Source organism: Malus sylvestris, chromosome 11 (assembly GCF_916048215.2).
Source record: "Malus sylvestris chromosome 11, drMalSylv7.2, whole genome shotgun sequence".
Taxonomy (NCBI): domain Eukaryota; kingdom Viridiplantae; phylum Streptophyta; class Magnoliopsida; order Rosales; family Rosaceae; genus Malus; species Malus sylvestris.
In genome coordinates this window covers 29,055,563-29,120,867 of record NC_062270.1, presented here as the reverse complement: position 1 = coordinate 29,120,867, position 65,305 = coordinate 29,055,563, and the positions used below count along the sequence as shown (strand labels likewise).

Below are 65,305 nucleotides of genomic sequence, written 5' to 3'. Positions count from 1 at the left end.
TAGGGAATACTTTGTGGGCATACCAAACCTCTAAGAGGGCAGGAACGGGGACAACTCCTTATGCTTTGACTTTCGGGCAAGATACGGTTCTTTCTATGGAAATCAATGTAAGTTCTGTCAGAATTCAAAATCAATTTGGGCTACACAGTGAAGAGTACATAGAAGCCATGTGTCAAGGGATTGAAGACTTAGATGTAGCCCGAATTGAGGCCTTGAACCAGATTCATAAAGGGAAAAGAGTTGTTGCCCGAGCTTATAACAAAAAAGTAAAGCTGAAGTTTTTTAAGGAATGAGATTTAGTATGGAAGGCAGTCCTCCCTCTAGGAGCTCAGCTTAGGGGCTTTGGGAAATGGAGCATGACATGGGAAGGTCCTTTCATTGTTAGTCAAGTATTAGACAATGGAGGATACTACTTGGTGGACATTGAAGGAAATTAGCAGAAACATCCCATCAATGTCAAATTCTTAAAAAAGTATTGTCCTACATTATAGGATGTTAGGGATTGTTATATTGAAGAATATGTAAGATAAAGCAGGCTTCGGGGTGCCGGAGTGCAGTGTTGTTCATCAACCATTCAAGAAAATAGAAAGATAAAAGTTGTTAAAATGATGTTTTATTCATTTCGACAAATTGGTGAAATTTTCATCAGATTCAACTCTAATGTGCTATGCTCGATTCCTTCTAGTTGCAGTGGCGTCTCGACTAGTTTTCTGGTGTCTCCATGGATAAAACCCGATCAGGTGATCAGGTTGTGCGGCCAAGATAAGCCTGGTAGAGGACCCTCAATGCGAACCTTCACCAGGTATGATGGTGAAGTCCGACTTATCGAGGCGACTACCAGGATGGTGATCCTCGACCAAACTTGTAAAAGTCAAACAAGCTCAGAACGAGGAAACTGCCTGACCAAAGGTGTTAGGGAAAGCGGGGTGTTTGACCAAATGTGTTAGAGATAATAGTTATTTGACGAAAATCCTTTTTCTCACGTTTTAGGAAACTCCACGTGAGTCCTGAGAAACCCATTTCCCTAGTTTTAGAAGAAAACTTAGAAGGCAGAAACGTCCGAGGGAGATAAAAGGGAAGGTTGAAGATGATCTGTTGGCTCGGCATAAGAAACTTTTGGCTTAAGTTATTTGTTCAAAAATGAAGATTTGAGCCGGAATTTATAGGAACATCAGAGAATAGCTCAAAGGTCATGGGAAGAGCAAGAAACGCGAGATTGCATTAATCCCTTCCGGAAGACACAAGTTCCGAGAACAGGTGTACATGGGCATGCGACTATTCAATCAACATTGGCGCCTGGAATACAAGCCTGAATATTAATCGAATGGGGCACTGTTTGGGTTAAAACTGGAACTTTGGGCTCAATAGGGAGTTAGCCCAGAAGAAGGTATAGAAAGAAGGAGCCCAAGGTTCAGCCGAAGCCTAGAAGGCGAAAGAAGCCATTTTCCCGACTAAGTATAGATCACTTGAGCCACTTGCTCACCTACCTAGAAGTCAAGTGGTGTAGACTAGCTAGCTAATCAGCCCAAAAGTACTTTACAATGGCAGTACAAGTAAAAAACTGATGAGTCACTACCCTTCAGCCGTATTCGGGCAAGATCGATGCTGCAGGCAGCCAAGCCAAATCCTCTATAAAAAGGGAAAGAGAAATCAGAGATAAAGACACTCGATCAAATAAACAAATACACAAACTCTGCTCAAGCCAGATTTGCATATGAAGCTGTAGTCAGCACCAAGCCTTCATCCTTTTTAGGATTAACCCTCACCAAAAACCTTTCTAAAAGCTCTGCTACCTTGTCTAAATCTTGATGTAGTATCGATTCCCTCCTGTAAACTCATCTCCCAATCTCTCATTCTAGCACTCAAACCCTTTGTAAATCACAAAGAGAGGAAGTTGCAAGACGATCAGCCTTGCCCGACCTTCTTTGTTCTGTCTTTTCATTCATAAATCTAGTAATATGATATTTACTTCCATCTGTATCCAAGTTATTTCTAGCAAGTTTATGATTAAAAGGCTTCTTGGTTTTTGGATCTTGTCGTTTTAATGGTGCCCAACCATGCAAAAGATAAAGTTGGAATCCGCATTCATAGCTTGACCAGATCTAAGTTATAACCTTTCGTGCATACAAGATTTATCAATCAAAAGTCCTTGGTCTCAAGGCATAAAAAAGAACTTTATATGGACTTAACCCATCCACGACAATCCTTGATAACAAGAAGTCCGAAGTTACTTGGGGCACAAGTAATCAACCTATTTCTTACTTTTACTTCTATTATATTATGATTGCCACAGAACGCTTGAGTATAGAATTAATTTTGATGGGAAGCCTCAAGGCCTATACTTAAGGCCCTACAAAGGCACCTATCTGGGTTCGTTCTGCTCTTCGGGCTCGGGTGATTAAAGTATAACAGTTGTAATACTTCTGCAACAATGAACCAACCACTATATGTTCGAGTACTTGGTTAGTTTTGATTGCGAGCCTCAAGGCCTACACCTAAGGCCCTACAAAGGCACATTTTATAGCTAACTTGGTATCTCGGGCATGTACAATTAAAACTAAACATCTGTTTTACATTTATCTTGCTAAAGATGGCAATGGCATACATGAACACCTAAAGTTAATTTTGATTGTGAGCCTTAAGGCCTACACCTAAGGCCCCACAAAGGCACATTTCAGAATTAACTCTGTCATTCTCTTACAACCCGCCAATAAGTAGAAGCCCGACAGACAATATCAACCGGCGCCAACCTCTTCGGGAGCTGTGTGCTCGTCGGCCAGGAAACGTCCCCATCGGAAATTCCTCCAGACGAATACCAACAGCAACAACAACAACAACAACAACAAAGCATTTTCCCACTAAGTGGGGTCGGCTATATGAATCCTAGAACGTCATTGCGCTCGATTATGTGTCATGTCCTCCATTAGATCCAAATATTCTAAGTCTTTTCTTAGAGTCTCTTCCAAAGTTTTTCTAGGTCTTCCTCTACCCCTTCGGCCTTGGACCTCTGTCCCATAGTCGTATCTTCTAACCAGAGTGTCAGCAGGCCTTCTTTGCACATGTCCAAACCACCATAACCGATTTTCTCTCATCTTTCCTTTAATATCGGCTACTCCTACTTTACCTCGAATATCCTCATTCCTAATCTTATCCTTTCTCGTGTGCCTACACATCCAACGAAGCATCATCATCTCCGCTACACCCATTTTATGTACGTATTAATGCTTCACCACCCAACATTCCGTGCCATACAGCATCACCGGCCTTATTGTCGACCTATAAAATTTTCCCTTAAGCTTCAGTGGCATACGGCGGTCACACAACACACCGAATGCGCTCATCCACTTTATCCATCCAGCTTGTATTCTATGGTTGAGGTCTCCATCTAATTCTCCGTTCTTTTGCAAAATAGATCCTAGGTAGCAAAAGCAATCGCTCTTTGGTACTTCCTGATCTTCGATCTTAACCACTAACTCATTTGGGCCTCCATTTGCACTAAACTTGCACTTCATATATTCTGTCTTCGATCGGCTTAGGCGAAAACCTTTAGATTCCAACACTTCTCTCCAAATGTTAAGCTTCGCATTTACCTTTTCTTGAGTTTCATTTATCAACACTATATCGTCTGTGAAAAGCATACACCAAGGAATATCATCTTGAATATGTTTCATAAACTCATACATTACCAATGCAAAAAAGTAAGGACTTAAGGATGAGCCTTGATGTAACCCTGCAGTTATGGGGAAGCTTTCGGTTTGTCCTTCATGAGTTCTTACAGCAATCTTTGCTTCATCATACATATCTTTTATAGCTTAGATATATGCTACTCGTACTCTTTTTTTCTTTAAAATCCTCCAAAGAATGTCTCTTGGGACCCTATCATACACTTTTTCCAAATCTATAAAGACCATGTGTAAATCATTTTTCCTATCTCTATATCTTTCGATCAATCTTCGTAAGAGATAGATTGCCTCCATGGTTGAGCGCCCTGGCATGAACCCGAATTGGTTGTCTGAAACCCGTGTCTCTTACCTCCATCTATGCTTAATGTTCTCTCCCAGAGTTTCATTGTATGACACATTAGCTTAATACCCCTATAGTTCATGCAATTTTGTATGTCACCCTTATTCTTGTAGAGAAGTCAATTCGAAGGATTTTGAGTCAATTCGAAAATTCAACAGTGCGAACCACATTCACACGGATAGAAAGAATATATAACGTAGGTAGAGAACGGTAGAAAAATGATCTGATCTGGAGTGATATCGAATCCAAGGCTACGGTCACCATGCAAGAACATAACATCGTCGAGGGCCACAAAAAGTTCACTACGGTAAGCACTCATACGCATCTTTAGTGGAGTGCTTGGCTTCATCCTAAACAAGGTATAAAATATCGATGATATCGGAAATATCGGTAGTCCAAAAACACGGAAATTTCGATGGAAATATTGGGATATTATCGATATCGATAAAAATTGAATAAAAACCACGGAAATTGTAAGCAAAACTTGGAAATTTTTATTGAAACTTTGCAGGATATTTATTTAGTCAATTATCTATTAGTTTATCACAAAAAAATTGGAAGGAAATGCATTACATGATGGATTTAACTGATTTAAGTTGATTATATAGCGAGCTGTCAAACATTGTGAATGTAGAAAATATGTAGTAATTAATGAAAGAAGTTTAAACACACCATAATCATTTATATATAATGAATTAGTACAATATTTTACACTTTATACATTACTCTATGTGTAATATAAAAAAATTGAAAAAAAAATATAATATGAAAGAGAGAAGTTAGAGAAAAATGTGAGAGAGAAGGCAAAAGAGAAAAAAACGTGGGGTTTTTTTTTTTTTTTTTTTAAATTAGGAACATGCTTTGATAACATGTAAGTGAAGAAATAAAAGAAATAGTAAAATTCTTGTTACGTGAAATTATCTTAATTCTTATATTTTTCTTTAATATTTTAATAAATTAGAGAAAAAATTTATTATTTCAGTATTTTTTAGGTGAGAAAATACAAAAGAGTGCAAGGTTCAATCGAAGCGGTTGCTTTTACATTGGAGAGTACAAAGTTTTGAGTCAATATTCATAGCAGAAGATAGTCTCTCCACCAAAGCGGTTGTAAGCAATAATATCAAAGTCAATGCAAGAAGCTTAAATTGGCTAGGATTAGATCCTAAAAAATGTTAGGCGCCAATCAAACAGCAGATTGTGATCTAGCAGCTAGGTGCCTAAGCAAAATCTAGGCAGAAGCCTAGATGAATTTAAATTATCGTAAAATAAGCATTAAACAATATTTACATTGTTTTTAAAAAGTAATACAATATTTATAAATAATGTGAAAGTTTAAGATAAATATGGTGGGAGTCTTAAAAAAGAAAATAATAATACATTCAAGAATAAAAAATTAAAAAAAAAGGAACGAGATCCTCTTCGAATCAACTCTATCCGGATCCGGGGATCAACAAATCCTAACCGTTCGAAATACATCTTACGACCAGGAATTTTCTCTACTTTTCACGCAAAACAAAGACCCATTCTTTAACTCTTTTACATCTTGGAAATAAAAAAACACTCGTTTACATCCTCGAATTCTCTCGCCTTCTCGCCTGCTCGCCTGTGGTGGTTTCCAGAACAGGGTTACCACCACCGACCAAGAACGCAGCGGCAAGGATTTCGACGGCCGAGTTGGGCTATTTCTCACCAAAAAAACTCTATGATGTAGCATACTTACTCCTTCAATTTCACATCTTCACCACTCACCCACCGCCATGACTGCCATCATCCCACCCACATCCTTTCACCCTTCCTCTCTCACCCTTCCTCTCTCATCGCCTGCACCACCGTTTCCCCAATCCTTGCCAAGAAATCTTGTTTTGATATTGTCTCATGAAAACATATAAAATTATGAAGTTAATGAAACTATTGGTTGGAGAGGATGAGGACTCAGACGAGACCAAGGTGGAGATGGGAGCAGATAGACAAACACCAACTGGACTAGTGCTCCTAGGCGTGTTTTCCGACGAAGGAAGGGGCGGCCGCCACTCCTCACCCTCACGTAGCTTCGCCACTGCGCACACCCCTCCCACAGCCGATCACCATGTCAAGAGGACCCATCACGCAGGACTGGGAACCCGTCGTCATCAGGAAGAAGGCACCTAACTTCGCCGCCAAGAAGGATGAGAAAGCCGTCAACGCCGCTCGCCGCTCCGGAGATGAGATTGAAACCCTTAAGAAAGGTTTTATGTGTTCCCCCTTCCCCAATCCCTCAAACCTTCTCCCTCATTCCTTTCCTTGGCAGCTGCGATGACGGAGCCTCGGCTGCAGTTGCGACGACGGACGGAGCCTCGGCGATATTATCGATAATATCGCGATATATTGACGATAATTAAATGGATACGTTTGAAAATATCGCCTTCTCAAAAAAACGATATTATCGGCGATAGTTCGCCGATAATATCGATATTTTGGTCATTGATCCTGAATAACATTTTAGTCTAGCCTTACAAACCGCAATGAATTGCGAAATAGCAAACCTTAACTATAATATACAGATATCCAACAGAAAAGAGATCTATAATATACAGATAAAATGATCAATAATGGAGCACATGTATTAAACAGAATAAATAAAAAGCATATCAGACTAAATATATATTAACTATGTAAAATGAAATATATGTTTTGGATTCGTTTATGGGACAAAAACAAAACTCTAAGGACGCGTTTACATAACTGTAATCGAAATTAAAATACGGAATTGAATTCTGATTAGGAGTATACATTTGTTTACTAAACTTGGGGAGTAAAAGAAAAGGTGAGACCCACACAAAATTTGGGAATTCAATTCCAAAATTTGGAGGATTTGGATTCCTTAGATTAACATGGTATTTGGATTCCTGATTACTTGGGCAATCAGAATGACACTTATGTTCCCTTTATGCCCTCATTTACTTTTTTTATTTCCAATACTATCCTTTATAAACCCATTAACCCTAGTTTAATTATGCACAACTCCTTACTATCCTTTATAAACCCATTAACCCTAGTTTAATTATGCATAACTTCTTACTAATATATATTATATCAAATTTTATTAAAAAGTATATAAAATATTTGATTTGGGACAAAGGCATTTTAGTAATCATACTAGTTTATATTCTAATTCTACTGAATTAGTAAAAAGCTTTATGGAATTAGTGTTATTTATATTCCGATTCCCGAATATTTAAATAATCAGCTCCAACAGGAATCTGATTCTGACTTCTCTTCATTCCAACTCCTCTTTAATTCAACTTGTCCTCAATATAATTCACCATATTTTTATTACGGTTACGTAAACGCGTTGAAACAGAACCATTAGGCCACTTGCAGTGGTTGGGAAGACGGGTGGTCATGGACTTTGATGTTGATCATGGGGTGGACGACTCCCAACATATTGTTATGTGGTCTAACAGGAACTTTGCGACTCGCCCCCATTTCAAAGCCTTCAACGATTTTCTTTTCTCTGTGCCTCTCTCTTTACTGTGAGAGATTTTTCAGTGTGATCAGTATACAGGATGGTACACCACGTGTCACTATACAATTGGTGAGATATGTGTGTTAAAAAATTAATAACTTAAAAATTAAAATTTCCCACCATTTACATAAAAATACATGATGTACCACCCGTGTTCCCGTCACAATGAAAATTTTATCCTTTACTTTCTCAACTTTCAACTTTCAAATCAAGTGAAGACTCTTGTAGTTAATGCAATGAACTGTGCAATTCAAAATTAATTATGGCTTTTCGGAGAGGTTATGCATATGAGCTTCAATTCTTGAATAAAGTTATTTGAGAGAACAAATATGTAGTAAAATGTCAATCTCTCTCTCTGAAAAGAAAAAAAACCCTAGCCGCTCCTACTTTTCTCTTTCGCAGGAACCCCCTCAAATTCCCAGCCTTCGCCGTCAACTCCTTCATCTGGTTGGAGTCGGCCGGCTTTCCCTTGCTGCTACCCATTTTCTTCTCCTCTCTAGGCAGTAACCCTCGCCCTCTAGTCATCTTTCTTCCCCTTCCGCCATTTTCTCTCCTGTTGCAACCCAACCCACTACCCATACCATCAAGTCCTCCCTCTTCCCCTGTCACGCTTTCCCTCCTCTGTTTTTTTTTCCTGCGGTGCTTTTATCTGTTTTCATTTTGGCTTTCTTTGAGCTTTGTCTCAGTTTGTTTGAGCTTTGTCTTAATTCTCTGAGCTTGTCTAAGACCGGAACCTGTAGACACCTTCCTGCTCCGATGTTTCCTTCCATCGTGAGTCCACAACTACCAACCACTGCTACTCAGCCCTGGGTGCTTCTCCTCGGTGACATGCTTGGGTTTTGGGTGGCTGTTAAAGTGCTTTTTGCACTATTTGGTAAGATTATGGGAGCGCTCACAGAGCCAGTGGCTCACTCACCCCCATTTTCCGTTGATCCGGTTGCTGCTTTTGGTTCGATTTTTTGTGGTGGTGGCCTTCTAATGGAGACGCGTCAGATTTGGTGGTGGCTACTAGTTTCCTCTTTATTTTTAGGGTTTATGTTGTTTTTTAGCTATACCTTTTCGGCTTTGTGTTGTATTTACTTTTTCCTACTGGGCTTATATTTCGGTTGTGAGATGCTTTTTGGGCTCTCTTTTCCTTGTATTAGTCTCTTTGTTTAATGGAAAAGTAACTTAGTTTGTCCAAAAAAAAAGTTATTTGAGAAACATCCTTGTACGCAGGGGTAGAAAAAAATACCAAAAATATCGAAATCGACCGGTCCCGTACATAAGCCTAACATAAAATATATTGAACCGATAATACCAAATCATTCGGTACTTGAATGGAAAATACTGAACCATTCAGTACCCAAAATGAAACAGATACCAAAACTTTCGGTATATGAATCGGTATAAAATACGTGTTTATTCGGTAAGATTGTACCAAATCGATTTAAATTTTATGATGCATAAATTTAATTATACATATAATTTATAAGATTATAAATTGTTACAGCCATCAAGATCGATTGAAATTTAATCTCAACCGTTGAAATAATATCATCTTTCTCGCTCAACACCTATTTACTTCACGTCAGTCTCGACTCTCTCGACCTCAACTAAGATATAGATTCTAAGGGAAAATATCAACTTTAAGGAAAAGTACCAAACCTAATCCTTTTATTTGGATTAAGCCACACTTTATGGGTCAAGACAACTGTAAACATTTTACATTTACAATTGTACCACATGACCCAAAGCCCACACAACATAAGCGTCGAAATACTAGCTGGAAAGTGTTCTGCCGCCAAAATCTTCGACGAATTTTTTTAGCTGCAGAGATTCTGAAATTTTTTACCTCCGGTTACCTTGATTGGTTATGACCCAAAACCCACACATCATAAGCGCCGAAATACTTGCCGAAAAATGTTCAATAAAAAATAAAAAATAAAAAATTAGAAATAATGTCTACCAACTCAACTAACTGCATTAACTTGTTTGTATCTCTTTATGTTTTATTATCTAAATAATCTATTAACAAAATTATTTTTGTTAACCAATAGAGGGTGAAAAAACTAAACTAACTATGTCAACAAAACTAAATGAAATAACTAAAAATATGAGAAACAATCGCTAAAAATATGAACAATGATGCACCCTGACCCCAAATGTCCACCTGGACTCTGAATCAAGTTGTGTTGGCCGACACCCGAATGTGACGAAGCTATAATATGTAGTGATGTGGAAAATATGAATAAATTTAAACCTAAAGTGCCTAAATATAAGAGTGCGCTTGTGAACGAGAATGAACTCATTTCACACATGATGTCAGAGCATAAGTAAAATATAGTAAAATTAGAATAAGAATTATACCATCGGGAGTAGTCTCCGATATCAGCGTTTGCCAAAAATCCTTGTTGACACAAACACTGCCACTAAATCCTGAAGGGGCGAAAAACAAAGGTGAGTGATCCTGAAAATAAGTTTTGTAGAAATCTTTTCAAAATGTAATAACCCATCACCGTAAAACAAGTATAGTTTCCAAAATATACATACTACGTATAGTATGAAAATACTTACCATAACCTGCAATATCTCCAGAATTCAATACGTCACAATATTTCATAAATAACCATCTAACGTTCGATGATCACATAATCTCGCATAAAAACATAAATAGACATATGCTAACACACGAGTTCATGCAAATATATTCTGACATAAACAAGATTGGATGTAATAATGATTTACACTCTAGTACTACAATCACGTGAAGACTGGCGCTATGTGCATCACATACAATTCCTAATTGCCTATAGCAATCTAGGACATGACTGGCACCTACAATGGCCAAAGTGAGAGTGCGATGCGATGTGAACATATACGTGAAGCATAGCTCTGACTCGAGCGAGTACTGACACCAGTGTAGCATACGATGAGCAGAAAAAGTAAATAAAATCATACATCGGTAAATCGATAAATCACGTCACCATAATACTATTCACAACCATACATATAATTAAGACATTAATAATAATACGCATACCTGTCCATCCCTTAGGACGTAGCATAATTTCATAATTTCTATCAATGCGCTAAATCTTATAACAATTAAGTTAATCTAGACGTATCATAGTAAATTCCTTATGAAATATATAAATGGAAACTAAAAATTATATATATACCAATGTTCTAAAAAACGTTAGGTGCTAGTCGGGTGGCGGGCTAGCACCTAGCACCTCGGCGGCTAGGCAGGGTCTAGGTGGGCGCCTAGGTGGCCTAGGTGGATTTAGATAAATTTCATGTATATCTTGTAAATAAGTGCATATTAACACTTATAAAAAATTATACTTGTATGAAATTCATGGATAAGATAATAAAAGAATAATAAAATGCAAAAAAAATATCCAACAAGTCCAAAATTTAAAAACACATTAAGCATATATACCACATAATCATAGTGAGTATTGTAGGATGACACATGTACAATAAGTTCACAATTTAAAACCACATAAAATGCAAAATAGGAGGAAAATAAGGAAATATAGTAATGTAGATAGGATTTTTTTTATTTTTTAATTTCAAAAAAAAAAAAAAAAAACCGCCTAGCCGCCTAAAGCCCAGGTGATTTTTCCAACCGATTTGCAAGAAAACGCCTCGGGTTACCACTGCCTACTGCCTAGGAAGCCGCCTAGGCCGTTTTTTAGAACGTTTATATATACTATATAAAAAAGAAGACTCACTCACAGTTACTTGCAAAGTCGCAGCCCTTCGAACTAGAAAAGCCGAAGTCTCTGATAGTAATCGCACCTAAGCATAATATTATGACCCGTTAGTAAAACTCAACTAAAACGATTAAATTTGGAGAAACAGACAACAAATTTGAAATAAACGCGTTGAAATACGCTAAGAATGGTTCTAAGCAAATTTTGTAAAAGCCAACAGTCAATAAAAAAGTCAACCGAGATGCCAAGTCAGTCAACTATGTTAAATGTTCAGAATTTCACTAAATAGATGTCAAAAATAGATTCGGGACGTCGAAATTAGCCTAAGAGGGTTTCTGAGAAAATTTCAAAAAAGTCAACTAACGGTGAACAATTAACTTTAACAGAATATTCCCTTCTTAGATGGAATATTCTGTTAAAGTTAACTGAAAGGTTAACCGAAGATTCCAAAGGAATATTCCCTCCAAATCTGAAATGGATTCGGGTCGTATCCGGGTTTGGACCAAATCGGATCTCGCCCACAAATCTGGGTTGGCCCTTCTTCTTTTTTCCCGATTGCCGTTGCAAACGCCGGAAACTAGGGATTTGGCTGCGAAACTTCCACGGCTCCGATCAGCTTCAAAACTCAACTAAAACCAACGCATAATATATGGTTTTTAAGCTGGGGAAACAAGGAAAAGGAATATATCTATCCTGTGGGTAGCCGTGGCCGGAGTTGGCAGGAAAATGGCTCGAAAGCTGCCAGATCCTTTGCCGAAAACTGGGTAAAAGCTTCCCGAGTTGTTTCTCTATGTCAAACGTTGTAATGAGGCTAGAAACAATATGAAACTGTGATTTAGGACAACCTACAACGGTTTCGAGGCTTACCCTGCACAGAAATCTTGAGGGTTCGCCTAGAATCCATGTGGGAAGATAATGAACAGTGGCTACGTCGAGACGTTTAGACTCCATGGTCTTGGCCTGGGTTCGAGACGCCGAGGGTCAGACGATGGTGCATGTTTGGGTTGGGTGGTGCAACTTACCGAATATGACGAGGCAAGGTGGTGGCGTCGGTGATGTCTTACTGAAAGGAGAGAGATATAGTTTGAGATGAAAGAGTGAGGGAGTTCGATCCCTTTGTTTTTGAGTTTTGGGAAGGATGACATGGTAGTAGTATTTAGGTGGCGGTTGAATGAAGCTCACCAGATGAGTTGTGGTGATGACGGGTGATCTTTGTGTTTACACAAAGAGATTGAAGAAAGAGAGAGAGAGAGAGTTAGACGAGAGAGAGAGAGAATGGAGAGAGTTTGAAATGAGGGAGAGATAGTGCTCTAGAAATAAAGGAGACACGAAAGTGAGGGGAGGAGTGGTGTGGGACCCACTAGCTCACAAAACAAAGCCATAAAAGACAAAACAGAAAATATCTTGAAAACATGAAATTACTAAAACGCCCTTCACATTCGTAGTTTCATAAAATTTTAATCATAGCTCCGATTTCGATTCCTCTTACACATACGCGTTCGTACCGGTGAGTACATCGAGAATATGATAAAATAGTAGCTCGCACACGTCACTAAATGACAGTAGATGAAAGTCAACAATCTCGCCTCTAGGGACATTTTTATCAATTCACTCCTTTAAAAATATTAAAATAAAAAAATTAAGGACGAGTTGTTACAAACAACATCTTCGATGACAAAGAATCATTTGAAGGTTGTCAGCAAAAAGTTTTAGCGACCATTTTATATTTTCTTTAAATTTTATTTTCAAAATTTTAATAAACACATGCATAGCATATGTACAATTGCTAGTATTAGTTAACAAATGAGCATTAAGATTGAGAAAAAATAAACATAAAACTACAATAAAATGTCATGAGGCCAAACAACTAGACCTCGATAGATCATAGAATAAAAGATCTTGCTCAAAAAATATTATCCACAACTGTACTCTTGTTTCCTAGGGTTTCAAAGCCCAGGAGGTAGATTGTCTGCCCTCCTATTTGGATGCCCTTCTTATCTCTTTTTATTTTGTACGGTCACGGTTAAACTACGTCAACATTTTATATTAATAATAAGACAAAAAACAATAAGAATATAAAATGCTGACGTAACTTAATCGTAACCGCACAAATAAGAAAAAATAGGAAGAGCACCCAAAAAAGAGGGCAGACAATCTGCCTCCCAAAGCCCAAGCCTTGTCCAAATACCAAGACGCAACAAGCCATACGAAATAACCAACAAAATAGTCATCGCTCGTTGAAATTGAATCATCTCCAACGAATTCTTAACGAAGAAGGAAAGATATGTCCCAACGAAACATCCTGCATGCAGCCGACAAATTGTAATAAAATTCCCAATTAATCAATTAATTAATCATCCCAATTAATATAAAGATTAATTATTTCCAACCACATTACGTGTATAGTGTATAAGTCCACATAATTAACAAAAGGGTAATTAATGTTAGGAATACTATATTTTTAAACTAAATTTTATAAACCATATGACTTAATTGTTGATGATTGAATTATTATTTAAGATCTAGATTCATGAATGTTGGGACTAAAAAATAGTCCATGCCACCTGCCTATTCACTGTTTACTGCCCTACCTAATGAGGATTGGTTGCAAGTCAAAATAATGGAGTCACATTTGTCTCCCCTTTCCTAGATGAACAAGTAAACTACCATATTCCCAACTAAACCACCTACTTGTAACGTTTTCCGTAAGAAAACCAAATGTATATGTACATATCATGGGAATGGGTTGACCTCTACGCGCGTTGTTTTCAAACTAGCACTTTTGGTTTTTCCTTTCTTAATCAATGGGGGCAGGAAAGATTTAGAGTTGCAATATACATTTCTCACCTTGGGAGAAACGGGTAGCACACTTGTACAATATCAAAAGTTTTTTGTTTTTGTTTTTTTTTTTTTTTTTGGTAATGGTTAAATAATTGATTATGCGAGGTTAGCCTTTTTGTTCTGGTCTAAATGCATTTAGTGCCAATCTTCTCTCGGAGAAAAGAGAATCCTAGCAATCACCACAAAACCAAACCTACACGGCCCATTTGTAGCTTTTTCGTTCAACAATATTTCATCAAAGAACATGTTTATCCAAAAAATGTTAAGAGATTTGTGTATGCATTCCGATTTATATCTCCCTCTTTCTGTCGCTCCCAGCATGTAACCTTTGATCACGTGGTCTAGAGAAATGAGAGATGCACTCTGGGAATAGCCCACGTTTTTCGAATTAGCTTTGGGATAGCCAATCAAGCAGCAGGCAAATCACTCTTTGTTTCTGAGAGATTTAGATTCAGAGTATATCCTCAATTACTTGGGGGTAGAAGTGATTGATATGTCTGGCATAGTCGCAAATGAATGGTGACTATGAGAGACTTGTTAAGAACACAAAGGGTCAACAGAGTGGCTAGCCAGCCGCGTTCTTTATTCCTTTTCAAACCAACTAGTCGTTGTAATTGATGACTTTGTTGTTCTCCAATCTCTCAACCCTATCCATAAAGGCTAGATAAGTTCATTGATTTCATTTCACACAAAGGCTATGTTTAAGTAATGCGATATGTAGTACGCATGCAGATAATACATACGAAATTAAGCAGCTTCTTAGTATAATAATTGATCGTTTTAATATAAAGTAAGAAGATATTTCTAAAAGGGGTCAATATCTAATTTATTTTTATACAATTTTATACTCTAGTTGGTGCTCTTAATATATCTAGTAATTATCCCACTAAATTTGAGTTGTATAGTTTATTAACAATAATACTTGAATACCCTCTTAGGGGATGAACTCATTTCCCACTTACAAGTAACGTATTTTTGTTGTAGAAGTTTTCTAATCAGAAACATTCAATTTCTTAGTCGAAGATAATCTGTACAAATTTTTATTTGATCGAAAATCGTTTAATCACCCAAATCTTTTAAATAAATGGATGGTGAACCATTAGTATGTTACTTGGTAACAAATTTTTATTTGAATCAGAAATCGTTTAATCATCAAAATGTTTTAAATAAATGGACGGTGAACCATTAGTATGTTACTTGGTACCTACACCATCCATTTATTTGAGACACACTAAGATGACTTACAATTCCCGATTTGAATAATAATTCTTTGTAGGAATTATCTTCAAATGAAAATTAAAAATTGGATGATTTTGACTATGAAATTTCTATGGTAAATGTATTTTAGTTGCAAATGGGAAATTGAGCTCATTCCCAAATAAAAGGTGCAAGTATTATCCTTATTTCATAGTGACAATACAACCTTTATTTGATTTTGAGTTATTTATTTGATTTTCTCTTTTCATTTCTGTCTTAAAAAATTAATATACAACTCGATTAAGATCGAATTCTCTTCTAATACATGTGATTGTGGTCTATGGTGATCAGCATTAATAAATTAGCTCAACAATCTGAACAGTATATGTTAATTATATAATACATATATACTTGGTGTACCACATTAGAAAACCTGTAAATTAGTTATTGCTACCAATTAGCAAACACTTATTTTGACAAGAAGAATCCTTAGAAATCTTCTTACATTATTTTCTTGACAAAATGTTGGACGCGATTGCCGCCGAATTATTATATTTCATCATGAGAGTGATTGATGATAGAATAAAGGTATATACACAGAGTTCCATCCATATTGCTCACTTCACAGAGATATTAATGAGTTCTAAAATTGCTGAACACTTTTATGTAAGACGGTTGTATTGCTACGTGTTACTGCTCTAGGTTGTATTATATAGATTAAAGTTTTAACACGAGTTAATTTGTAGTAGTATATGTATAATAATTCTAAATTTTGGTATATCATGGGTCCAACTCATGATAAAGTTTTGTAGAATACTACGTTCAAAGGAATGTAATGGTTGGTTTACTCACTTTATACGTTGGAATTGCAAATGACATTAATCAAACATAAGAACTCTATGTGGTGCATGAATATATGAAGTTCCAAGGCTAATTAATTGGATGGCTCATGAAATTTTCGACATCCAATTATAGTAGCGGAGCTAAGTCTTGGACTCACTGGGATGTTTCATCCATACATACAAATAGAGGTGGCATTTCACCATTGTAGATCATCCAAAGGCAAACATACCACTCATTTAGAGTGTTAGAGAGAGCGCATTATACTTTCTTGTATTCATCAAGCCTTGTATTTGCCTTAGTAAGATTGTTCTTGTTGTACCGATTACTTTGATATAATGAAAGCTTGATCGATGCTCTGTGGTCGTAGGCACAAATTGTTGAGTCAACTAAATTCTTATTGTCGATCTTTCTACTTTGTGTTTTTTTTTTTTCTATTTTGTAGTACCGTGAATACTAACATTACAGACTTTTGCTAACATCTTATTTATTGGGAGTAAGAAACTAGAGCCAAGCCAATGTTTAGGTAAGTTTTTCTCTCTAAGTTAGAAAGCAAGAAAATAAAGCATACAATATAAGACAAACCAACGTTCACATTTGGGACATAATTGAATTAACACTCATTTTCCCCTAAAACATCATAATACCATATCATGCTCCATGCACCAAGCAACGGATCTGACGCATCGTGACACTGACTAGTCGGTCAACCGACGAACAACCCCTCAATGAAAAGCCAAATATTCCATCCGTCTGATCCAATCAACTGCCACGTGTACGGTCAAAACGAAAAGAAAGCAATGATTCAACCCAGAGTAGAATTATTGAAAAATCTAAACACCCAACATTAGCAAATAGCAATACGTAACAAATAACGGTCGTGTAAATATGCGCTTCCGCCCGTTGCGCAATGTGGACGGTTATAACTTATACCCATTTTTTTCTATCCCCACCGCCCTGTAATATTTGGCTCTATAAGTAAACCCTACAATCACACTCAACAGAACCAGAGCATCAGCATGGCCACCTTCACATTCCCTCTCTTTCTCTCTCTCCTCCTCCCACTTTTCGCTTTTGCAGCTGCTGCTGGTACGTACATAATAACGCGCATATACGTTTATGAGATTTTCTAACATGCACCGGCTTATAGTACATACCCAGATTCTTATCTGATATGCTTGTTTATTGATTGTTCAAATGCATATTGTGCATGTCATGTTAGAGCTTGTGTACATTTTGTGCTAATTAGTTACTTAGATGTTAAATTTGAACTCATTGTATCTAATGGGTTTGTTTTTGGCTCTGCGGAAACAGGTACTGTTGGAATAAACTACGGCAGGATAGCGGACAACTTACCACCGCCCGAAAAGGTGGTGGCACTCTTCAAATCCCAAGGCATTAACAAAGTGAAGCTCTACGACACCGACGCCGCTGTCCTCACCGCCCTCGCCAACTCCGGCATTGGAGTCGTCGTCGCCCTCCCCAACGAGCTCCTCTCCTCCGCCGCCAGCGACCCCTCATTCGCCGACAAATGGGTCCAATCCAACATCTCCCAATACCACCCCAAAACCCAAATCGAAGCCATCGCCGTAGGCAACGAGGTCTTTGCCGACCCGAACAACACCACCCAATTCCTCGTCCCCGCCATTAAAAACATACAGTCTTCCCTCGCCAAGTACAACCTCAGCTCCATCAAACTCTCGTCCCCATTCGCCCTCAGTGCCCTCAATTCCTCGTACCCGCCTTCTGCCGGGGTCTTCAAACCCGACTTAATCGAACCCGTCATCAAACCGTTACTGGAATTTTTAACCCAAACGTCGTCGTATATAATGATAAACGCGTACCCATTTTTCGCGTACGAGTCCACCTCCGATAAGATTTCTCTCGACTACGCTCTGTTCCGGACCAACCCGGGAAATCCAGACTCCGGTAACGGGCTGAAGTACTACAGTTTGCTCGAGGCCCAAATCGACGCCGTTTTCGCCGCCATGTCGGCTGTCGGATACGGCGACGTAAAGTTGGTGGTGACCGAGACCGGGTGGCCCTCCAACGGCGACGAGAACGAGATTGGCGCGGGGAAAGCCAATGCGGCGGCGTATAACGGAAACTTGGTGAAGAGAGTTTTGACGGGAGGTGGAACCCCCTTGAAGCCAAACGACCCTCTCAACGTCTATCTATTCGCTCTGTTTAACGAGGATCAGAAGACAGGGCCCACATCGGAGAGGAACTACGGTCTGTTTTATCCGGACGAAACGAAGGTTTACGATATTCCGCTTACGGTGGCTGGGCTAAGTGGGGCTCAGTCATCGCCGGCCAACGAGAACAAGGTTCAGGTCCCGGCGGCATCGCCCTCTGCGGGGAACACGTGGTGCGTGGCGAATGGGCAGGCAGGGGAGGAGAAGCTTCAGGCCGCGCTGGATTATGCTTGCGGAGAAGGAGGAGCTGACTGCCGTTCGATTCAGGAAGGGTCCACGTGTTTTAATCCTAATACGCTTGAGGCGCACGCTTCGTACGCTTTCAATAGTTTTTATCAGAAGAAAGCACGCCGGACTGGCACGTGTGATTTCGGTGGTGCTGCCTACGTTGTTGCTCAACCTCCAAGTACGTAACACACTCCCTTATTATTTCATCTCTAAATTTCTTGATTTAATTTATTCAATTTATGATTTAATTTTTAGCATACCAAATTAATGGTGTATACTAAAATTCATCCATTGTTACTCGAAAGGGTGATGGTTTTGTTTTACGAATGCTAATCTAACACATAATCCTTAACACGAAAGTAATATGCATACTAATTAATTTTTTTATATTGTTGGCAGGCTATGGGACGTGCGAGTTTCCGACTGGTTACTGAATGAAGAAATTAAGATGGAGTTGTTTTGGTTTGGTGAATTATTATTCGGATATTGGTTGGGACTTCACTTATTTTTTGGTGCCACCTTTATAGATTTTAGAGCAGTTTGGGCACCTATCTGATTTGTATTTGTATTTATTCATTGTCATCACTATTATTTAATGAATAAAGTAATTTGGATTGGTAGTGTTTGGTTCGACTTATTTATCTGTAATTACTTGCATGTTCCTTTTCTTCTAGATTTCTCAGTCTGCATTTCCGTTGGCTTTTGTTTTTGTTGGTATTGTTACATCGTCAATTATCATTGAGTTTTTAATTTGGTTTGATGGGGGTTATGTACTTATGGTAGGCTACAAAGCCTACGTTAAAATATGTGACATAATTGTCTTATTACTTATTTAAAAAATTAAATTATTGTGAAAGAGTTAAATTAATTATCATATTTATCGACGATGTCTACATTTACTTGTTCTGAAATTCAAAGAGAAATGACACAAAAATACATATCAAGGAGTGAATATAGCAGCTACTAATAAATAAAGAATATATATAGGGGCTAATGGACTCGGTTGAAGTGGTCATGAAAAAAGATCTATTATATTTGGTTTGGTCTCCCTCGTATTATCTTTTCTTTAAAGCTTTGGTATGGCGGTAGGAAATCCTTTTAATCTTTTTATTTTTTAATTTTCAAAAAGAAAAAGAATTTTGAGGATCTGTTTTTTTTTTTTTCTTTTAAAATGGGGACAATTGGTGACAAGCCACAGTTAATTACCTTTTCCAAGATCCAGGAAGACTCACAGATGCATTTTAGCCTTCCACTAACCACAAGTCTGACTTCCACACTAGCAGCGGATTTCAAGGATCTTTAGATGTGCTGAATATTGGAGTAACTCATAGAAAGGCTGCAATGTAGATTGGGCTTAGAGGGCTCGTGTAGCACTTCAGGTAATGGGCGTGAGCTTGCATACCCAAAACATTTGGGCCAACTCAGGCCTCCGCAATTAAATGTCAAGAATCCCAATTACGATTTCGGCAAATCTTGTGGGATTGAAGCGCGTCTGATTATGTTTTTGTAATTTATTACTACGGTTCAACCTTAACATATCGTGTTAATTTACACAATTTTCGTGACGCACATGTCTCAAATTTAGGACCGAATGACTAAATGAATACTTCGTTTTGGGTGGGAACAACCTGAACTTCTCGTTCAAATGATTACAGCTAGAAAGGAACCTCTCACACTCAAAGACTAGGTTAGTGCCAATCAAGTTTGAATCCTCAATACCAAAATCAGCTTCAATCGCAAAGTTATCGAACGTGAAGGTTCCAAGAACATGAATTAGACTTATTGATTATCATATTACTATATATATAATTTGGAAAAATAACCAAAATTTGAATTCCATATATAATTATAGCCATCATTTTAATTTTATTATAATTAGAACCAAAAGTTGATATAAAAATACTTTTATACCATTTTAACAATGAGGTAAGCAATTACGCCCACCATTGCAAAGATTAGAGCGGTAACCACAAAACCCGTTTTGGTGTTATCTAATTCCAACACCTTTTCTTCTGGAAATCAACTCCGCAAACAGTTGATCTACAAAAAGCACAATCATTTTTCTATAAATCTTGCTACAAATTAGAGCCCAATTTGATTTTAACGTGTACTTATCCAATTTGATCTTCAACAAAGAGAAATGGAAGAGGGAAAGAAAGGGGGAGAGCTTACTGCTTAGTGGTTACCTTGAATAAATGATATGATTGTCTTCGAAAAACAAATTGTAACGTTGCGTGAGGCTCCAACCTCTTGGGTTTTGCTAGGATGGGAAGAAGATGACAAAGATTGGGATTTTTGAAAAATTTAGAAAAGTAACTGTTAATATCAGATGGAAGAATAACCAAGAGCTTAATAAAACTTCTCATCAGAAATTGGCTGAGCTTTTGAGCTTTTTGAGAAGGCTAGAATTGTCTAGGTTGCTGAAGTGAGGCTTTGAATTTCTTTGGATTTGTTTTGTAAAAAGTTTTAATAGTAAGGGTGTATTAGTACTTTTATATTAGATTTTAGCTATAATTATCATAAATTTAAAAGGGTGGCTATAATTCTATATAGAGTTCTAATTTTGGTTATTTTTCCAAATTTTCCATATATATAACACATGTACAATCATTAATATCTAAACTAAACGCTGAATTATAAACTCATCGTATTGTATCAAGGATTTGACACGTGTTTTTTTTTAAGGTCCGCCAATTGAATAGTATAGCAATCGACGATCCAACCGTTGGATCGTTACTAAACCTTAATACGTTATAGTACGTAATTTTTGAGGATCATAGGAATTTATGGATCGGGAATCTAACGTACGGATCTTCCTAAATTGAATTTGTAAGTTCATAAAATAAAACATTGACCGCCACTCGAATTTACAATTGGCGGAGATCCAACCGTTGGATTGTAATGAAACTTTAGTATGATATTTTAGAAGCATATTGTGGATATTTGGAAGTTATGGATTGTAAATTTGTGATGCAGATCTTCCGGATCGAGTTACATATGGTTGTGGACCCTACCGTCGATCTTTGATCGATGGTTGACTTTTGGTCAATGGGTCTCAAATCATTCTAGAACGTCCTTGGGGATGTGTTTTATGTAAGTTATGTGTTCTATAGATAAGAATTCTGAGATGTGACTGAATATTTGTTCTAGACGATGATCGTTCGTGACGCTTCGATATTCGTGCTAGGGAGTTGTAACGTGGACCTCAGGTGAGTGGGTTTTTTTCCTTTTTATAGTTTATATATATAAACTTTATAATTTCCACAAATGCTTTGAACTGAGTTATGCATAGCATGCCATGATTTAAAGGTGTTATATTTAAATATTGCATTATGATGAGATTTGTGATTATGCCAAATGATCCTACGGGGGCGCATGTAAGTTCAGGTGAGTTATTATGTGATTGAAATGGTTGAATTATATGAGCATGCATATATTCATTTAGAGCTCATCATGGTTGCACCCCAATATTAGTACTCCCGCCCGGGGCCAGGGCCAACCTTCACGTGATTATTCACCTCTCGCACCGCACGCTCACCTTAGATCCAAGTCTGGTGCTAGCCTATCGTACATTTCACAATAGGTGGTTCCAACTCATAGGTGACCCGCGATTTATCGCACAACCTTCACATGATCAAAGCACTTGAGAGTACATATTTATGCCCAGCTTGTCGTACAGGTCACACTAGGTGACTCCGACTCATGTGATAGCCTAGATTGATGAGTTATAAATCCAGTCGTACATGTCACGCAATGTGACTCCGACTGGCATACTATTTTATATTAGTTGCATATCTGGTTTACATCTTTTAGTGCTGAAATATTATGACATGGCATACCTCAGTTTTCGTTGGTCTTGTGCATTGGTTTTCATACCTACGTAGTATTATTATTTTCTAGAAACTATACAGGTTTTACGGCAATGGGTTATAACGTTTTCAAAAGGTTTTTATTAAAACTTTATTTTCAAGCCCACTCACTCTTGTTTTTTCGCCCCTCAAGGTTTAGTAGCAGTGGTTGCATATCGACGAGGATTATTGACAAAACTTGGTGTAGATGATTACCATCGATGGTATAATTCTCACCCTATTTTATTGTACTGTACTTATGCTCTGTCATTACATGTGAATTGGGTTCATTCCCGCCCACAGCACACTCTTGTATTTAGATACTTTTAGGTTTAAATTTATTCACATTTTCCACATCATTGCACTTTATGGCTTCTTCACCTTCCAGGTGTCGGCCATCACAGCTCAATTCAGAGTCCTAATTGACATCTCGGGTCGGGGTGTGTCAGTATTCAGTTGAGATTTGGAGGGATTTTAATTCTATTAATGAATCTAAGGGTATTCAATTAGAATTTTGGATGGTTCTCTGGAATTCAATGTGTATTCAATCAGGATTTTAAGATAGTTTATTAAAATTCTTAGAAATCTGGGTGTATTCAATTAAGACTTTAAGGAAATTTATAACATTCCAGGTGTATTCAATTAGAATTTGATTTTCAATAAAAAAAATTCGAATATGATTTTAAAGAAATTGAAAAAGTTGAGGAATTAGAGAGAACTGGAGAGATTTTGTAAGTATTTTAAGCATCCACAAATCTCACATTTCCGCATGAGATTTTGAAGGAATTGAATCAAAATTTTACGTGGAATCTATACAAATAAACTCCATACAAATGGGGAAAAGGACTGTAAACTAAAGGGGTGTATTCAAATGAGATTTTGAGGCATTTTAATTCTTTTAATGAATTTAGGTGTATTCAATTATGATTTTAAGTGATTTTCTGAAATTCAAATTGTATTCAATCGTGATTTTAAGATAGTGAATTAAAATCCTTAGAAATCCAGATGTATTCAATTATGATTTTAAAGCAGTTTATAACATTCCGGGTGTATTCAATTAAAAATTGATTTTAAAGGATTTGAAAAAGTTAAGGAATTCGAGGGAATTGGAGAGATTTCGCAGTGTATTTTAAGCATCCACAAATCTTACATCTCCCTATGAGATTTCGAGGTAATTGAATCAAAATTTTACATAGAATATCTACAAATCAATTAAACTCCATAAAATTCCATAGATTTATAAATCCATTAAAATCTCTCAAATTCTCAATTGAATACACCCTCCTAAATCATAACTTGAATTCGTCATAGTGGGCAAAGAAACAATTTTACAAAGTAATTGTTACTTGAATTCCTCATAGTGGGCAAAGAAAAAACAAATTTACAAAGTAATTGTTACTTGAATTCGTCATACTAGGCAAAGAAAAAATAAATTTACAAAGTAATTGTTACTTGAATTCGTCATACTAGGCAAAGAAAAAATAAATTTACAAAGTAATTGATGTGGGATCAAAATTCCATTGAAATCAATGCCACAAATAAAATTAATACATATTCTAGAAAGTGCTATACCGAAAAGCCCCCTTACTTGCAAAGAACATAACCCAGAAACCAAACAACCAAAAACGGGATATGTCAACGATTTTGTCAATCCTTTTCTGTTTGGAATGAATGGAAACCACACAGTAAATTCTTGAAAACGAAAAATGGTTGCCCTTCGATTATTCATCTCTAAATATTGGTGGTACGTGCGTAGTTACTGTTGAATCTCATTATCCCACTAAAGTGAGATCAGATTGTGGAAATCCTTGAGTGAAAACTGCTAACTTGTTCGAGTTTTTTTCTCCGTCATCTTTGAAGGTTGAACACATAACCTTTTTTTTTTTTTTACCTTATTATGTTTCCTGAAAAATTGAGCCATAAGCAAGATAGTTCTTAAGATTGACACAACTCCTCATTTTGATCCCTGAGATTTAGAATTGATAGAAGTGTTCCTTGAGTGTGCTCACCATCAATCATTTTGGTCATTTCGTGAAAAATCTCCATTTAATAAGGATCAAAATAAGAAAAATACCCTCAATTTTTATCAAATTATTTTGGGCCATTGTTTATTAAATTTTGAGGGTATATTTGTCATTTTGATCTTTATTTACAAAAAATTTCATAGAATGGCCAAAATGATTGATGATAGGCAAACTCATGAATCACTTCTACTGATTTCAAATCTCAGGTACATAACAAAATGAGGAGTTATGCCGATTTTGACTAATACTGAAAAGAAATGTGAGATCTAGATGAGGATAAGAATATCATGTAACTATTTGAAATGAATTGGAATGATAACTCCTTTGTACCAACAAAATTGAAACAAAATAAATAAAGTCACCACAAGGTTTTATTGTTATTCCACCCTATGAAATCATTGCCTCCTTACCTACATCCATTATTCATTGGCCCTCAACACTCAACCCCTCTTCATCCACGCAAACCAAAATTCCCAACCCAAAGCAGTGAATATAACTCACCAACAAAGAAAGTAAATCATATCATAAATTAACAACCAAGAAAAAGGAGATCTATTATTCTGCCCAGAGCCACAAAATTGGAATTTAAAAACAAAAAATGTAGGAGTGTGGATTTTGATCATGCCACACAAGTGCTAACCTTGATAATTTAGTATAGAATTTGTGATAAATTGACGTCCAATTTAAGACTTTATTAACTTACAAATAAAGATGATTATCATTCAATCGTAATATGTAAACTTGAACACATGAAAAAACCAACAAAACAAAATTGATATTGAATTCGTGATAATTTGATGCCGAACTTAGGACACTTTTTTGACTTTGACTTAAAAATACAAAGAACAAAAAATAATCGTATTGCTAAATAACATAAAACATTTTAGATTTGGAACGCAGTGGAAAAGCCGAAAAGGGAAGAAACGAAAATTCATAATTTACGAAACTTGAAAAAAAAAAATGGGAGGATGAGAATGATAAAGGAAGAAGCAAGGAAATCGAGTTCGGTCAGTTTGTGTGGGGCAACAGAAGCTACACTAATCGAGAAAGGAAGGAACAAAGAAACCAAAGAAAAAGAAACAACCAAAATACCCTATTTCTTTTCTTTGACCCGGAAAAAAGTTCAAAAAACAAAAAAAAAAAAGCCAATTTTATCCCAGCCAGAAACCCCAAAAAATAAATAAAAAAATAATCCCAGAAACCAAAAAAATCGTTATTATTTATATATTTTTTGTGTAGAAGGGAAGGTGGTGCTGGTGCCATCCAGTTCTTCTCCCACCCATCCCTCTAAGCAAACCTTCCTCCATATCCTCTCTCTCTCTCTCTTCTCTTCCTATCTCTGCAAAACCCATCTTTCAATTTTCCCAATCCAAATATCTCAAGCACCCAATTCTTTCTATGACCATCAGACTCTAAAAAGCCCGATTCTTGGCCATGAGGAGGGGAAGAGGAGCCGCTACGAGACCCGCAGCGCCGCCGGCCGAACCCACCGGATCCAGACCCTGTATTGGAAAAGAGGTCCGGTACCGAGGGGTTCGGAAAAGACCGTGGGGCCGGTTTGCTGCCGAGATCCGTGACCCGTGGAAGAAGACCCGGGTCTGGCTCGGCACCTTCGACTCAGCTGAAGACGCCGCCCGAGCCTACGATGCCGCCGCTCGCATCCTTCGCGGCCCCAAGGCCAAGACCAACTTCCAGATCTCATGTGCTTACCCTTCCTTTTACAACAACCCTACCGACCCGGCTATCGAGGCTAAGCTTTTTGGGTCGGGTTACGGGTTTCAGGACCATCCGGCTGTAGATCCGCAGAGACCCGCATCCAGCAGCCTGAGCTCCACCGTGGAGTCGTTCAGTGGGCCCCGGCCGCCGCTTCAATCGACGACGGTGGCTGCCGAGTTGACGCGGCGGAAACGACAGCCGAGGACGCCGCCCGTGGTTCCCGAGGACTGCCACAGTGACTGCGACTCGTCTTCATCGGTAGTAGAGGACGACGGGGATTTCGTCGCGTCGTCGTCGTTTCGCAAGGCCCCGCTGCCCTTCGATCTAAATTTCCCACCGTTGGATGTGGATGGGGAGATGGGCGGTGGGGTGGACGGTCAGGATCTTCGATGTACGGCTCTATGCCTCTGATTGTTCGTTGTTATTTTAATGCCGTTGATCGTTTGATGAAGCATGATGATCGATGATTCGATTTTTTCACTTCTAAAATTCTAAATTTTCTCCTTTTATTTTTGTTGTACGATAACAAGCATGGTGTTTGATGAGAATTACTTTTTTAATTTTCTCATTTTATAAACCAAAAAAAAAAAAAAAAAATTATGAGAATCTTGTTTTTATGCAACCCTCATTAGGATTTGTGCACGACTATTGTTCTGGGTTTTTTAATATATTACAAAGCGATATTACTAATCTAAGTTACAGAGTTTCAATCCGGAAAGCGATATTACTAATCTAAGTTACAGAGTTTCAATCCGGAACGCGACGATTGATCTGGGTTTCTTGAGTCTTACCAAGCTGTTGATATTGTTGTAGAAAAGGTTTAATGTATGATTGAGTTGCTAATTTTGTAGTTTGTTTGTCTAGTTTTGATTGCATTGTCTACGTTTAGAAAGGGGTAAGCAAAGAGAAGGCAAAGTACGTTTGGTATGCGTGATGTGTCACCATTTCTATACAAACCTCATTTCCTCGTAACCTTTTTTTGTTTTGTTTTGTTTATAATGGAGTAAAATGAATCATTGGCCTAACTCAGTTTTCCATATGGATGTGATTTTGTGTGATATTCGGAGCAATAGTCTCTTAACTTTAGCTCAATTGAAGTTTTCGTTCCTGAACTAAAAGTTTGTGAGCGTTGGTTCCTAACTTGTAATACCACGGAGCAATAGTTCTTTTAGTTAACTATGTTAGAATTTTCATTTATTTTTTTGCCTCCCTTAAACTTTATTTTGAATGGAAGTTTTAACGGAGTTATTATTGCTTCACATTATAACAAGTTTAGGAATCAAAACTCATGAATTTTTAGTCTAGAAGCTCCAATTGACTCATGAATTTTTAGTCTAGAAGCTCCAATTGAGCCAAAGTTCAAGATCATTGCTTTAATTTTCTCGATTTTGTTCATTGAGAAGAAATTAATCTTCGGTTCAATTATGTCATAAATGTGAAAATTTGGGGCTCATTTTAAGCAGGAGGAGCATTCTCTTTCCTCCTAATCTTTGTCATTACTTCCCCTTTTACTTGAACCGTTACGATTAAGATATGTCAACATTTTATATTGATTTTTAATAGAGAGAAAAAAACAAAAAACAAAGTGTGGGTGGAGAGAAAAGAAACGGATGAGAATAGATGAGGAAATAATCATACTCCATTTAACCTTGCGTTGAATGCATCTTCATGTTGACATGTCTTGGAGTGTAAAGCAAAACCCATTATTCATGTTATAGTTTACTCAAAATTTTCACTTGGGCAACACTTTAAAAATATCATTATGCATTTGTTCTTCAATAATTTTGTAAATTCTCTTTTATAAAATGTGAAGGGGCAAGCAATAGCAGCTCCCTTCTCACGTATGTTAATATAAGATTTTTTTTTTTTTTTACATTTTAGTCCGAATCGATTAATTTGTTTTCACTTTAGTTCAATCCGTCAATTTGGCAGATTTTTTTATCCAATTTTAATCTTCCCATTATAAAACCCAAGCTAAAAGGAATTTTACCTCATTTGACAGACTGGACTAACAATGCTAACATAATGAAACTACAAACACAATATTACAACAGAAAAACTAGGAGGATGATGATGATGATGGTAGAAACTTGAGTAAATTAGAAGGAAAGGATGATGGTACAAACTTGAGTAAACTTGGAGGGTTATTAGTGCAGTTCAGCATGTTGCTTAGTAAGAGGGCAAGGCATGGAAAAGGGGTCAACAAAATTGCACGGCAGTCACTCAGAATTAGTGGAGGCTATCTTTGAACTTGGACTTTTACAAATTCAAAGACCTTTGAACTTGGACTTTGAATTTTTCATACGCAAATAGTAAGAGGAAAGGAAAGGACCTTATTTATGCCTATGCCCCTAAAACTCAATCATCCTCTCGTTTTGCTCAATGAAACTCAAAATGTATCCGTAATATTTGAAACTTAATTTTAGTTACACCTGGTCCATATGCCATTCAATTTTGTTAAAATTTTCGTTTGGTTTGCTGACATGGCATGCCTGTGACCTACACATCCATTGAAATAACGCCATGTGGAAAAAGAAAATAAATCAATTTATAAATCCAAGAACTGAAGAAAGTAAGATTATAAACCCGAAGGCTTTATTTGGTGGACTAGATAAGAAAAGTTGTGACAAATTAAAATATTGAGTCTAGTTCGTTGTTTGTTGTATCAAAATGTAAGTAGACAAGATTGGATATGATAGATTATGAATTCACAATAAAATATGTTATCTAGCCTAATCTAGTCATATCCCCAAAGCTCAATCTCATTAATCACACCAAACGAAACCTAAAGCCTCGCCCTTCCCCCAAACACCAGCACAATCCCTTCCCAAATCCCTCATGCCGCTGACCCACCCTTACCCCCACTCCCGCCGTCCCACCCAGGCCTCCCATCCATACCCGCCTTAGATGTGATTCCGACAAAGGAGGGAGATGCAGATGAGTGGGGTGGGCCGAGGGTTGATTTGCTGGCTTTCCATTTTTTTTTTCTGTTTAAGTATTTTTAACATCAATAATGCTATTCTTACTATATTTTTGTACCATAATTATATACCCCCTTAGATGACATCTGATGTGGACAGTCACATCATCTAAATTAATTAGCATTTAATTTCAAAATGTTAATCAATAATTAATAAAAAGATTGTTAATTAAATGATGATTGTGGTATACTAGGAGTCTCATTCTTTCACATAAGCTTATTTAAGTGTTTTAATTAATAAAAAGATTGAAATTAAATGATGTAGTTTGTCCAACTTATCTGCTACCTAAGATGGTAAATAAATATGGTATAAAATTGTGATAAGAATAACATTACTCTTTTAACGTTTTCAAAGTGTTACACTTTTTTTTTATTAAATGTGGCGATGACATGGTTAACATGTCAGCCAAACAATGGGCCTTATATTTGTCACAGAACGTTTAACGGAAGTGATGGAATAAGACAAAGTGAGGCAAGGTTAACTTTCACATAAGTGACACATTTTGAAATTTATAGGGCAACGTGAGAGGAAGATTGAGTTCCGTAAGCTTAAATAAGCCTTATTTGGAGGTTGTAGGCATGTAGCTGAAGAGAGGGGATTGTGATGTTTCAGCTTGCTTTAGCTTCAAAGAGAGAGTTCCATGAATATAGGCTTGTTTTTGCATAGAGAGATGGCACCGCCCTTCCCTGCACTTTCAAATTGGACTTAGGTTAGAGATTTTTTAATGTAATTGGAACACAAAAACGATATACCAAGTGCTATAATATACGTGAAAGGACATTAAAAGATAAAGAAGTTATTTTCACTTACTTTTTTACTTTTTTGACATCAAATTGACTAAATCAAATAAAAGACGGTCAAAATTAAACAGGAGTGCATGTTTAAGAAACTACAAAATGGTTGTACTTATCATTTTCTCAAAAAATATGTTCTTCACTTCAAGTTGTATTATTACATGACTGGTGTGATATGTTGAACGTCAACTTAATTTTGCTTTGGATGCAGGCACAAGGCCATCCATCTCAGTCTGGGTAATGTAGATTTCGTGGGTAGTGCAGTCAGCGATTGGGGAATAGACATGCAAATTAGCAATAGAATACAAGCAGTAGCAAACAATGGGTTTGTTTGGACGTACTTTTAAAATAATTGAAAGCGTTTTTGGTGAAAATGTTTTTTAAACCAATCTTTAATAAAAATACAAATAAATTCAGGAAAAATACTTAAAGTGCTTCTTAGAAGAAGCACATAACTGGTGCTTCTTGCATAAAGCACTTAAAGTGCTTTTGGAACCCAAAAATATTTTCTCTAAAAGCTATTTTAGCCATTTTAAAAGCACATCCAAACGAACCCAATGTTTATTGCGGGCTGTGCATAAACTTTGGGCCTCTCGCCTCTCTCGGTCTAGCGTTTCTTATGCATTTTTCTTTTATTTTTTTATTGTTTTTTTATTCTAGCGAGGTCAAGAAAAGAAGAATTGAGCTTGGAATTTCGAGTGCATGACGTAAATGTTTTTAACGAATTGAACTGTAAATTTATTGCTTTTATTTGTTGATTTAGCTGAATATGTTTTTTCTTTTGATAATCGGGTTGTAGGTTAAAACGATTCATTAACCCTAAAAAAAGGAAGTAGAAAGGGTTTGGATTTGCAAATCAACGCAATTCAAATCACAACAAGACGAAAAGTTTTTAAACCTATGTTAAGGCCTTGAAATGGCTGGAGGACCTCGAATTTTGTCAGAAACAATCAGATTTCATAAACGGCGCACTCCCCATCTTTGCCTCTCTGTAGCTTTGTCACTTGATTTGAGTTATGGGTTTTGTAGTTGGGGCCGAAGTGAGTTGATTGGTGGTGGTGGATGACGTCGATTGAATAGGAACGGCGAAATCGCCGTCAAAGAAGCTCGGGAAAATTGGAACTTTGCTCTGCCACGACAGGTGGCCAAACAAAATGATGCTAGGGTGGAAAAGGAAGCTAGGGTGGGGTCGAGACGTTGGTGGCGGTCATGATTATGAAGATTGAAGCAGTAGCTTTAATGGAGAAAATTAACAAACGCAGACTTGCAAAGAAGAAGAGAGAGAGAGAGAGAAAAGCTTTCTTGTATTACTTGAGTGTCAAGTTACATTACTCACACCTTTGCTATAGTTCTTTATATGATTACATTGCTTAATGCATAAGCTAGTATTCTAACAACATATTCTAACAACCAACAGATTCTAACAACCTTATAACTTCCCTTGGATCTTGTGACACTTGTCATCATCTAGACCCTTAAATTCCATTCACTTGGATTCTCATCTTTGTGTTTGTTTACACTCTTACATCCCCTCTCAATCGCATGCATGAGTGAACTAAGCATGAGATTGCTATAATGCTGCTGGAATAAGGCTACAGATAAACCCTTTGTGAGTATATCAGCAAATTGTTCTCCAGATGAAATATGTTGCACTTGAAGATCTTCTCTTGTAACTCTCTCACAAACAAAGTGATAGTCAATCTCGATATGTTTAGACTTTGCATGAAACACATGATTGGCTGATAGAGATATAGCTGAGATGTTATCACAATAAATAATTGGTGCTTGATAAAAAGGAATGTGTAAGTCATAAAATAATTGTCTTATCCAAGCTATTCCAGCTGCTATGATTGCTAGAGCCTGATACTCAGCTTCTGTGGATGACCTCAGCACAGTGTGCTGTTTCTTCGATGCCCAAGATATAGGATTGGACCCTAGAAAGATCACAAACCCTGAGGTAGATCTTCTATCATTTGGATCCCCAGCCAAGTCTGCATCACTATAAGATTGAAGATGTATGAGCCCTGGTGTAAAGCGAATTCCATAATTTGATGTACCCTTAAGATACCTGAGAATCGTTTTGACTGCAATGACATAGGACTCCATAGGATTATGCATGAATTGGCATGCTTGATTCATAGAGAAGGCTATATCTAGCCTTGTAAATGTGAGATACTGAATAACCTTAACCACACTTCTGTATTGATCAAGGCTATGATATGGCAGACATGAAGTATCACAAGGTTTGCAATCCTGCAAATTTACCTTGTTAACCAACTCACTGATATATTTAGACTGGGAAACAAATAACCCTTCATCTATATGACTAATCTGCAGCCCCAGAAAATAATGCAGATACCTAAATCCTTCATCTCAAACTCTGTAGTAAGTTCTTCGATGACTTGAGAAATCAACTTAGATGAGCTTCCAGTTAAGATAACATCATCAACATAGAGCAGTAATACTACAATGCCTTGGTTAGAATGTTGAACAAATAAAGATGGATCAGCTGTGAAGGTTTGAATCCCAGGGCAGGTAGAAAACTGGTGAATCTGTCATTCCAAGCTCTTAGAGCTTGTTTAAGCAGATAAAGTGATTTGTGAAGCTTGCAGACATAAGTGGATGGATGTTGTGTGCTTTGAAATCCTAGAGGTTGCTCCATATACACTTATTCTTGTAAAAATCCATGTAAGAAGGCATTTTTTTTACATCTAATTGCCTTAGTTGCCATTTGAACTGAGCTGCTAAAGCAAAAATGAGTCTGATAGTTGTAGGCTTAACTACATGACTAAATGTTTCTCCATAGTATACACATTCCTCCTAACTATAGCCCTTTGCTACAAGCCTTGCCTTATACCTTGCCACAATACCATATGCATTCTTTTTAATTCTATACACCCATTTACACCCAACCAGGTTTTTACCACTTGGAAGTGGAACAATAGACCATGTATTTTGAGAATGCAATGCATCTATCTCTTCCTGCATTGCATTTTTCCATTCTAGTGCCTTAGAAGCAACTTTGAATGTTTTAGGCTTTGAGATAACTGACTGAGAACTAACACTGGCAGATAAAGCTCTCATTTTGATAATACCATTCTTGGATCTTGTTACCATATGATGCACATTCATGGGTATTGGAAAAGCCACATGAAGTTGTTCATGTTGGAAATCAGGATCCACAAGGACTGGATGCTGTGTAGGTGTATTCTCTGGTATCTCAGGATGAAATGAATGATTGGAAATAGGACTTGATGATGAATGATTGAAAAGTGGGTTAGTAGATGCATGTGTTTCCAAGGAATCTGAGGCTCGAGATGCAGGCAAAGAATCTGAGTCACTAGATGCAGCCAATGAATCTAGGGCACTAGATGCATTTGTAGTTATGGAATATGTGATATTTGATAGAGATACATGACAATGAAGTGGTGATGTGACTCGATTTGTTAATGTAATGCATGGCAGAGATGGACAAGAGTACAATGAAGGAGAAGTGATTGTATATTGGGAAGGTTTGATAGAACTTGAAAACTGTTTGTATGGAAAAACTGATTCATCAAATAAGACATGTCTAGATATGTATAACTTATTTTGATCAATGTCTAAAGATATGAAGCCTTTGTAATTCCTTGCATAACCCAGAAAGACACATGTTGTTGTTTTTGTTGTAACTTACTAGTGTTATATGGTTTTAGGAGAGGAAAACAAGCACAACCAAAGATTTTGAGATGATTAATACTGGAAATTTGACCATATAACAGTTGATAAGGAGAGTGCATTTTCAAAGTTTCACATGGCATTTTATTGATTAGATATGTTGCTGTAGCACAAGCATGAAACCAAAAAAGATTAGGTAATTTTGTAGTTTGAAGTAAGGTAATTGCAGTCTCTACAATGTGCCTATGCTTTCTCTCAGCTAAACCATTTTGTTCACAGGTGTATGGACAAGATTTTTGATGAATAATACCATTTTGAGCTAGAAAAAGTTGAAATTGAGAATTGGAATACTCTCCACCTCCATCACTTTGTAAAACTTTTACTTTGGAAGAGAACTGAGTACACAAAAAAACATGAAATTTGACAAATAGAGCAAACACTTCTTATTTATTATTCAATGGGAGAATCTATGTAAATCTTGTACATTCATCTATGAAGGTTACATAGTATCAAAAACCTTCATATGACAATAGAGGGCAGGTCCCCATACATCACTATGTATGACATCTAGTGGATGTATAAACTTGGTTGTAGGAAAAACAAAAGGTAACTTGGTGAATTTTCCTTCTAGACATGATGTACCAACTGATTTACATGTGTCAAAAGATGCACAGACTTTATTTTGATGAAGCATTGTAGAGGTGATTGCATTAGATGGATGTCCTAGCCTTTGATGCCATAAACTTGTGCTAACATGTTGTGCAAGAAAGCATTTTTATGATTGGGATGATGCAAATGATGGCTTCTGATTAATATGGAAATGTATAAGGTAATAGCCAGCCCTACACAGCCCTTTGAGTATGATTGTCCCTATGAATTTGTCCTGAACCCAAAAAGAAACATCATCACATATGAACATACATCTATTATCCTTACATAGCTGATAAACTGATAATAGATGCTGAGATATTTTTGGAACATGTAACACATTCTTCAATGCAAAACCGAGTAGAAATGTGTAATTTGGAAGTTCCATTGTGAGAAATTTGCAAACCTGCACCACTTGCTGTGGTTATTGTGTCACTTCCTTGATAGGGATTCACTAGTTCCAAGTTGGCTAGTTCAGAAGTCATGTGTAAGGTTGCACCAGTATCTGCAACCCAAAACTATTATATAGGTGCAGATGGTTGATGATTGACATGCATTGTTGAAAGATTCGAGGGTGGTGACTTGCCTTGATAGGCAAAATTGCCTCTGTGATAGCACTGAATAACTGAATGACCAAATTTCCAGCAAATTTGGCATTGAATCGGAGGATGAGAACCTATGACTAGTGTATTATGTCTCTGGAAGCAATCAACTGCAACATGCCCTTTTTTGTTGCAAATTTGGCATGTGGGAATTGTATAAGGATGATCTGGATAATAAGCTTGAAATGGTCGTGGAGTACCAAGAATTCCAGGACTTGCATTTGGTGGAGGATTATAAGGCTTTGGTCTAAAGTAATATGATCTGTTTCTTTCTTTGCCTCTGAAGTTATTGCATTTGTAACCGCCATTACTTGAGAAACCTTGATAATGACCACCATTGTTGTGAAATTGACTGACATTATTGTTGTAATGACCACCATTGTTGTGAAATTGAACATTATTGTTGTAATGACCACCATTGTTGTGAAATTGACCAGAAGGTAACCCATTACCATTGCTCTTATAGTCTTGATCATTGATTCCAAAGCTTGAACCAATTTCAACAGAATGCGACGAATTTTGATCAAGAACCAAAGCTTTCCCTTTGTTGATTGCAGTACCAGCCACCATTACAGACCCAAAAGATGTTAAAGACTCAAAGTATTGACCAATTGTAGTCTATTATGCCAACAATTGAGACCTGAAATCCTTAAATGAAATACTATTCTCTCTTCTTCGTATGACACATCTAAAGGTATTGAATTCTGCAGGAAGACCTTTCAGGGCAAGAATGATTATATCATCATCATCAAAGTGAACCCTTGCAGCTGCAATATGATCCCTTGCATCCTTGATCTTTTGTAGATATACAGAAATAGATTCAGACCATTTCTTGATGTTTTGGAGTTCAGTTTTCATCTAAAAGATTGTAGCTTTTATAATTGTTGAAAATGTTTCAGCAAGATTAACCCACATTTCATGAGAACTTCGGCTCCTAATGATGCAGGACATTACAGTTGTAGGCAAAGTTGCAATGATTAATTGCATAAGGGCACGATTGTGCATCTTCCAAATGAGGTAGTCATCTTTTTTAATCCCTTCACTTGTAGAATCATCATCAAACCATGGAGGACATTTTCTTGATCCGTCCACAAACCCCATAATGTCATGACTTTTGAAGATGAGTGTGATCTGAAAACTCCATGTGAGGTAGTTAGAATCATCGAGTTTGATTGTAACAGATGTAGAGATGGTGGAAATAAGACTGGTGATCGGAGACTGAATAATCTTGAGCTGATCAGCAGTAACCATTGTTGATGCCGTGTAGAATTCTTTCATTATGACAATTTATTGAACAGTTGATATGCAAAAAAGAAGAGCAATTTCTTAAAGCTCTGTGGAGATCGAAAGAAGCCAATTGTTTTGTTTATCACATAACAAATTGCAAACTAGAGGGTAAATAAGAGAAAGAAATGCTTTGATGCGGAAGCGCTAGATCGATGCTTGGCTCTGATACCATGTGAAGATTGAAGCAGTAGCTTCAATGGAGAAAATTAACAAATGCATACTTGCAGAGAAGAAGAGAGAGAGAGAGAAAAACTTTCTTATATTACTTGAGTGTCAAGTTACATTACTCACACCTTTGCTATATTTCTTTATATGATTACATTGCTTAATGCATAAGCTAGTATTCTTTCAACATATTCTAACAACCAACATATTCTAACAGCCTTATAACTTCCCTTGGATCTTGTGACCCTTGTTATCATCTAGACCCTTAAATTCCCTTCACTTGGATTCTCATCTTTATGTTTGTTTATACTCTTACAATGATGACTGGCTATGCCGGAACTTAAATGATGTCGAAAAATTACCCATGCAACCATGTCATTTGCAGAGAACCGGGTTGCCAGGTTGCCAATTCAGGGGGAAGGGGTTCTTTCCTAGATTCTGGAGCCTTCAATAAATAGAGGTGCAAATTATCATTTTGCCTTATCTTTGCTTGCTTATTTCTCATTCGTTATACCTTTGATTCGCAAAAGGTTTTTGCTTACGCATTTGTGGAATCGAGCTCTACTTGAAAGTATTAATATTGACTCCGAAAGATCTACGAATTTTTAATGATTATTTACAGAAAAAAAAAACTTTGTAACTAGTCAACTAAAATTCTCAAATTAAAAAAATAAATTTGCATAAATACGTAAAATTAAATAGTAAAATTTGAGAACGAGATTTCACAAGTTAGATTGGAGGAAATGGGAAATTTAGGAATTAATGACCGGATTTGGCTAAGAAAATGGTCGGAAAATTTGCCCAGGAACAGGGTTAGATCGCTAGTGAATGAGGGCTAAACGGTCAACCCGCGAGCTGAGGTTCTAAATGGGGAAAGTTGCTTCAACCCTATGGAGACCTACTATATATGAAGGTGTCAAATGACATAAATGCCCTTAACATTGATTTCTTATAACTTTTTCTTTAAAATTCCGTTCAGCGAAAGATTTTTATCTACACACTTGTGGATCGAGCTCTGTCTAAAAAGTCCAAGACTGACCCCAAAAGGTCTATAGAATTTTATTTGCTAGTGACAAAAAGTCGAACTTAAATAACTAACAAAAGCCTTTAAAATTAATGTAAATAAAATAAAATCGTAGGAACACAAAATCTGTAACTAAATAATGAAGTGCGGTGACAGAATTTCACATCATTCTCCCTTAAAAACAGTTTAGTCCCCTAAACTTGGTGTACTTGTGATCGTGTCAAGCTCTATCTTGGCCCCCAAAGCGGAAAGTGCACAAACTCTAGTAACTATCTATGAACTGCCTTGCGGTGCTTCGCTACTCTGGGATCCTTTATGTTGACCTACTCCAAGTTGTCTACCACTATATTGCCCAATCCTATACTGAATCAAGTCCGATGATTATCTAGTTAGCATACTCTGCGCTAAAGGTGCAACTGAGCCACTAACACTAGTTGATAATCCGCTTGTAGTCCTATGCTAATTTAGGAAAGTAAACTAGTAGCTAGTTAGATTAGAGGAAATGGGAAATTTAGGAACTAATGAGATAGAAATGCCCCAAAAATCGGTCGGAATATCTGCCTAAAAACAAGATCAAATCGCTGGTCGAGGAGGGCTAAATTGGTCAACCCACGAGCTAGGGTTTTAAATGAGGAAAGGCTGCTCCAGCCCTTTTAGGGCGTACTATATATAAAGGTGTTAAATGACATAAATGCCCTAACTTTGATTGCTTATAACTTATTTGCTAAAACTTCGTTTCGCAAACAATTTTTTTCTACATGCTCATGGAATTGAGCTCTGTCTAAAAAGTCTAATAATGACCCTAAAAGGTCTATAGATTTTTATTGGCTAGTGACAAAAATTTGAACTTAAAATAACAAACCAAAACCTCTAAAATTAACGAAATAAAATAAAATCATAGAAACACGACATACGATAATGGAATAGTGAAATATGATGAAGGAATTTCACATCTTTCCCCCTTAAAAACAGTTTAGTTCCCTAAACCCAATGTACCTATGATCATGTCAAGCTTCGCCTAAGCCCTTAAATCGGGAAGTGCACAAACTCTAGCAACTCTATGTGAATTGCCATGCAGTGCTCTGCCGCTCTAGGATCCCTTATGTTGATCTCCTCCAAGTTGTCTACCACTTTACTGCCTGATCTTATACTGAATTGAGTTCAATGATTATCTAGTTAGCCTACTCTGCGTTGAAGGTGCAACTGAGCAACCAACATTAGTTACTGATCTGCTCTTGTCGATAGCTGCCGCATGTGGGTAACTTAGGAAAACCAACTAGTAGCTACTAGCTAGTTTGGAGGACATGGGAAATTTAGGAACTAATGAAACTACGTTTGAAATTAGTTAAATCATTAGGTAACAATTGCTGAGATGGATATAAATTCCAAGGACCAAAATCAATATTCAATCTTACATATGGTTTTAATGAGAATTAGATCTTATTCAAGAATTTGTTATAAATAGGCAAAAGTTTAGAGAGATAACCTTTGCTAGGGACAAGAGCGAGGTTGTTGCAAAATATTACACTAACAAAATATTGCAGAGGAAGTGATGAATATTATTGTTATTAGTTATTTTTCTCTTTCTTTTCTTACTGTGTCTTTTGAATACTTGTAATGCTCTATTTATAGAGCAACTACCTTGAAAACAAACAAATTACACTATTAAGCATATGAAAATTTTATTGTATGCATGTGGGCATACATACCCACTATTTACAACAGAATTTTAATTATACCGTTTTTTAGTTACTTTTTTGCACATTGTCCTCACTCTATTTAACTTGTATGAAAAGAAAGCAAACACGTTTTTTCTCTTTCTCTATCTTACTCCTAGTTTCTCTCTCTAGAACCCCAAATTCAGAGCCTCTTCTCTAGCTGCAACTTTCAGCCGCCGCCCCTTGCTCTTGCTCGGGGTAGGCAGCAACCCGCTACCTCCTCCTCTTTCCAGTCTCCTTCTTCCCTCATCCTTCTCTCTTTCTCTCATTACCTCATCTGCCTTTTTTTCTACTTTTCCTTACTCCCACTGCTCTATCCCCCCTCCTTAGATCCATCTCTTCCTTTCCTTATTCCAGTCTCATTCTTTCATTTTTCCCCGGTTCTCTACGAGTTTATCTCAGTTTTCCTTGAGTTGGGTCTCAACTATCCTCTAAGCTTGTCTCAGATCTGGGCTTTATGCCCCTTATCCGACATCTTTTGCCTAATTTTACTACTTTTTGTCCTCCCTTCTTTTTAGATGTGATACTACATCCCTAACCCACCATGTACTCAGATAGGCGGGCTCCGATTGGGAGAAAGATACCAAATCTACTACCCTCATTCACTTTCCATGCCCCCATTTGGCATACCTATGTTGGATCCCCTTCGAGGCCAAGTGTTGGGTGTTTTACATATCCCCTTAGCCTCACCCTCTACCTGTATGATACTTTGTTTGTATATATTTGCAGAGGTTCGTGAAGGGGATTTGGATCTGGCATCTATTTTCTCAGTTCGGAGTTTGGCTTCATCCGAGGATGTCACAGCGGTGGCGATGTGGTCTTTTATGCTGGAGATTAGGTTTTTTATTTTCTGTTTTCTACTACCTTCGAGCCTAAACTTATGTGAGCCTCCCGTTGTATCTTGGGTTGCTGCTCTCATTTTGCTTGGGTCTTTTACTTTCCTTATAGTTGTTTGCCTGATCATTTTTGGGCCTTGTACTAGTTTGTATTTTAATGAAAGTTGACTTTCTGTTAAAAAAAAAAAGGAACTTGTATGATAAGAAATGACTACCACCCCTTTTCTTTCCTATTTATTCTAGCTCGGTGATTAATTGCTCTCTTTATCTCTCATTTTGTTTTTCTTTCTTCCTAGAGTGTGAGTGTTTGATTCAATGCATGAATGAATGTTGTGAGCTTAATTTTCTTATTATGAACTTCACCTAATTATCTATGTTCCTAAAGACATGTAATGAATAGGTTTATTATCATTTAATAGTAATTTATTCCAGCTTGTTGGTTTGTGGTTATGGGTTGATTGAGGGGAACTTTAATGAAAAGCTCATGGTACTGTTCACTTTAACGAAAAACCACATTTTAACACTAAAAGTCAATCCTGGTACTATTCACTTTACCCTTTATTTTGTCCTTATCATTAAAACTCAAAGTTTTCAAGCCCTTTTCATTAGTTTTCCTTTGATTGAGTTAGCTATGAGCTAGCTACCAAGACTACCAAATGCGTAAGCGAAGATTCATCCATCAAAGAGTTTCATATGAATGCACTCTTTATACTAGTGTTATAGTTGATGCTAGAGAAACTATTTACTTAAATTATATTTTATAGACCACATGATTTGATAGTTGAATTTCTTTGTTTGTAGACCACATGATTTGACAGTTGAATTTCTTCTTTAGAGTGGTTTTCAAAATATAATTTAAGAAAATAATCTCCTCGTTAATGGCCTAATTGACTTTGATCATAAAAGAGTAAATTGTAGCAATAATCCCTTAACTAAAACTTTATTATCATTGGTCTCTTAACTCATCCAAACGTGCAGTTATGATCATTTTCGTCAACTCCTTTAGAACTTCGATCAAAATGAGTCATGTGTCAAATCAAGAGACAAATATGGAAAATTAAATAAGAAAAATTATATCGTCTCTCAACTTTAATTCAATTGGAGCAACAGTCCCACAACTTTAACTTAATTGAAGCAATGACCTTTCAACTTTAACCCAATTGTAGCAATGATCATTCCAACATAACTCATTTTGACAGAATTCTGATGGAGTTGACTAAAAGAACCATTGCTACACGTTTTGATGAGTTGAGTGACAAATGGTATTGGGTTTTTAGTTGAGAGACCATTGGTACGATTTACTCTCTAGAAAAAAGGCGAGTAAATTGTACCAATGGTCCCGCAACTTTAACTAAATTAGAGTAATGGTCCCTTAACTAAAAATCCATTACCATTGGACCCTCAACTCATCAAAATGTGTAGCCATGGTCATTTTCACCAACTTTGTTATAATTTTGTCAAAATAAGTTATGTTGGAATGACCTTTGCTACAATTGGGGTTTATCAACTTATTAAAACGTGTAGCTATGGTCATTTTCGTCAGAATTTTGTCAAAGTGAGTTATGTTGGAAGGACCATTGCTACAATTAAGTTAAAGTTGAAGGACCATTTCTCTAGTTGAATTGAAGTTGAGGGACATGTGGTAATGAATTTTTAATTGAAGAACCATAGTTGCACGTTTTGATGAGTTGATTGGACCAATAGTAATGAATTTTTAATTAAATGATCATTACTCAAATTGAGTTAACATTAAATTACTATTGCTACAATTTACTCAAAAAAATGCCGAAATGAATTTTCTTTTTGTCGTAAGCTTACAATCATAGAAATATTGACAATATCGACAATAATATTGAAAAATATCGATGTTGATAATTTCGCTCATACGTCAGCAATATTTTGTCAAAATATCGGTGTAATATCACTAAAATATCAAAAATATCGAAAATATCGATGTAAAGGAAGGAAAAAAAAAAAAGAAAAAAAAGAGAAAAAAGGGAGGAAAAAAAACACAAAGGGGATTTGAACCCCTCCCATTTTACTCATCCAAAATCGTAATCACCATATATCACTTATGTTTTAGTGGTAACTAGTTTTTAGTGCCCGCGCGTTGCCGCGGGTTGTGAAAAGTTGTGTTACAAAAGGGGAATACCAATAATAGTAAAGACATTGGAAAATCATTATACATAAAAGGTTAAATTTGGAGACCATTAAGATAGATATTACAGTTATCCATTTGATTGTAGCAGTTATCACATTGTAAAATTAACTGTCAAGATTAACCATGATCCAAACGCTTATAATCCAATCTAGTAAGTCTGTCATTAACTATCTGTATAAACATTTTACCCTGAGGTTACAACAGCAAAGAAAACAACCAAAAGAATTAAAGAAATGAAAAACTATGAACCAAAAGAATTAAAGAAATGAAAAACTATGTCGTCAGCTAAAAGAAAACACATTTTTAACTGCTATTAAACATGCTGCAAAATCCATCAAATTTTTTTTAGCTCCACCAATACTTTTCCAACTACACATAATTTATGTTCATACTTAGCTAAACACAACTGAATTAAGAGATACAAATTATGAACGAAGAATCTGTGCAAAATATGTAACAGTGCAAAAAGACAAACATCATCAACTGGAATAAAAAATCATACATAATTAACCTAGCAGATGAAACCACGCTCATTAGAAAAATGGATAAAAAACAGTTTCAACACATACTCCAATTGGTGCTCTGATTTTTTCCCAAAAATTATAAACAAATTTTAGGAAACATTAAATTTTTCTAAAATCCAATCCCTTTTGTAATCTCCAGCCAAACACGACAGAAACATTTTCATCTCCTATTCAAACAGCTTATTGATCTATTAACTGCCTTATCACTTCTGAATGATTACCATCACAAAAATGTTTACCTAATCCAATCTATTACATCCATTGCTCAGCATTTGTATAAGCATATTAACCTAAGATCAAAACAACAAACTGAAGAACCAAAAAAATAAAACAAACGAAAACAGCGACATCACCTAAAACGAAATACACTTTAATGTCACATTCAAAGAACCTGTAAAATGTATTAATAATAACACACACTACACGTTGAGAGAAGTTAATCATTTTGTGTTTCAAAATGATTCAACAATGGGTAAGAAATCAAGACATTAATCAATCTCAGCACAAAATGCCAACACCGTTATTGGCTACATGAGATTAACTTGCACTATGTTGTGGCAAAAAGAAGAGAACAATGGTCATGCATCACCGGCACAATCGAGTCCACAATCTGAAATTTTTGCAATCACCCATTAAAGTGTGTTTAACTATTAAAACAAATTCACTGTCAAATTTTTTTAATTTTCTGCAGGTTCATTTTTGGATAATCAAAACTTAACTTCATTTTCTTGCCTGTCAATCGATCTTTACATTTTTCAATCACTCAGTTTTTGTTTTTACATAACTTGGAAATAACACAAATTTCCTTCAAATTAAATCAAAGAAAACATGAAAGCATTAAACACAAACAAAATACAGCATAACACAATTCTTACACCACAGGAAAAACCAAAACTCATCTCTCCAAAACCCTTGAAGGGAAGAAAGGAAAACACTCACCAATAACAAACACGGCTTGCAAACCTGCACACAAAAGCACCAAACAACTAAAAATTAGTTTGGGACGAAACCAAACAAAAAAAAAAAGAAAAATTCCAGACTCAACCAGAACGAAGAACCATACCCAAAAACCCAAGATGGTAGCAAAACCCCCAAATTTCCAAAACACAGCTGCAAACAGGAAACCCATCCACAAAAATGAAAAACGGTAAGGAACAAAAAGAAATACCTAATATGAGAAAGGCAAACAACTAACCAGGAGAATCCACCCTTTACAGATAGAAAAACCTTCGAACCCAACCAAACAACCGAAAGAGCGCAAACCACCGGTAGTGTTTTTTCCCAACAAACTAACACCACGCTGCTAGACACAAAGAAGAAGCAGTGGCTGGCTTAAAACGAAAACCGGGAAAGATTCAAAAACGGAAGAAAGCGATTGGCAAGAGCGGGAGAAGGAGAGAAAACAACAATGAAAATCTGAAGACGAAAGGGAGAAAAGAAGAAGAAAAGTAGGTAGACCAGCTGACTCCGATGACCAACACCTGTCCACCATTCTGAAAACAAAATGGTGAAAAGAAGAAGAAAAGTAGGTGGACCAACTGACTCCGATGACCAACACCTGTCCAGAATGGGCAAAATAGGGTTTTTACTGTGCGAAAAACTGAAGAGAACACCAAAACAGAGAAAAAATGGAGGGGTAAAACGGTCGACACACTGGTCATCCACAGTGACCAGGGGGTTTGAGTTTTAGTATATATGATGATATGCTAAAATATTTATATTTATATGAGTGACATGTTAACAATTACATGCAAAACTATTTTGAAGATTTATCATTTTATGACTACTCTTCACAATAAACTTACTCTACACATAGAGATGATGAAGATAGTAAAAATTTTGAACCTCATAGAAACTTTATGTGGTACTAAATCACTCATGTATCTTACCATGCAATGTATAAAGTGTAAACTATTTTAGTAAATCATTATATATAAATGATTATGGTGTGTTTAATTTTTTTTTTCATTAATTACTACATATTTTCTACACTCACAGTGTTTGCCAGCTCGCTGTATAATCAACTTAAATCAGTTAAATCCATGTAATGCATTTCCTTCTAATTTTTTTGATAAACTAATAGATAATTGATTAAATAAACATTCTCCAAAGTTTCAATAAAAATTTCCAATTTTTTTTTACAATTTCCATGGTTTTTATTCAATTTTTATCGATATCGATAATATCCCGATATTTCCATCGAAATTTCCATATTTTTGAACTACCAATATTTCTAATATCATCGATATTTTATACCATACTTACAATAGACTGACATGAAAATAATAAAGAAAAGGAAAAATATAAAATGGATTCCTGGCCGCACGATCAGCGTGAACGGTCAGGACTAAACGGTGCAGGGTGAGATCTGAATCGCTAAACCCTAAAAAACACGCTCAACCCTGAAAACTTCGTTCGTGTTGCGCAGCTGCTTTGGCTCCTCCTTCCTCTTTCCCTTTACGCTTCTACTTCATCTGCCCCAACTCCAAGGTAACTCTTCTCTCTCTCTCTCTCTCTCTCTCTCTCCCTCTCTCTCTCCCGCTCTCTGTTTCTCCTTCCCTCCCTCCCTCCCTCTCTACCGCTCTCTGTCTCTCTCTCTCTCAGTGTATCGTTTCTTTTTGCAAATTCATTTCTTATCTTCCTTGATTTGTTTAGTGAATCTGATTAAATCTATTGTTTTACATGAATTGTTTAATTGATTGCAGAATGTTGGTTTTAATTCGAATTAGGGTTTACATTTAATTTATGTTTCTACATTCAAATTGGGAATTTCTGTCATTTCGAAACTTTGCAACTCCAGTATTCATGTATTTATATAACATGAAGTTAAGTGCCGAATCGATTATCTTAATGTATAGATTAGAATAGAAAAGGTTTGGTAGATTAGAATTCTAATTTCTGTTTCTCCACTGAAATTTGAGGACTTAATTTGAATGGTTTTCAATTTAAAATTTTTAATTGATCTTATAAATTCATCCGTTTTTTTTGTTTGATCTGAATAAGAATAATTCTCTACTGGAATTACACATTTTAAAATTTTATTATCAAATTGTGACAGCATGACTGCCCAAACTCAAGAAGAGCTCCTTGCTGCCCAACTCGAACAGCAAAAAGTTCATGTAATCTCTCTCTCTCTCTACAAACACACACGCACACACACACACACACACACACACACACACACACACACACACACACACACACACATATATATATATATATATATATTCATTTCTCGTTGTTTTTAATGGGGTTCGTGCGCAGTTTACCAACTGTTTCAATTGAGTAGAGGCATGTTTTATGTGATATTTTTCTTATTTGTCTTATGCATTAGGTTAAATTGGAAAGATTTAACGGTTGAAGTGTGATTTTATTTGTTGCGTGTTTGCTTTTTAGCTGGGATGCTGTTTGATTTTTTGTATCCAGTGACCAACAAATGTGAAATAGATATCTACCAAGTGAAGTCAGCTGTAACCCCAAGAAGGGTTTAGCTTTTATGATGGCTATTTTGTTGTCAGCCTTTTAAACTTAGTATGGTGTCTATCTTTAATGGAGTCATATCCAGTTTACTTTGCTTCTGTTGGTTATGTAGTAGCTATTAGGTTAAATGGAAACCTTTCTTTACAATATTGGAGAAATCAACTTTGTCATTCTTTCTATATTGGTTTGGCTGGCGATGGCAACGGTTTGTTTTTTTATTCATTTATTTGTATTTCAGATAATTCTCATATCATCTTAAATGGGCGGTATACCCAGGTGGAATACTGCAACACTTGTTTTTGGCTATAGATTGAGCCAGTTTGATCGGTGCAGTTGACCCGAATTTCTTTCTTAAGGTTCTTTGTTGTTTTAATTTCTGCACCTGTCATTAAGTTTGTACCAACCTGGTAATTATTCTGTTTTTTATCCTATTGGATCACTTGCAAATCGGTATTTCTATATCTATCTCATCAATTTGTATGGATGATCCTGATACCAGATGCCATATCAAACAATCTTTCATCATTACTCTTTTTTGTACTTTGATCACTCATTTGACATTGTTACGTCTTTGCCTTAATTCCCTTAACGGGAGTATTTTACTTTAGTTCATGCCTCATGCCCTCAAGCATATAGGATGTTTTTTGGTTACATTTAATTAGATGTGTTTATTTTGCATTGTCACCTTTTGGCTGGGTTAGTAACTTAGTACCGAATATGTTGACTTAATTTGGGCCCTGCTACTATGGAATCAATCCTGAACTGCAAAACATATCATAACAACTCACTAATCTAAGTTGATTTTCCTATCTACTAGAGGTTAGTGGAGAAAGAATGTGGCAAGTCTTTGGAGGTTCATAATGTTCTATCTATAACTTGTTTGCATACTTTGTCAAGTTTATGCACAATATAATGGAAGTGCGTAGGCTATGCCCTTCCTTAATATGATTTGTTCCTTACATGTGAGTTGATGTTTACTTGTGGAGGATAGTGAGTAAATTCTTCAAGATGCTTCACCTTTTTCTTTTATGGGGCATGAATTTTTGAGTGAAATGGTTGTAGGATGATGAGCCGATAGTCGAGGACGAAGATGACGATGACGACGATGATGATGAAGATGATGACCAAGATGAAGATGTTGAAGGTAAATTGCACTGTGAAGACTTAAATGTGATGCTAAACTGTTTTATGATTTTCCCCTCAAATGCTCCTGCTCTTTCAAGCATATAGTTTGGTTGAATATCGTAGTGAATGCCATCTCTAGACTGACGTAAAAGGCATAGGAAAAAGGTGGTGTTTTTGTCTTCAATTTATTATGCAGTGCTTTTGTCTTCTTAGTTTAGCTCATTTGTCTCTCTTTCTGGTGCCTTCTGGGAAGCAATATGCCTATATATTGTCTGGTTTTGTGGCTGAAAATGTCAAAAGTTAGAGATGAGATATTGAGACAATTTTAGTAGAACTTTTTAACTGAATTCTTTTGTTTTGCCGTTAAGCCCACCTTGATAAAATAATTTTGGCTTACCCCTCCCGCTATATATAAATTGTGGGTAGTAATCGGGAAGTTGTATGTTATTGTATAGCCATTCTATTTTGCTCATCACTGGTGTAATTTGTTGTCAAAATGCCACTGTGGCAGGACAAGGAGATGCAACTGGTAGGTCTAAGCAGAGCAGAAGTGAAAAGAAGAGTCGCAAAGCGATGTTGAAACTTGGAATGAAAGGAATTCCAGGTGTCAGCCGTGTGACTGTCAAGAAGAGCAAGAATGTAAGTGTTGATTTGTTGCTTTTTTATTATTTTATTGCTATCACGCATTTTGTGTCTGCTTCCATGAGATTGATTTATGGAATTCATCTAGTAAGGGTTGTTATTTCAGATTCTCTTCGTCATCTCAAAGCCAGATGTTTTTAAGAGCCCCGCATCCGACACATATGTCATTTTTGGGGAAGCAAAGATTGAGGACTTGAGCTCACAACTTCAAACTCAGGCCGCAGAGCAGTTCAAGGCTCCTAATGTAAGTACTGTGACAGCAAACCCTGAGCCATCAACTTTGGCTCAAGACGATGAAGATGTAGACGAAACTGGTGTGGAACCCAAGGACATTGAGTTGGTGATGACTCAAGCTGGGGTTTCAAGATCAAGGGCGGTTAAGGCACTCAAAGCAGCAAACGGTGACATTGTTTCTGCCATTATGGAATTAACAAACTGAGTCGCCTTGCAGTATGTAACTTTACTTTTGATGAATTTTTCTCTTTCTTTTGCATCGTCGTCGTCGTGTCTTCTTGAGACCTTTGAAGTTCAAATTTCGGGTTTGTTTTTTGGTTTTTATAAAGTATTTAATGTATTGGTATGATATAACTATGTTGTGATGAATGGTTTGGATGATGTTGCATGATGTAGGATGGTAAATGGACTAGATTGGGTCAGATTGGGTTTCACCTCGATCAAATTTAAATCCATTGCTAATCATACTATCGTTGTTCGGATTGTCGGATTGAATGCGTTGACGATAAAACAGAGAGGGGGGGTGGGACCAAAGTGTATTTTCATGTCTCTGTCATATGGTTGTGTTGGTCGGGATTCCGGACTCAAAAATTTCTCCTCCTTCACGTGTTATCATAAACCTCTTTATTTAACCGAACACTAATTTCTCCCCTAATGAAATGTTCGTTTCCCTTTCAACAAAAAATTGTCTATGTTCTTTTAGTGATTAACCCCTTAGTTTATACCTTAATTTATACTAGCGTATTTTAACACACTGTGTGTGTGAACATTTTTTATTTTTGTTTTTAAGATGGAAATGAGAGAGAGAACGTGGGAGTAGGAAGAGAAATTTTTATTTTTTAATATTCAAGATATGTTAGGATTACATGTGGGTGATGTTTAAAATAAAAAAAATAAAACTTGATTTGTAGGAAATTACATTATTGCCCATGACATTATTTTGTGATCGAAAACTAACTTGTCTTTTCAACTCTCTTTTGGTTTACAAGGACGGTTTTGTTAATAGGTAGTTTAGATGAATGGACCATTGAACAACAGAGCTGCCCTTCGTTTATACAAATCAAAGAATAAGGAACAATTATTCTTTTTCCCCATTAGGGTTTTATTAGGGTTTACATTGTACCGTAATCCTTCTAGACTAGTACTATATATATTCTACATTCCTCTGCAGCACTTTATAGTTTCTATTTATAACTTAAAACTCCCGAAACAACTCGAACTTAACAAATTAACCAACAAATTGAAAACCAAAGATGACAAATTTATTTACACAGATGTTCTGTCGCACCCTCCCTGTTATTTTCTGCCCCCCTCCTTTCTCAAACTCACACACATTAATTCAAACCAAATCAAACACGTTGAAGAACTTACTCGACATCGCATGGAAGACGACACCGTGGTCGATGAGGCCTTGTTAAACAGATCGAAGAACAAGTTCCGACGCTGCGTCTCACACGCACGAGATGAACTGCATAGCTTTAGGTCATACTTACGATGGATGTGCGTGGACCAATCCAGTGTTTGGAGGGCATGCCTTTCTTGGTTCATGTTCATCTTGTTCGGGATTGTTGTCCCGGCCATGTCCCATTTTCTGTTCGGTTGTGCAGCCTGCGATAGCAAGCACAAGAGGCCGTACGATAGTGTGGTGCAATTGTCATTGAGCAGTGTTGCGAGCTTGTCCTTTGTTTGCCTCTCAAGGTTTGTCAAGAAGTTCGGATTGCGAAGGTTCTTGTTTTTTGATAAGCTTTATGATGAGAGCGAGACGGTAAGGAAGGGGTACACAGCACAGCTCAATGTAAGTTTTACAAGCTTCATTTTCTACATTATTAATTATTTTTTGTTTTAATTTATTATTGATTAATGTCAGGTAAACCAACTTTTTAGATCAAAATTTACAAATCATGATGTGTCGCTAATAGGAAATAAACACTTCAGTAATAATCTAATCATCAACAAACACGTTATATGATTTAATAAATTTAGTTTAAATAATTGGTTGTCCTTACATTACCCTTTATTATATGTCGTGTTTTTTAACCACTGTGCCGTTTTTCTTGCTTATGCGAGCTGTTAAGAGTTGTAGCACACTTAAATAAACGAAATACTTAGGGGTGTTTGATAACTATTTAGTTTTATTTTTTAATTTTTTTTTAATTTTTTAATTTTTAAATTGAAAACCCGTTTTGTAACCATCTTCAGGTTTCAAGAAAGAAAATGAAAATGAAAAACTAAAAATTGAAAGCTAAATTTTGAAGGATAGTGCTACTCACACACTCCCTCCCACATACCTTTGCTATTTTTTGCCACTGATCTTTTACAATTCATGCGATCCGATGGTTGAAAATTGAGAAGGGTATGTGAGAAGTAAAAATTGATGCGTAGATATTATCACTACCCATTTTGAAAACTCAAGAAAGTAGTTTCAAGTTTTAAACTTTTGGTATTCAATTTTAATCTTTTGAAAACTGAAATAGTTACCAAACGGGTTTTCAATTTTGAGTTTTAAAGAAAAGTGAAAACAGAAATTGAAAATGAAATAGCTATCAACGCTCTTTATATATCATTTTATAACATAATTCGACAATGAACAAATTTATCAAACGAAATGGCTCAATTTAATTTCTTGGACTTATATAGGGTGTGGTAATTTTCTTGTAGAGATCATTGCAACTTTTATGCTTCTTTGTCATTCCAATCTTTGCCATTGAAAGTGTGTACAAGATATGGTGGTACGCATCTGAAGCCACACAAATTCCTTTTCTGGGTAGTGTATACGCGAGTGCCGCGGTAGTCTGCGTCATGGAGTTGTGCTCGTGGCTCTACCGGACCACCATGATTTTCCTCGTCTGCGTTCTGTTCCGTCTGATCTGCTACCTCCAAATCCTACGGCTACAAGACTTTGCAACAATGTTTGAAGTGGACTCTGATGTTGGATCAGTGTTGTCTGAGCACCTTAGGATCAGAAGGCATCTGAGGATCATAAGCCACAGGTGCCGTGCGTTCATATTATGGTCTCTCATTTTGGTCACAGGGAGCCAGTTTGCTTTGTTGCTCATCACTACCAAGTCAAGCGCCAAGGAAAATCTCGATGTTTACAGAGCTGGTGAACTTGTGGTATGTTATATATCGCTTTTAATGTTTTCTAATTGATATATGTTTTACTAATATAACTATTTTGTCTTTTATCTACGAGTCGAGAAATTTGAACTTGAAATCTTCCAACATTGGAAAAAGAAAGTATTGCTAGACCAATAGCTAGTTGGTACAAGTTTGTTCATTTATTATGTAATATAGGTGTGGTTCACCTTTTATAGAATATGAGCGAGTCTTGTGTCTGTTATAGAGTTGATGTGTCTCATCCTCACACTCCCTTAATCGATCCCAAAACTAGAGAAATATTTGTTATATAGTTGAAGTGTCTTGTCCTCACACTCCCTTAAGGAATATTTGTTATACAACTTTCCTTAAACTGAAATCAAGCTTATATTCTGATTTGGTTTTGGTACAGTTATGCTCCATAACATTGGTTACCGGCCTCTTCATCCTACTACGCAGCGCAACCAAAATCACTCACAAGGCGCAGGCCGTCACATGTCTCGCAGCCAAGTGGCACGTCTGCGCCACACTAGACTCGTTCGATGCAGCGGCAGCTGAGATTACCAGCGGCCGAGTGCTGGCTGAGGCCGTTGGTACTGAACGTGGAGAATCCGACAGTGAGGAGGGTGATGCCGATGAAGATGAATTGGACAACACCAAGCTGATCCCGTCATATGCATATAGTACCATCTCTTTCCAAAAAAGACAAGCTCTCGGTAAGCCAGTTACTTCAATGCATCAAATCGGTTTACACACATTTAAAAACTTCATGATTGTGTCATATTGATGGTACACTCGAACGTGACTAGGATCAACATAAACACGATACAATCATACGTCGAATCTCTCAACTAGAACACAACATAACTTTTACATGTGTGACATAGAAGAAACACACAACTCGTTTATCCGTGTGACATTACTGAAACATGTATCAATCGTGGTGTTGACATTTGTATTCGTGTATATTTCTTGTGCAGTTACATATTTTGAGAATAATAGAGCGGGAATCACAATTTTTGGGTTTACACTGGACCGGACTACACTTCATACCATATTTATGCTGGAGTTATCATTGGTTCTCTGGTTATTGGGAAAGACCGTCGGAATTTCTTAACAGAAGGGTCCTACATCAGACTGTCTTTGTGTTGCTAGGCCCATGCCGGGAGAGGAATTTTGCACTGCAATTGGGGATGTATATTCATTCAATTTTCTTTCTTTCGTTTTTCTCTTTTATAATTTTTATGTTTCATAGTTTGGAATTTTTTTTCTTGGTGAGCCTCTATTTCCTTTATCTATTTATTACTATCATTGTGTCCACATATTCACTAAGGGCTCGTTTGGATGTACTACTCTATAAAGCGCTTTTACTCACGAGCGCTTTTTGTTTGTAGCACTTTTCAATAGCGCTTCTATGAGGAAGTAGTTTGTTGTTTGGCATGCAACCAACTAAGTGCTTTTGTATTGGATAGAAGCGTTTTTTATATTAAATAGAGTGTTTGGTTGTCAAATGAAAAAGCGCTTTCATTAATAATTCTCAATAATTTTTGCATAAGTATTTTTTGTATATAATTAGCATACAATTTGATTAAGAGTTGATGAAAATTCAATTACAAAAAATAATGATCACTAACAAAATTATACATACTTATTGAGAATATGTGTTTGTTTCTTGAAAACAAAATGACATGTTATAGTTGCATGACAATCAAATATGAAATAAGCATTAACTAGATATAAGAAGATTAGCAATCCTTTCTCGTTCAACATCCATCTCTCGCCTATGAGTAAAATTTTCATCAACAATTTCTTCATCTCTATGATCTTCCTCATGTCCAGGTGGAAGTAGTTCATCATCATCATCATAAGGTTGGAACTCTTGATCTGTCATGGAATGCTTCCTAATAAAATTGTGTAAGGCCATTGAAGCAACAACAATTTGTACCTGTTTTTCAAAAGGGAAGTTACGCATGAGACGAATCATTATCCATCTATTTTTCCAAACACCAAAAGTTCTTTCTATTGTGCATCTTAGGGATGAATGTCTCTGATTAAATATCTCTTTTTTCCCTCTTGGCTGACTTCTGAAGGGAAATTTATGAGATTTCAAGTGGGATTTGTAGTGACTAGCATGCATATACAATTCAAGATTTATATACGAAGGCAACGGAAGCATGTTATCAAATAATATCAAAGCTCTAGTCATGCAAATCCCCTTCAAGATGCATAGGTTTATGTAAGATGCATCAAAAACAAATTCATATAAAAGAACAAAGTTTAGGAGTAGTTTTATACCTCTTGATCTAGATCTTAGACCAAGGATGGACCACCTCCAAGACCTTTGCTCCTTGAACTCCTTGAGCCTAGCCTCCTTCCTTGCCTCCTCCACTTTGTTTAGAATGAGTGCTCCTAGGTTCTCTTCAAGTTTCCAAAATTGAAAACCTCTAAAGATCCTCACCCACTAGTGTAGTGAGAAGGATGAAGGAATAACCAAAAGGGTGAGAAAATGATTAGCTAAATCACCCTTATGGTGGCCGGCCTTGTGTGAGTTATGAGAGAGAGAGATGGTTTCTTCTTTTTGTGAAAAACAACACACAAAACCCTAATGAACTTTTTCACTATAAAGTTCCTTTTATAACACAAAGAAACCTAGCCAACAACTTGACTTCCTATCTCTCCTTTTCACTCTATATGGCCGGCCCCCTTAGTGTTGTTTGGGCTTTTGGGCTTTTGGGCTTTTATTTATTTCAAGTCATCCAATGCTTGAATAAAAGCCCAATGGGCCCAATTAAACCCGAACGTTTCTTTAAGCCCAAAACGATTTTATATCGCTTTTATGATTTCTTTAGACTTTCTAATTAATCACAACACTTAATTAATCCAATTAATTATTTCCATCATCCATTAGTTACTCACTACAAGAGTGTATTGGTGAACAATCGTTTTAGATTCTAATTAGCAAGGCAGTGAGGTGACTGGCACCAATCCAATTGATTATATTTAATCCAATCACTTAGTGAATTAAAACTTACTTTTAATTCACCTTCTTCTTTGATGACTACATTTAATCATCTAGAAGAACTCACAAGCCATGAGTGACATCTAACCATATATCATGGCTACCCAAGCTAATGTAGAAGTTGTTCGGAGAACCTATTCAGTTGGAATTACAATGCAATTCGATCCTTCTCTAAAACAATACTCTCAATCACATCACTAGGGTATGAATATAATATGTCAAACCCCTAATGTGATTATTCCATGTTATATGATTCAATTGAGTCGTATAGGAACGCTTTCCTTTATTACGCTCGATGCTTCGGCCGAAGATTCCCGAATCATATCTTAGAGTATTCATCCTCTCATAACGAGGATTAGAGATTCCTTGTTGAACATTCACTTGCCTTCATGACTAAGTGGCTTAACCCCGACTATGCCGTGGACACCTGCGGATGGAGTGACTTTGACATAATCAAAGATCAAGTACTTAACCACAAGACAACGATGATGCCTCAGGTCAAAGGACTACTTACACTATTCCAACCATTAGAGTTACTTGCTTGACATGTGAGTAGACCTCCATGCAAGTACTCTCGTTCGATTGTGTTCAGTGAACTCATTCCCTTAATGAACACCTACATACTTGTCTTAGTGTCACTACACGAATGGGATGAGACTTTCCATCCTTCTAATTGAAGCGGACATAGTATGTACCGGTCTATGCATTGTCAGTATCCCTCCGACAATCTTATGACCAGGAACCTTTTTGGACATGATGGTTATGTGAAGAAGGTATCTGTAGTCTAACATCATTAGATTACTTCTTCCATCAATCCATTGTCCATGGATTCACTATTTATGACATATATCGTTTATAGAGATAGTCCTAATTAGTATCTTTGCCATTTGATGTATAAGAATCATCTATACATCCATTCATTGTCCTGAAAGGTTTCTTCCAAAGATTGACTTTCAGGGCATATCTCCAACAACTTCCACGTCAAAATTCAGGAAGATGATATTGTTCACCCCTATAAGGTCCAATATATCCATTCATATGTGGATATCCAGCATCAACTAAATAATATTTGCCTACACCATAATTGAAAAGAAAAATATAAAGATTTTTGTGTTCATAAGATAATAAATAAATAAACACATTCATATAAGACTAAGGTTGATTACTAACCAGAAGGGGGATAAGGAAATTTCAATTCTGGTCTTCTCAAGGCCTCCATGAATATACGTGAATCATGAGCAGCACCCTCCCATCCAGCCCAGACAAATGTGAAACACATATTAAAATCACATACAGCCATAACATTTTGAGTTGTATTTCCTTTTCTACCTATATATGGCACTTGCATTTCTCTAGGTACCACAACTGGGACATGTGTTCCGTCAATTGCCCCTATGCAACCTTTAAAATATGGCCAATACCGATTGTCATCCTTAATTTTATTTGATACTCTCTTGAATTGCCGATCATGTGGACATATAATATCAGTAGCCATGCGAGAAACAACATCTAATAGTATCCCAAACCACCTAGAAACAGTATCTCCAGAGCGTTGAAACCTTTCTTGGACCATCCTATTAGTGTGCCCATGACCTAATGTGTTTAGAAACATTGCTAATGCTTCTTCTAGGGTTATATCTCCAATTCTTTTTAAGCCATAATCACGCTTCAAAGTCTCTAACAAGTCCTTAAAAACATGTTGTTCCATCCTAAATTGTTCATGGCATCTTATAGGATGACCATTTAAAACTTCCATTACCCATCTATATCCCGTATACGAAGAAGTCCTACAAGGTTCTTTGTCAACATACTTTAACCATTCAGAGACAGCCGTGACACAGCTTGTAGAAACCAGTTGATAAAATTCATCATCACTTCCATCAGTAGAGTTGTTTGTATTGCTACTATCACTGCTGCTAGAACTCATATCTGTAAACACAAAAGAAAATTTTAATACGAGAGGAATATATAATCATGGCAAAAATAAAGATCACATTCTGAATAAAGTTCTAAAAAATCATATAATTAAAGATATTAGAGGCACACATATTTAACCAATCCATTACATAATAAATACTTATTCAACCACCAAAAAAAAAAAACATGTTGAAAAATATAATCCTAAGATAAATGTGACGAATCAAATTTTCTTGCTCTTGAGCCATATGATTTGTCAGTTAGATTGCTTCAATGCAACAAACATCTCTCTATTTTTTCTTTCAGTGAAGATATCAGCCGCTTTCATAAAGAGCTCATCATCATTCACAACTTCATGCATTCCTTCCAACATTTGCATCACTTCCTCAATGCTACAACCAGGCTTATCTGTGCTCTTAGAACGGTTGTTTACAGCTTCTAAAATACCATCTAATTGTTTTATCATCTTGGCCCCAATTCCAACTCTTTTAGAATCTCTTGTTCTTTTTGTTCTTTTTCCTTGTGTTGAAGGTTGAGCAAGGGAAGGTGTCTCAACATCGGCTATGTCGTCAAGCCCCTCATCATTATCTATGTCATTCTCCAAATCATCTTGACTGTCATTTTGTTCGCATGTTGGAGCTTTTTGGACATTATTACTCATCAACCCTTGTGAGGGTGCCCATGCACCTACACCTGTAACAGCTCATTCTTTAAACAAAATGTCTAGTTGGTCAACATTTTTCAATCCACTATTTCGATAGTTTGCAACTTCAGAATTCTCCTGAAATATGACCAACTGCAATTAACAAATTATGATAAAAGAACATAAATATGAAGTTAGATTTCCATGGATATGAGATAATAATTTCTCACCTTCACTTTTTTCTCCCACCACTCATCACTTGCAATGATAGTTTGCTTCACAGGATCTCATCCTAAGCCAGTCTCTTTTCCAACTAATGATGCCCACAATTGCCATTCTTTATTAAGTGTAGTCCATTTGTTCTTGAGTTGTTTATGAACATACGACCTTTGAGTAAGGTCATTAAATTTTTTAATAACATTTTTCCATCCAATTCTATTAAGATGACCACATGTTTGATTTCCGGCTAATGTCTCAGCTACACAAACACTTATAAATATCTCAACACTTGCATCATCCCACATTGCCTTGCTCTTTTTTTCGTTACCTTCTCCACGATCTTGCATATCTTTAACTATATTATTAGACATATCTATAAAGAGAAGTGGAAAAAAAACCATAGCACATAATAAGAGCATATACAACTACTTACGTCCTAGCTAACAACACAAAAGTAAATTAAAAGCAATAATGCAAGATTTGTAACTAGTATTTGTTATATATAATAATGCAGTACACCGTTGCTTCCAAAACTGCAGTGCGTATGTATTTGTTATATATAATAATGCAGTACACCGTTGTTATATATAATAATGCAGTACACCATTGCATATGTATCTAGTATTTGTATATATAATGCAGGATATGTAACCATTAACAATAAATTCATTAGTGTTGCTTTATGTTGTCATTGGAAGTTAATTTGCTATTAGTAGTATCTACAATCGTTAATGCGACATCAAATCTCTGAAGAATGCAGAAAAAAATGCAGAAAATACCATTGGAATGTCAATGAACGATCACTAAACCCTAAAATTATTTTCGTGTAGTTCAAAAATCACAACAATTTTGATAAAAATAACATATCAACAATCAAATTCACACACTACATACAAATTTTAAGATAAGAAAGAGCAAACATACCTCCACAAGAATTTTAGGTGATGGAGATGCAAAGAGATTTGGGGAAGATGGAGAGGAAGAGATGGAGACCAAGATGACTTCTCCAGCCACTAAAATATTATGAAAATAAAAGACTTCTAGGTTTTTAACGTGCAAACCTAGAAAAAATTGGTGATGTCAATTTTGATGTTTTTTTCAAGTGTAATGGCATTTTAGACTTTGCAAATTAAAAAATAGGGATAATTCGGGAATTGAAAAAAATTCATTAAAGGGAGCAAAGTGCTTCCCTTGTTTTCTCTGCATAGCACTTTTAGGAGGAAGCACCTCCTAGGTGCTTCTTAGAAAATGCTTATTAGTGCTTCTACTTCTAACTAAAAGCACTTTTAAAATATTTGCCAAACGACCATTTTTTAAAACTAAAGCGCTTTTACTCATTAGGAAGCGCTTTTGACTCTTTCAAAAGCACAAACAAACGAGCCCTAAAACTTCAGAGAAATGCCGAACAAGGGATTCCTCGGCCGGTGTACAAACGATCTAGGCCTATATTCGGAGTTTTCGGCCGCTGGACGACGACCGCTTCTTGTTCTCACCCAACCGCTTCTTTATTTTTTGTTGTTATTTTGAATTCTATACTAAAGAAGAAGCTCCTAAATCAGTGCGGGGCAAAATCAGCAGCATGAGAACCGTACTAACCTGACGCCAGTGACTTTCTCATGGCTCCATAGGAGAAAAAAATGGTCTGGGTCAATTTCCTAATAGATAGTAATAATTGAGGTTTTTTTTGTCAAATGACAGAGCTTTTTATTAAATTTGTAATGAAATGTTTACATCATCCACCATAATATTAAATAAAAATTCAGGGAAAAGCAAACCTCATCTATGACTACTTATATTTTGACTTACAAAAGAAGCCATTAAATGCAGCGCTCGTTGCATCGACGAGGACATAAGAAAACTCAACGGACTCCATTTGTGTAGCTAATTGTAGAATGTAAAAAATATTGCATTCAATTGACACATCAACGTCTCTCTATCTCTCCACGAAGCATACATATCAAGGTAGATGAGTTTGCCTCTATCAGGCGGCGACATACCCTACCTTCCCCTACCACGCTTCCCTAAGAACCCTTTTTCAGGATTCGGCAGGCACGTAAAAAAGAATTGAGGTACTTCCCACCAAAAACCAAGGGAGGCGGCAATGGGCAACCCCTACGTCCGCAATCAAAGCATGGGGGAAAGGTTCCTTAATCTGCATTAAAATCAATAAAAATGTTCTCTAGATTAATATACGATGCTAAATTGAGACCGAGATAGAGATAGGGCTGCTTATTGACTTTTTAAGACAAATCATAGGAATGGTGCTAATTCCCATGTTCCTTTTGGTCTTGTTTGGTTTCGAGGGCCTCCCCGTCCCTTATCGTTATCTTGGATTTTGTTTCCGTACGCCCATTACAATGCCTCTATTACACAAACGAAAGGGATGTGCCCTGTTGACCAACCGAAGACCATCCTTATAAAAGAATGAATGGGAAGCAGGCTCGGTCTATATTGCTAGAGTTATCTTTCTTCACCCCCTTCCCCCGCTGGCCGCCGCTGCATACTGCATGCTCTGCTCCCAAAATGCAGAGAGACTCGCAAAAGGTTGGTTGGTCCACAAAATCATGGGAGAGGCAAGCTAAGTGAAATAAAATAATATACTGGTGTTACTATATAATCTTATGAATCACCTGCGGCACACTTTCTATATCTCCTCCGTCTATAAGGTGAATAGCTTAGCTTACAGCACTTCGTGTTCGCCACCACACCGGCTGGCTGGTGCATTGGCCTTACCCTAATAGGACCAAGACGAGAAGTATGACCCTTCAATTAGAACGCCCCATATCTGACACACGGAACGTGGCATTTACTTTTATAAAGTCCGTATAACTTTTAAAAAAAAAAGATTCATTCTTAATGAATAAAGTACCATACAAAGAGTGCATTGCCCCCTTGAGTGAAGAAGAGAACGACTTTGTATAGAAACCCTTGAGCCGAGTTCGTCGCTCCACTAGGCTCACCATTATTTCATTCTATTTATGAATTCAAGCTCAAAAGAACATATATATGGAGCTATGTCAACTTGTGTACGTCTTGTTGACAAAATGATCAAGTATACCATGCCACGTATCATCCTCTTTTTCTATAGAGGAGAGAAAGAAAAAGAAAAGATATAGTTGTAGCGCTAAACTAATGAATAGAAATTGAGCTTCACTTTGCGAGTCGGGAATGACATTATTTATTAAAAAGTGCTAGCGTTGACAAGAGATGTGCTAGAGAGGTGGCCGGGCAGTTGACCAGACCTTATCACGTATAGACAGTAAGCAAGAGCTGTGCCGACTTACCCAGAAAATTTCATTATTGTCACCCCAAATGCTACTACCTCTTTGCTAAGCACAGGAATGCTTGATCTCAATGATCACGTTCTTATATCCCTCCTCCACACAAACCACCATAGCATCCCGTATCGCCTCTACTTCAACAACCAGACTAAGGTGCAGTTTGGGATTGAGGTGATTAAAAAAAAACTGGTATGAAAAAAAGCTGGAAGGGTTTTTGGTGTTTGGTAAACTTTCAAAAGTAGCTTTATTTCAAAGTTTGGGGTGAAAAGAAGCCCAAAACCTGAAGCTGGCCTGAAGTTGCAAATAACAGCTTCCAAAAACAGTTTATTTTAGAAAACACGGGTGAACAATGGTGTGTTTAATGAATTTTTCAATAACCTAAAATTGCCCTCCTTTCCCTCTCGCCTTCAGCGCTTTCGTTCTCTCGTTCCAATAACCAGAGATCTCTCTCGTTCTCTTGTTCTCTCGTTCTCCAGCTTTCTCCAGGTTCCTTTGGTAAGCTTCTCTTGTAAAAATTTGTTATTTATTTGTTTGGATTTTTCAATTTGGGGATGGGAGATTGAAGGGAAAAAGGGGTGGGAAGAGCAAAGGGATGAGGGTATGGGTGTCGGGAAGAACAACTGGGGATGAAGGGTGGGGAAAAAATTAATTGGGGAAAAAAATTAGGGTTTGTGGAGGAAACAAGAAAAATTAAGAGAGAAGCTTGATTACTTCTCTATTCATTTTTTAGAAGGTCTGCATCTGATTTGGGTTTAGGTAAGGGATAATTTCTTATAAAGCTTTGCTTTGCTTCTGATCTGTGAACTGTGCTTCTGATTTGTCATGCGTCTCTTGCGATTCAACTCACCCTTCTACGACGCAGTTTCATCGTCTTCTTCAAGCTCTCGCAGTCTCTTTTGAAACTCCAACCTCCAGGTCAGTGCTCGTATCTTATCTCTCTCTCTGCTATCGTGTTATATATATATATATATATATATATATATATATATATATATTTTTTTTTTTTCTTTTCTGAATTCTTCATTTATGCTATGTGTCTTCTTTTTTTTTTCTTTTGAATTCTTCATTCCACCATTACATGAAACTTGGTTATGGAGAGTTTCTGAATTCTCCTGCAAACTTGGTTTGGTAGTTGTCTAACAGATCATCATTATACTGAGGATTACACTTTTGCCAAATGTGTCTATTATGGTATGTGTGTTGTTGGTTTACCGCGAACAAAACTAGCATTACTCCCGCAGTCGAGCTCTATCTTAAATGGTGATGGCCAAGCTCAGATTGCATCTTTTTCCTCAACCCCAGCACCTAGTAAGTATATGTTACTGTTGTAGCTACTACAGATACACCGATGTAGAAGTATATAGTTGTGGTACAAACATAAATGTACCTGGAAAATGGATGCACACTATAGTTTCCAGTGTAAAGTCATGTTAATGAGCTGTGTACTGTTTAGCTATCAAAATGTCTTCGGCAGCAGATGTAAGGAAAACTAGTATGTACTTTAGAAGTAAACATAAGCTTAGATAGCGGTTTTATCTTAAATTAGTATGTCACATACACATAGAATTTAGGGATTAATTTTTATTTAAATCTTTGAGTCATGGTTGTGTTTTCGTTTGTGGTTTTCATTTGGTTTCTTTTCAAACAATGCAATGCAATGAATGTATGCCTAAACAGAACCATATGTGGTGTACCATTTGCATGCAGGGTTTTGCTATGATTGTAGAATAACTATGCATTTTCGAACATGGAACCGTTCTCATACTATGGAACCTTTCCTTAGTTGTATTTTGACTTGTTTAAATTATAAATATAAATAGTAGTTGTAACTTATCATTATTCAATGAAATGACGTCATTTCTCAATAGCATTAACTAGTAATTTTCGATTTCATCATGTACCATAGCATTTATCATCATCATCTCTTTGTTTGTTTAGTAGGAGAAAATGTGTTGTCTTTCCTTTAGCTTGATCCAGTTTCTTTTGAGTAGGGAGAAAATGTCCTTGCCCATTCTCAGACAGACCTCTTATTTCTCAGGAATTATGCTGCAAAATCTTGCTCTTTATGCTATACAGGTCTACTTGTTTTAAACTAATAATGACCTTTGGTTGGAAACAGATCTATTGTGGACAGTAGAATTCCGTCTTGAGACTGGCTAGGCCAAACTTTTTGAACCCAAACTGTGTTGTAATCTTTTGTAGTTGTATGTGGATCGTTTATTGGTTATTTCTTGGTTATATTATAATATCATTTGTTCTTGTTTTAATATATATATATATATACACACACAAATCAGTAGTTGGTATCGATGGCAATGAAGGGGGCATTTTCATCAAATCCTGTAGCTACATGGAATGCCCGCAATATATCTATATTTTGTGATGTTTGCATCAAAGAGGTTGAGGCCAGACATCGTCCGGGCACTCACTTTGACAAAGATGGATATACAAATATTAGAGCTAACTTCAAGGCAGAGACAAGGCATGATTATGAAAGAAAGCAACTGAAAAATAAGTGGGATTCACTTAAAAATGAGTGGAAGTTGTGGAAATAGCTAGTTGGTAAAGAAACTGGCCTAGGGTGGAATTCGAGCAAGGGCACCGTTGATGCCTTTGATGAGTGGTGGAATAATAAAATTCAGGTTTGTGTATTTATCTTTTAATATGTATTATGATATCATGCAATATGTAACCATATTCTTTCTTACTTGTAGATAAACACAGAATATGGAAAATTGCAATAAAAAAGGCATTAGTCCTGAGATGGAGGACAAGTTAGATAGGATGTTCTCGAGTATAGTTGCTACCAGTGAACATGCCTAGACACCTTCATCTGGAGTACTACCACTGGAGTCAAGAGAGGAATCTATAGGACAAATTGATTCAAATGATGAGGAAGAAACTGAGACTATGCAGGATCTAAGGCAAGCAAGTAGGAAGGGAAAAAAAAGAGCGGCTAACCAAGGAGAATTGTGAAAGAAGAAGGTTGATAAGAAAGGGAAAAAAATTGGAGGTGCTGCAAAACTTTGTGGTCAAATTGACCGTCTTGTTGAAGCTTATGAAACCAGGAGTTCTGCAAACTCATTGATGAGGTCGCTGCATATAGGTAGTAGTATTCCGGAAGTGTTAACGGTTATTGCACAATTGCCTGGTTGTGAGCCACCTAGCGAGTTATGGTTGTTTGCTACATGTTTATTTTGTTCTGCAGAGAAGCGAGATGTGTTTACCACAATGCGAGATGTGTTTACCACAATGCAAGATTATGAAGTCCAGCTGACTTGGTTGAAATATATGTTCAACAAAGAACAATAAGAAGCTATAACTATGAATTAATACTTTGTGTGGTTTGTACTTTGCATTAAGACTATGTGTTGAATGTTGCTTGTATTTTGTGTTTATTGAATGTTAGATTATGATTTCTTGTTAAACGTTGGATTGACTTGTTCTTGAATGTCGGATTATGACTTCTTAGTGATTGTTGGATTATGACTTGTGGAATGTTGAATTATGTGTTAGGTTACATGTATATTCAATATGAACACCTCTGATGATGATGTTGAGGAGTTGGAGGATGGTCTAATTATATGCGCTGTAGCGATAGCTGTTGAAACATATTATTTAAAATATGTCCACAAAACTCCAAATATGAATTCTTCCCATACATGTAATATTTAGTTGATGGAAGTACTATAAGGAAATGATGTGCGATGATATAGAATGTTTAGGATGAACACATATATCTTTTATAGATTATCCAATGACTTGCAAACTAATTATGGATTGAAAGGTTCAAGGAAAATGAATGCAACTAAAATATTAGGAATGTTCTTGCATAAGGTGGGACATGGTGTGAAAAATAGATTAGCTCAAGAGAGATTTCAACATTCTGGTGAGACTATTAGTAGATATTTTGGTGCTATGTTGGATATCGTATGTAAGATGGCAATAGATATTATCAAACCGATGGATTTAGAGTTTAGTGGCATTGCCCAAGAAATAAGGAGAGATACAAGATACATGCCTTATTTTAAGGTAAAGTTTGACTCGTCTTCTAACTTATTTGCAAAGATGGTTTTCTTTTATGTTATTATTTTTAGGATTGTATTGGTGCCATAGATGGAGTGCATGTTGAGGCTTTAATACCACTTCTGGATCAAGTTCCATACATTGTTAGGAAATGAATACCAACTCAAAATGTTATGGCTACATGTAATTTTGACATGCAATTCACATTTGCTTGTGCCGGATGGGAAGACACTGCACTTGATACAAGGGTTTTTCTATTTGTGCTATAGAATCCAAATTTAAACTTTTCTAAGCCTCCAAATGGTAATCTTCATACTTTTATTATAACATTTTACATACTTGCTTTGTATAATTATTACAATACAAAACAAAATTTTCAATTGTCAGGAAAATATTTCTTAGTAGATGTGGGGTACCCACAAATGAGAGGTTATTTGGGACCATATAAAGGTGAAAGATATCATCTCCCGGACTTTCGTAGGAGTGTCGAACCAACGGGTCATAAAGAGGTATTCAACCACAGACATTCTTCTCTTAGGAGCATCATTGAACTAACTTTTGGGGTATGGAAGAAAATATGGGCAATTTTAAGGGATATGCCTAATTACCAGTTCAATAAGCAAGTGAAGATTGTCATTGCTACAATGGCTCTTCATAACTACATACGGAGGTATTCTGAACGTGATTGTCATTTTGATGACCCCAGGGACGTTTGTGAAGAGAGCGATAGTAGTGATGATGATGATGATGAATATCAAAATTATCAAGTTGAAGGATCACATGAGATAGAGGCATTAAGAAATAGAATAGCAACAAGTTTGATGAATGCATCTAATTAGACTACTTTCAAGTACATTAACAATATTGTACTAATGAATCCTAGTTATTCAGTCTAAAATATTTCAATTGAAGTAGTTTGTCATACTAATTAATATTTAAGATAAAGTTTATAAATATTTTTCTTCTAAAAATAAAGTATATTTAGTAATTTACTTTTATTTGTTAAGAAAATTAAATTAATAGCACATCTAGTATTATACCATTTTTGGTCATTTCACATAGTCACAACTGTTTTACATAAAAGTTTACCAAACACTATCATACTGCT

General features: G+C 36.5%; 4 protein-coding genes, 1 long non-coding RNA gene and 1 pseudogene across 5 annotated transcripts; 4 read left to right on the top strand and 2 right to left on the bottom strand.

Annotated features, from left to right (window-relative positions):
* Window positions 1-17,028: 17,028 nt before the first annotated feature.
* On the top strand, window positions 17,029-19,150 carry LOC126590957 (glucan endo-1,3-beta-glucosidase 7-like). Its single transcript, XM_050256478.1, has 3 exons — window positions 17,029-17,196; window positions 17,422-18,708; window positions 18,930-19,150. Exons 1-3 carry the CDS (start codon window positions 17,127-17,129, stop codon window positions 18,962-18,964), a joined length of 1,392 nt encoding a protein of 463 aa, XP_050112435.1. The 5' UTR covers window positions 17,029-17,126; the 3' UTR covers window positions 18,965-19,150.
* Window positions 19,151-25,585: 6,435 nt separating this feature from the next.
* On the top strand, window positions 25,586-26,724 carry LOC126590945 (ethylene-responsive transcription factor 3-like). Its single transcript, XM_050256464.1, has one exon. The coding sequence runs from the start codon at window positions 25,837-25,839 to the stop codon at window positions 26,527-26,529; it is 693 nt and encodes a 230-aa protein (XP_050112421.1). The 5' UTR covers window positions 25,586-25,836; the 3' UTR covers window positions 26,530-26,724.
* Window positions 26,725-43,239: 16,515 nt separating this feature from the next.
* Window positions 43,240-43,890, bottom strand: LOC126591379 (uncharacterized). Its single transcript, XR_007612367.1, has 3 exons — window positions 43,711-43,890; window positions 43,579-43,625; window positions 43,240-43,478 (listed from the first exon to the last, which is right to left on the bottom strand). It is a non-coding gene; the product is annotated as an uncharacterized LOC126591379 (long non-coding RNA).
* A 950-nt stretch (window positions 43,891-44,840) lies between these two features.
* On the top strand, window positions 44,841-48,387 carry LOC126590644 (nascent polypeptide-associated complex subunit alpha-like protein). The gene is made up of 5 exons (XM_050256124.1): window positions 44,841-45,005; window positions 45,574-45,634; window positions 47,058-47,139; window positions 47,632-47,759; window positions 47,869-48,387. Exons 2-5 carry the CDS (start codon window positions 45,575-45,577, stop codon window positions 48,199-48,201), a joined length of 603 nt encoding a protein of 200 aa, XP_050112081.1. The 5' UTR covers window positions 44,841-45,005; window position 45,574; the 3' UTR covers window positions 48,202-48,387.
* A 148-nt stretch (window positions 48,388-48,535) lies between these two features.
* Window positions 48,536-52,377, top strand: LOC126590643 (uncharacterized). Its single transcript, XM_050256123.1, has 4 exons — window positions 48,536-49,791; window positions 50,655-51,110; window positions 51,505-51,808; window positions 52,073-52,377. The coding sequence occupies exons 1-4, from the start codon at window positions 49,012-49,014 to the stop codon at window positions 52,207-52,209; spliced, it is 1,677 nt and encodes a 558-aa protein (XP_050112080.1). The 5' UTR covers window positions 48,536-49,011; the 3' UTR covers window positions 52,210-52,377.
* Window positions 52,378-52,818: 441 nt separating this feature from the next.
* Window positions 52,819-55,638, bottom strand: LOC126590361 (uncharacterized; annotated as a pseudogene).
* Between the last annotated feature and the right edge of the window lie 9,667 nt (window positions 55,639-65,305).

Bases quoted from the DNA above. Each gene is read 5' to 3' on its own strand.
- LOC126590643 (XM_050256123.1), top strand. From the start codon at position 49,012: ATGAATGGACCATTGAACAACAGAGCTGCCCTTCGTTTATACAAATCA. The intron at 49,792-50,654 runs GTAAGTTTTACA...ATTTTCTTGTAG, and splicing joins GGTACACAGCACAGCTCAAT to AGATCATTGCAACTTTTATG. The intron at 51,809-52,072 runs GTAAGCCAGTTA...TTTCTTGTGCAG, and splicing joins CCAAAAAAGACAAGCTCTCG to TTACATATTTTGAGAATAAT.
- LOC126590945 (XM_050256464.1), top strand. From the start codon at position 25,837: ATGAGGAGGGGAAGAGGAGCCGCTACGAGACCCGCAGCGCCGCCGGCC.
- LOC126590957 (XM_050256478.1), top strand. From the start codon at position 17,127: ATGGCCACCTTCACATTCCCTCTCTTTCTCTCTCTCCTCCTCCCACTT. The intron at 17,197-17,421 runs GTACGTACATAA...CTGCGGAAACAG, and splicing joins CGCTTTTGCAGCTGCTGCTG to GTACTGTTGGAATAAACTAC. The intron at 18,709-18,929 runs GTACGTAACACA...TATTGTTGGCAG, and splicing joins CGTTGTTGCTCAACCTCCAA to GCTATGGGACGTGCGAGTTT.
- LOC126590644 (XM_050256124.1), top strand. From the start codon at position 45,575: ATGACTGCCCAAACTCAAGAAGAGCTCCTTGCTGCCCAACTCGAACAG. The intron at 47,140-47,631 runs GTAAATTGCACT...CCACTGTGGCAG, and splicing joins CCAAGATGAAGATGTTGAAG to GACAAGGAGATGCAACTGGT. The intron at 47,760-47,868 runs GTAAGTGTTGAT...TTGTTATTTCAG, and splicing joins CTGTCAAGAAGAGCAAGAAT to ATTCTCTTCGTCATCTCAAA.